Consider the following 55,509-nt stretch of genomic DNA (forward strand, 5'->3'; position numbering starts at 1 on the left):
ACTAACTACAAAGAAAACACATGTATAAACACATTAAAAAAATGATGGATCAACTAAAATTAAAAATCAAAACTAGAGGGAAAGGTCAAGAAGTGAGTACCTACCCTTCGAGCCCAAGCTTGGTATCCTGACGCCAGTTCGGCCTGAGGACAACACTTTGACTCCCGTACTGCCAGTAAACTGTCCAGGAGGCAGCTGCTTAGACTCGGCCCATGACTGCATCTGAGCATCATAATATGTCAAACACAATTAATTGTTTTAACCCTTTCCAGTGCCAGACAAAAAATCAAAAGTTGGTCTGAGAAATGCCAGTGATTTTTCACATAATACTACTGAAGGGATGCCAGGCCTATTTCAGCCGTTTTGCAGTGTTTTACTAAAAAAAAAATGTAAAAATTACAAATATTGAGATATTTTCCTAATTTTTTCATTGTTTTGCAGTAAAATAAATTCCCTTATAAGGAACTATAAAGCAAATTATATTTCTAAATGTAATGAACTTAAAAAAATTTAAAAATGTAGACATTTTACACACAGTTTTTATATTTTTCCAGTTTCACATGAAAAATAGTACTTTAAAAAAAAATTATTTCACTATAACACATACTATCACTTGAAAGAGGAATTAAAACTGAATACACACATAAAAAGTTTTAATTAATATTTGAAAAAACAAAAAAAAATCATTGTTAATTTTTTTAGAAAGTTTACATTTTTACTTTTTTGTGTTATTTACACTATTTAGCTTCTTTGTAAAGCTTTATAATATTTTCCACTATGAAACCAAAAAATGTCTAAAACTACTTTTTACTTAAAAAATAATGTACATTTTGAAAAATATTAAAAAAAATTTACACCACTTTTGTACATAGGTATTATAGTTAGGCGGACTTTCAGCAGACTCGTCACTCAAAGCACCATCACTCAAATCATCTGATTCTAATACGGCAAGAACTGTACTCTTGCTAAGTGGAGATCCGCGAGCGTTTCATTTTATTGAAGTTTACTTTTTATGTTAGTAAAACATTGTTAGTAAACTATTTTATCAACAAACAAACACTGTGGAAGCAGGAAACACAAACAACCAAAACACAGAGGTTAGACGTGAACTATCAGCTGAACACAACTTTGTCTGATGCAACAATCACAGCCATTTCTAAACATTGCTAAACACCTGACTAACCTTACGATATTACTATTATTATTTTTTTTTATGTAGATTGGTTCATTCTGATTGTTTTAGTATACCAACAAAATTTATATAACAAGTTAAAAAATGATTGCGGTATGACTTTTACTCCGAACGTCCGTATATAAGGACGTTGGCATTTCTCGGTAGTTTTTCAAACTTCCATATATACGGACGTTGGGCATTTCTCTGTAGTATTTCAAACGTCCGTGTATACGGACGTTGGCAATTTCTCGGTAGTTTTTTCAAACGTCCGTATATACGGACGTTGGCACTAAAAGGGTTAAACATAGTGTAGTGTAGGACCCTACCCTTCGAGCCCAATCTTTGTACTCTGATACCAACACCTTGATTCCTGTACTGTCAGTGAAGTACCATGAATGAATGTGTAAAAAACTATAGAGTAAAAAACTAACAGATGTCAAGGTCTTGTAAAGAAATACATGAGAAGAGATAAGACAAGTTCCCAAACTGCTGATTTTTTAATCATAATAATTCTACTGAGTTTAAAAACATTGGGGGCAAACTGCTGCGGATTCAACTTCTTGCGTGTTTATTATATCATTAAAACAAGACATCTCTAATAACTCTACAACCAATATAGGTTGTAAAATTGTTTGGAATTCAACATTGTTCTTATGGGACTAAATCAGGATGGCTGACAGAAGAGGTTTTTACAAAAATAAACAATGACAAATATTCATACTAATCTTGTAATTTCAGATCACCATCTTTAATAATTTGTAATAATAACTTCTGACAGTAGTTTATTTGTAATTTTATATCACCTAATTTTAATGGTACAATCTATGTAACATACAATTTTCAATATTTGAAGCACATATTTTTAATAACCAATATGAAGTAACCAGCTGAATAAAACAAACAAAACTTTGTTGTAATGACTAAAACATATTGATTTTTTCTTCCATCTTGTATGATAAATAAACTGTTTGAAATAGTTCTGGCTATCACTGACAGACCACATAAAAATATTACATACTAAAAACATAGCACTCACGTATATTAATGTTTATTAAAGGTAACAGGGTTTGAATCATATTATAAAAAAAAGCAATAAAAGTTCTTTTTGTAAATTTTCAACAATAATTTAATTCGAAGCCATAGTTTCATTTGTAGCTATTATCAAAGTGTTTGTTACACAGATGTAAAGTCCAATAATAAAATAATTAAGTAATATTCATGATGGAATTTCTCATGTAATTGAAAATTACACCAAGCGAAAATCAATTTCTGAGATACTAAACTGGGGTAATTTGTGAACACAATTGCTGGAGTTTGTGGGTGACCCTTTAAACCTGACTAACTAATAAGTTAATTTAAATACTATACTATGACCAGTACAACTTACATTTCTGCATGAGCTGCGTACATCTGCGTCAGGGCCTCAGGGTCTGTTGGGTTCTCCTGGAGTCTGCGCGATGGCCATGAGTCGCTGGGATACTATTGAGCTGATTGTCCATATTCTGTATATAGAAACACGTGATAAGATCAGATGGGCACTTGAGTAGCTAAAATTGTTTTGATATTCCAGGGTTTAGAAAACTTCAATTACCTTCTCATGTAGCTTGAGAGAGTTAAGAGTATTGGGTATTTATTGGGCCATATATAACAGACAAATATTCTTCTACAGGAGCCATGGAGTAGCCTAGACAGACTGCTCTGTGGGTCGTATGCTTAATTTTAAATTGAGGACAGTACCAGAAGGGGTTATCATGTTTGGAATGCAGACAATATAAAATCTATGTCCTACAAAATGTTTCTTATCAAAAGGGGCAGTAATGGTGCTGAGTTTTGGGTACAGTCTCCCTAACGTCTTCTTGGAAGTTACACAAAAAAATTTTCAATGAAGGAACAATTTACTGTCACTAAACTGGATCCTTGGCAATACTCTTGTTGCGGTTAGGTAGGGTTGTCATGGAATAGGAAATTGTTGCAGACATGGAGTGATCTGGATACCCTTCAGTAAGTAGCTTTAGACTAAAATGTGGCCAAATTAAATATTTTCTAAGATTGTGGCCATAATTTGAAAAATACGAGGTTAATTGCTGATATAATCTTAATAAGTGCAAGACTTTTCAAAATTTAAATATAATTGTAGTTTGTGTTAAAAAATAATACATAAAAGTGTTGAGTGATGAACTAAGGGCAACAATAAGCTGACATTTTCTTCGCTGGAGCACTTAAAAAATTGAATCGGACTCTTTAAATAATGTGCAACTTGCACATCATGGCTGTTCCAATATGACCCACGGTCTATTGTTCAGAGTGGTACACCTCAAATATCCCTCTCCTGACCCAAATAAAGCGGAGAATGTTTAACTCAAAGTGGCAAGTGTGGGGGTGATGGTCATTGAAAGAGAGTTTTTACTACTAGGAAGACTTGTTAATAATTTAGTTTAAAGTTTACAAACAACAAACATTTGTAAATTTCAAAGGATTTGTTTCATAATTAACAAATTATTTTGAGAAAATCTTATGAAAATTATTTTAACAGAATAAAAACTTACAATTAATTAAACTAGAAAATTAGTTTAAAAAAACAATGAAGTAAACTGTATGAGCTAACTTACTTTATAATTGGACAATTAAACAAAAAAATATTTATAATTTATCTTTTTTTGTAAGTGTATCTTATTTTGTGGCCATTATAGGGTCCGGTTCGATTACTCCACCGAACGTTGGCCCAACGACCCAGACATTAGTTTAGTTATAAATAGGAGGGTCGTTGGCCCAACGATCAGTGGTGTAATCGGACCGATTTGTTTGATAAAGTATAACATAACCTAAACGGGTCGTTGGCCCAACGAACCTTATTTACAATTTAAACAGTAAATGTACAATCAAGGTTCGTTGGCCCAACGATCCAAAATTGACTTACAAATACTAATAGCGTTTATGGTTCCGTTGGGCCAACGACCCCATTGCTGTAAGAAGTAAACTTGTAAAATACAGGTTCGATTACTCCACTGTTCGTTGGGCCAACGACCCGATCAAATAAAACATTGCATTTCAAATGAAAAGGGTCGATTACTCCACTGGACCGATTAGTCCACTACAGCGCGGTTAAGGGCAGGCGGCGAGGCATCGGCAGCCCACTCCTCCTGCACTATAATGGTTAATATCTGCATTATGAGTAGCCTACATTACATACATTTCATGAAAATATAATTATTTATAAATTATATATTAATAAAATGCAGGTATGAAGTAACTTGTACATTATTATTTTTGTGTCTATAAGAAACAAACTACATTAGTTAATATAAACCTAATATATTTTTAGTTCCCATTTCTTCTACATAAGTTGATGTGACTAAACAAATAAAATGTATATATATATTTATGTATATAAACATTTGTATAGATGGCAATAGCACGATTTTAATCTTTATTGAAACTACATTACTATCTATTTTTTTAAATATATAGGTTATATATATATATATATATACTATATATTAAATATATAGTATATATATATATATATATATGTACATACATAGTATATATTGAATAATTTTTGAAAAGCATTCATACATAATTCGTGTATCCCGTACATTTCTTCAAATGGATATAAAACTAAATATACAATAAATATTAAAGAAAACTATACCAATCATTCAAACTTACTTGTGAATACGTTGCTAATTTTAACATAGAAGCCGCTGAAGAAATAATGTTATATTGTTAATGGGATGTAAGAGAAGGCATGACATTATCTTATAAACACAAATTCTATACGAGTTTAATCTAAAAACGTAATGCAGCTGCTAGGCTCTCAGTTATAAGTGGATAGTGTAATTTGTTGGTACTATATTATAAATACAATGTTATTGGCTATGTCGCAAGAAGTATGCAACTGACCACTAATAGAGCTTTAAATTGCCTAATTCTAATATTATTCTTTTGGCGGTGTCTTCCTCAGCTTCCTTCCAAGTTTGATTTTCCAAACTTGAATTGATGTCTCCGTGACAAACCTTGTTATAATTGTTAATAGTTTTAATCTGAAATAAAAGATCTTTTGCCGTCTTCGTTGTGGCTTTTTACGCTGTTGTGATGGTTGATGAGAGTAGTGACAACTGTCGACCGTAACATGAAGTCGCAGTCAACAATTTTACATGATTGTATTAAGTTTTTATTGAGCCTGGTTGTTTATTTCAGTAAATGTGCATCAGAAAAGATAGTAAAAAAGATTAGTTCTTCTGTTTGCACGGCCGGTATCATAACCAACATCTGTTTTTGCCAATTTACAACTCACAAATAATAATGCTTACTTAACAAAATCTTCAGCCTAACCATAAAAAGCTACCCTCAGTAATAATATTTTTTCTGGTTTAAGATCTGTTGACTTAAGATAGGTCCCCACAGCAAGACGATACATTGTAAGAATTTAATTGGGTAAGCATCGTTTCGACGGGTGTGAACTGCACAACTTAGATATTATCAAATCATATATCTCGTGTTTTGGTATTTTAGGTTATTATTACCGAGAAGTCTATGAACTGTTTTAAAACCTTCAAGTTTGTGTACATTATTTACATTGACTCTATATAATTGTCCAGTAGGACTAAGATAGCGAAGCAGTGTACACTTGTACAGACGGAGAATCAATCGTTCCCATTAAACAAACTAGGCGACCACCGAGAACGGCAGCTTTGAGAGGCGGCAAAAAATAAGAAAAGTGACAAGAATGTGTGTAAATTACTGTACAGAAACCAAGCCAAAAATACATAGAAGAGGCTCGTGCTACTTTAAAACTTGATTATCATATCAAACATTGCTTCGAGTGTCAGCGATATCCCTGGGTAAGTTCCGCAAAAGTTTATTATAGTACCAGAAGCCTTTGTAGCTACCCTGTTATGTAACAGTGAAGACAGCAACAGTGTGTGTTGTGTTCGGGGGTGGGCGTGATGACACTGTGATATGGCCTTGAAAGTTCATATTGCCGCGTCGCTTCCATAACCCTATCACTACTAACTTGTCTAAACCTTTACTCTAGTTAGTGGATCACTCACTCATCAGACTAGTTTTAGGGGTTTTTTTTATTGGCCCTGTGTAGTTTTTATTACCGGTATCTAATGTAGCTTGATTATGCAAGCATCCCGTACGTAAAGGGGCATTCTCTGTTTGGGAACATACGTTTAACGTAGGCTGAAGAATAGATGTTTGCAATATAAAAATATTGGGCATAATCTAGTACTTTTATACATTACTACTAACTTTACTACTATTATTATTAATACTACATTAATAACAAACCCTAATTATATTTTCTCCACCTATAGCCGTAATTTTCTACCTTTTGGTTCACAGTCCTTATCTTAGTCATTCATCTTAGAATCTAATTATTCTAGTTCTCTAAAAAAATTATTTTTTTTGTTACAATAATCGATAATTACCAATAGAATATCAATGCTGTGTTTTCAAGTTTAATTTTCATGAGTTTTTACTTTTTAACAATATTATCTCATACAATCTGTAAAACGCTGTTTCGTTAAAAGAAACTCGACATAAAGAAATAGTATCTGCACTGACCAAGTGCACTTTTCACCAAGTTCGATTACAAATAATATTGTATTCTACCAATAAAATTTGCGCGAACAAACTATGGGCAAGTACTCAAATATAAATGAAGAACAACTCTTAAACAGCTTTGGTGCCATGGAGTCAAAGCTCCAAGACCAAAAATAATTCAATAAAATTCTGAACATCCTTCATATTGATTAATCTAAACAGAAATCCTCGTGATCTTTCTTTAAGTAATGAACGTTTGATTTCCATATTGTCAGCAATCAGATCGGAGCCCCATGCCGTTATTCCAATGCCCCTTTTATACAACTATTACAGTCGACTTGAATTTTGTATAGATTTAAAATAAAATGTCCTTGAATATTATATGTGTACATCCTTGCAAGATATTTAAGCGCCCTTTGAGAAAAGGTGGGACACGCACTGAATCCGAACCATTGTTCCATGTTAAAAAAAAAGAAATACTCTAGACGCATGTCACATGTCGATTGACGGATTTGGACCAAAGTTGGTATGTACGTTGAGTACCAGTGACTATGACCAAGGAGGTTCGTCTAGGACCATGGAGGTGTAGTCCCTAAGCAAAACATTTTTGAAATGTCCTACGAGTGTCTGAAATTTAGGTATTGGAATTTTATGAAACACAATTTTAAACCAATCATAATTATTGAACTCCTTTTGTGTTTAATTGGATAACAGGGGCTGAGCTTGTGTACCAAAAACTCATATTCTCAGGTTGCATAAATGTAACTTATATAATTTTTCAATGAATGGGTAGTCGAAATAGGAACACATATTTCGTACTCAGACATGTACAAAAGAATGTTATGAGAAATTTCATAAGCCAAAGGATCAAAGTCTAGATAAGAAGAAATAATTGTTTATACAACTTTCACTACCTGGAGCTCCGAGATTCCGAGAGTTTAGTGGATTATACCATGATGTGTACATTGTGTACGTATGACTTTCAGGCACAAGGTGCCCAAAACAAAACATCGGCTCTTCTTTAAAGTTTTACATGAATAATCTTAGGAATCTAAAATATTATGATATTATGATGGTGCGCACATGTTAAAGCTTTTTAGGAAGGTGTACCAAATTGATGTTGAAATACCAGAAGTATTTAGGGTGCCAATACATCTACTTAATGGGTTTCAAACTCCAAAAATAAAACGACGAATTGAAAGAGCATGAGATCGAAGCTTCTTTCCTCGTCACAGCTTTTATTACTATGTCCACTAATAACGGCTTACTTATTCTGGATGCAGGGTATGTATCTATAATACTACTTATAACGTCAACAATAAGCCATTAGTCATAGCTTTCAATATCAGAACTGGGATTTATATTTCACTATCCATTATAATATTCAAATATTTTCTTCCCAGTGACCCGTCATGAACTATTCAACGGAGTAAAACCCCTTTGACACCAAGAGGTTTTTTAATCGAGATTTTATTGTTTGAGATTATTTAGATGTTTAATAATCAGGGAGTTTATTAATTGGTTTCACGCCAATTTTGCGACCGCAGTATTAGTGGACGTCTCTGCCTTGGACTATTTTTGCATTTGAAACGACAGTACAGAGTGACTTCGAGAATATAGAGACAGGGTGAAGTTAACACTTGAAGCTCCATGAAGGCATTTTTACACGACTCTAGAATATAATTTTCAAGGTATTCTTACAGATCTGTTGTACTCTAAATCACATTTTATTTTGAAGAGCTGCCTCATAATCAGGGTTGCTACAGGAGTCCAATAATGAAATTCCCTGACTTTTCCCTGTTTCCAGACCAAATTTTTCATTTTTCCCTGACTTTTTTCGACGCAATCCCCAGGGTTTTTGGCAATTAATGGGTGGAAAAAAGCGGTGTGTTGAGGCTTAACAGGGTGGCAAATATAAAAAAGCAAAAAATAAAGTGAACACAGTTTAATACGCACAGAAAGATTGACTTAAATGATCTTTTACAACACAGAAGTAAAATATGCGCCGCGTCGTCTGCAGGCTTGGACTCGGCGTGGCGGCAGTAAGTTTATTTGTGTAAAGGGATTTTATATTTTTCCCTGACCAACATCGAAATTCCCTGACTTTTCCCTGATTTCCAGTCCTGTTTTTTTTTTCCCTGACTTCCCTGATTTCCCTGACCTGTAGCATCCCTGATAATGTAACCTCGTAAGACAAATATGGTTCCAGTGTGAACCCTTCTATCAAGTTATAGACCAAGGAAATTGGTGGATTCAGCTTCTACCAAGAGAACGTCATACACCATCAGCGCGGGTAGGTATTGTTCCAGTTCTCTGAGGTAGAACTTCACCATGTTTGATTTTGAAAGGTTTGTTTTTCAAATTTATCATTAAAAACAGGTCAATGCATTAATTCAGCATAATGAATAATTTCACTTCAGATTGTATTCCTTTTATCTAATACAGTGAGTCGTATATTGAATCATATTTCTATTCTGCAGTAGTAGTAGTAGAACAATCAGTAGAAACTCTTGGCCTGTCCTATCGGACATATTTTTAAATGTTTGATACCTTTCAGAATTTCTAGAATGTTGCCCGTGTATTATGTCTCACAGTTGCATTTTTGCCTATTTTCTAAGTCGAGATACACAGCACAGTCATCGTAATATCTGAATTTCACATTTTTATAAGCGAAAAACTCCCGCTTAAGTATGGTATTTTTTTAGTTTGAAGACCATTAAGGGTAACTGAGTTTGTTCAATAGTATATTAAAATCACAGCATAATAATAATTTTAGATCAATAACTTAACTTATAGATGCTTTGAAAATTCTTCCTTTTCATTTACTCAATTTTAAGCAAAAAGCCTGGGACGTCATGACCACCTACATTGTTAAAAACATTTATATTTCAAAGTTGTATTTTAAATCATAACCGGACCCGAACAATTATTGACGTCAGTGATTACCGTTGATAGAAATCGTAATTACTAAAAAAATCGTCAGGCCCTAAAACCCTTAGTTTTCCAACATGATTCAAAACAAAACGGAAACCTATTTTCAAATGGTAAGATTTTACACTGAGGTAAGATTTTAAACCTGTCTTTGAGTCTTGTACTGTGCCACCTTTTCCCCTTACAATGTTTGTTACGCTCCTCTCAAAGGCCAATGGCATATGAGGACGAGCAGAATAAGAATTTAAAAAAGACCAGCCTCTTCACAAAAATGAACAAAATCAGCGATTTAATTAATGTAAATTACCACACTGGCCCAACTGTTGATTTAAGCAGATTTCATATTAGTTCAAGATTAAAAGTAGTAGTCAGATATGTACAATGTTTATTATAGTAAAACCAAACCTGATATAGTAATTCTTAAATTTAAAATTAAGTTTTCTTTTAATATATGTAATATTTTTTATCGTATATCTGTAATTGATCATACACTTATTATTTTGTCATTCTCTTTGATTGATAGTAAAAATAAACATCCACAGTTCACACATGTCACAGTTGTTTACATTTGGCATGTATTCAAATCTAAATTATAAATTACAAAAATGACGGTCGGGCTTAACAAATACGAGTATTAACTGTAAAACTGGATTACCTGATTGTTTTGTATGAATGAAAGAAATACGTAGGATAACTTATGTGGGTGTGCGAATAAAATATAGTAATTGCTTTTACTTGGGAATATTCATACAATTATTTGATATTAATATCAGTATTAATTTAAAACAGTAACAATTTATTTGCTGTGTAATCCACGTACTGTTTTTTTTTATATATTAACAGGTAATTATAAAAACAAAATGCCATCTTATAATACCATTTGTGGATACTAATATTGATATAATAGAACAAATTTCTATTAATATGTTTATCTTTCATTATTTAATATTTATTGAGTTACTTTATCAGTTATAAAATATTTTCTACGTGCATTAATATCTAGAAAACAACACTTAAACCACATATTAACTTAAATGCTAAACAAATAAAAACATTGTCTTGCAAGAGGGCTTTGAAGGAGACGAAGAATGAAGTAGTGGACTAATCGACCCTCTGACCGCTTAAATGAGCTAATACAGCGGCGTGGGTCGTTGGGCCAACGCCTGGTGGTGTAATCGGCCCTGTTATAAACATCGTAGGATTCATTTAACATAGGTTCGTTGGCCCAACGACCCCCTTTAAATATTATTGCTTAATATTAATTCATGGTCCAATTACACCACTGATCGTTGGCCCAACGAACCTATACAAGTAAATAAAAAAATATAAGGTTCGTTGGACCAACAACCCTTTATTTACAATTTACAGAAATGAAACAAATAGGGTCGTTGGGCCAACGAACCAGTGGAGTAATCGAACCTCTATATGTTTGTTAAAATGGGTCGTTGGGCCAACGACCCTCTGTACAAATTGCATTTCTTCCAGGAGGGTCGTTGGGCCAACGATCAGTGGAGTAATCGAGCCGTCCCCGCCATATATGAATGCATACTTGATAGTCATTCTACATTTAGTCACTGGATGGATCATATTACATTTCTCTGTTGACTTGTATATCTGATTTTTTCATACAAAAACAGAAATTTATTATACATGCCACAACTCATTAATCAATCTTATCCAAACTCAAGTCTATGACAGTGGACTCTTAATGTAGTTAGTGTATATTCAAGTTCAAATCTGGATTTGCAGGATCTAGTAAGTGCAAAATTTGGTATATTCGGTAATCTTATGATATAATCGATCATCCCTATTTGTTAAAGATTATATATAAGGGTATCTGACCAAAGTTTGGGTACATGAGAGCTAGGACACTCACCGGAGGGTCTGGGGCGTCCCTGAAGACTCTGGCAGGCTTGGTGGTAGGTTTGATCACAGCCACTTGGGTACTGGGTATTACCTCTGCCTTCTTGGGCGATACTGGAATCCACTCACTTTTCTGTAACACAATTCGTTAATAAAATTCCTGAGTATGCAAATAATTATAAGCTTATTATGTAATTATTTACTTACTCAAATGGGAATTCAATATAAACTTTTGATTAATCATAGATGGTATATCAGCTTTCCAGATTGTATATAGTGTTTGGGGTAAAGTATTTTATTGAAAAACTAGAAAAAAACAGGTAAAAATATGGCTTATAACTTCAAAAATACCAAGAAAATATGAAAGAGCTTCTAACTTTGTTTTCAAACTATTGCAGTAAGAAACATTAGAAGAATAAACTGTAATATTGTAGTACTGTATAGATAGATGTATGTATTTGTTGTTTGAGAAAACATCAATGTAATCAGCACCTTGGTGACGTTACTTAATAGAGTGAGTCATCCAGAGTTTACCGTTTTGGAAGAAAGTGAGATGGAGGATTAGGAAGATCAAAGTGATGCAAAAGAAAATGTGCTGTAATACAGCAAACAGGACATATTAATGTAGTTATTTAATATTATGAGCAAAACAATGATGTATCCCTTCAATCACAGATTAATTACTAAAGAACACTATTATAACCAAATATGTTTTGAGTTTTTGACAGGCGGAAAACTTCAATAAAGGAGCATTCATTAGAACAGAACAGGGCTTAAACTTAGCTTTCACTTTGCCAAAACTACTTCGGAGATGCTTGTCCTGATTAAGGAGACTTAAAAAGGTGATACCATGTCATGGACAAGAGATCATTGCATTTTAACACTAAGAGTCAAAAGTGGTTGACCATTCTTTCCAGTATAAAAATCTAAAACAGTCCTGTAAACAGTCGCTATGTACATAACGTAATTTTAGTTTATTCGAGCATATTGCTTGTATATTACTATGAGAATACATTATTTTTCAATTGTACATACAAAATATTTTACTATTGAAATATAACTTAGTGAATATAATCAAGTTATTGATTTTAAAATATATAAAAAAGGAGCAACAGTTTATTTACATAAAAAAAATAAATATAGTTTCAATGCAATATCTTTGTTCTTTACCAATAATTTTAAAAACTTACATACTGGTATATAATTTAAACAATTTTTAGCTGTAATAAACAACAGACAATACAACCAATAAATGAATATGATACGTTATATAATGTCTGAGTAATTCAGGCTCTGTCACAACTGTTCCAGCTAGAGCTTCCACATAGAACCTTCATTGGGCATGGGCTTGAAAAGAAACTAAAGACCTTTGTTGCATTTATTACAACTGTATGGAGGAAAGGTCACTAAGTGAAAATATATATGTATCTTATATCTTACTTACCACATCTTTTCAAGATAAAGCTTTCTAGTCAGTTGATTCAGTCAACTGAATCAAGAGTAGGCTGTCAAGTGACTTACCAGTCTTGCGGTGGTGTTGACCGCTTGACACAGGAAACTGTAGCCTCAGCTGTCTTGATTGTTCTGCTGTCTTCTCCTGGTGAGACTTAACTGGTAGAGCAACTGAGTTCTGTCAAAACACAATATGTGTTTATCAGATGGAATGCAGTTAAAATGGTTTGAATATAATGAAGTTATTACGAAATAAACAATAATTACAGGATATAACTTTTGATAATTATTAACCATTCATGCAATAAAGAATGCAATGTGTTTGTTATTTGTTATAGTAATGTATTTTTGTATGTATTTTCAGTGTGAATAACAGGAATGACAAAGCTCTGAAAGTCTGCTATAGAGTAGATCCTCAGAGGAAGGAATCAACAAGATTTAGAAATGATCATTTTGTCTTTTTCTATTTCCTTAAATTCCTTAAACCCAATAAAAACTTATACATGATGTAAAAATATTAAATGAAGTTTAGTAAATTAATACAACAAAGTAGTGAAGAACTTTGAGAACTTAAGAAAAGGTCTTACCAACTAATCCAACAAAATAATTTAATCACATTGTGTTACTGTATCATATAACTGTACTAAATTTGTTTATAAATGTGATTATTCTGAGATTTCATGTTGCTATCATGTTTACCCATAAGACCAATGAATGTAAAAGTGTTAGACTTATTTTTACCTTTAATTTTAATCTATTGAACCCAAAATCAACACAGAGGGACAAATGAGAAGCCATCGGACTTAAAATGTTATAAAGATGCAATATTTTCATTAGTTGTAAATTCACATTTAAGGTCACTGATCGATTCTGTATTGGACTATTCAGTGAAAGAACCACCATCCAATCTTTAGCCTCATATATACTTCTGTTCTTTTAAAACAGTATATTTTTCAACATGTACTGAAATTAATGAAAACCTACTCAAAAAGTGTACTGAAAACTAGTCAGCTCATATTCAACTTTACAGGCTTGATGTTATTTATTACAAAGGATGACTGCTACAGCGATAACAGAGTTTGTAACTAAACATGTATTTAATTAGTTTCAGTTAGTTAGGTTCAGACTAAAAAACAAACAAACATTGAAGGATTTATTTAGTTTAATAAATTATTTTGTTAGCTTCCATTTGTTCCCAGAATTTATTACAGATTTCTGTAGTGATTATGATCAGATATTAAATTAAATACTGCATGGATAAAATGTTGCAATTTGGATTGATATTACACATCCTACTCCTTAATATACAATATATAAGTAGTAAGAGAACTGAATAAATATATACAGTATAAATGTTAGTTACCCGGATGTTCATCACTATGCTGTTAGGTCGGTCCCTGATCTGAAAGGGATGATGAAACGGTTTCTCCGACTCACTGTCGCTTGAGTGTGAAGTGTTGGAGCTAATAGACTCATGGCCATCAGCATCCTTCTTGGATAGTAGCTTGCAGAAATCTGAGGACAAGACCAACAGGTTATAGATACTCGAGTGTGAGGAGTAGAAGCAGTTATTCATGCTCGTTAGCGTCCTTCTTCAACAGCACCTAGAAGTCTGACAACTAGACTAATTGAGGTCACAATTACTCCTGTGTCAAGACTTGAGAGATCATAACATCATGGCTTTCTGCATCCTTCTTAGACAGAATCTTGTAGAAATCTAACAAGGCAAACTGAGGTTACACATTTTGGGTGTGAAGGTGCAAGTTCAATATAATGCCATTAGTAGGGGCCATGATCTTGAAGGGATGATGGAAAGATTTCTCTGACTCACTGTCATTGGAGAGTGAGTAGTTGGAGAGGCTCATGATCATCACATCCTTTTTGGTAAACACATTGCAAACATCTGAAAACAAAGGTAATTCGGAAAGTAAGGTCCGTTTTTTTTTATTAAAAAAAAAAAAACCACAACAGACTTTTTCAAAAAACTTGTTTTATTTGATTTCTGACATCAATCACTATTTTTCTACATAATTTCCACTTTTGTTTAAACACTTGTCATAACGATCTACAAGTTTTTGAATGCCGGTGTCATAGAAGTCTGCCGCCTGCGACGATAACCAGTCTTGTACTGCTTGTTTCACCTCGTCATCAGTGTCGAAGCGCTTCCCGCCTAGGAACTCTTTTAGGTAGCGAAACAAGTGGAAGTCGCTCGGCGCCAAGTCTGGGCTGTATGGCGGGTGTTCTAGCTGTTTCCAACCAAACGATTTGATGGGATTTTGGGTTTGGTTGGCAGAGTGGGGTCTGGCATTGTCATGCAGCAACAAAACTCCAGCTGTCAATAAGCCACGTCGCTTGTTCTGTATTGCTCGTCTAAGGTTAGTCAGAGTGTTGCAATAAGTGGCTGCATTTATTGTTGTTCCTCGCTCCATGAACTCGACTAGCAATATCCCACATTTATCCCAAAACACTGTCGCCATAACCTTGCTTGTGGACAATGTTTGTTTTGCTTTCACTTTAACTGGTGACGTCGAGTGACGCCACTCCATCGACTGGCGTTTCGTTTCTGGGGTTATGTGGGATACCCATGTCTCGTCACCCGTCACAATGTGGTCTAAAAGATTATCACCTTCCTGATGATATTGGATCAAAAATTCAAGAGCAATACCCATTCTTCTTTTTTTGTGTTCCTCAGTAAGCAGCCTGGGAACCCAACGTGAGCACAATTTGCAAAAATCAAAAATTTAAGAAACAATTTTAAACAATGTGGTTCTACTCACGTTTGGAAATTCTATTGCTAATGAAGAAACAGTGAATCGCCGATCTTCACAAATTTTTTCATCGATGGCTTTCACCAAATCTTTGGTGATCACTGACGGCCGACCAGATCGTGGTTCATCATGGACATTTTCCCGTCCATCTTTAAAAGCTCTCACCCACTTCCGCACTTTGCTGTCACTCATTGCATTTGGACCGCACACTTCACTTATCTGTTGATGAATATCCGCTGCTGAAACGTTCCTTGCTGTCAAAAACGTATCACAGGCCGTATTTCACAGTCGGCGGGACGTTAAATAGTTTTAAATATTTTAAAAAGGCACAGACAACAGCAGACTACAACGATTTCACTGCAAATGGCGTCGTTTACGCGCAATGCATGCCAGGAGTCAGGGCACATGCGCATTTCGCTGCTTGCTTACTGTTTGTCTGGTTAACGCGAATCGGACCTTACTTTCCGAATTACCCTCGTAGTCCAACCGAAAAGTCCTAGAATGTTTCTCATTATGATTGTCTGGTGTGAACTTCTTTCTAATCTTCATGAGGGATCAAAATTATCTCTAATTGACATTATATAAAATAAATAGCATATAAATCAATAAAGACATCAAGTGGTAGTACAGAATAAATTTAAATGATATAGCCTAGATAGTCAAACGTACCTGTGAGTTCATTGACAGTCTTTCCACCCGATGTGATTGCCACTTTGGTCTGGTCAGCAGCTCCCGATGGGTTCTTCATCATATTGAGAGCGTTCCTGCGGGCTATCTCGAGCAGCTTCTGTTTGTCAATTTTGTCCTCAGAAGGGCTACAACAAATCATGATATTTCTGATGAAACACAAAAGTGTCAAATGTAATGAAATTAGACGTGTATATTTTCCATAATAATATACATTATTTCTACAATGAGAATTGTCAATAAATATTTATTTTGTTTTTATTTAAATTAAGATAAGTTTTAACCTACAATTTTTAAACTAGAACTTAATTTTTACTCAATAGAAGACCCTATAGTCCTAATAGCCATGATTATACAAGATTGACATGTTGTAATGTGCTTTTCTGATAAGGTTAACTGTCCACTTCCAAGTAGTTTATAATTCAACTCTGTATACTTGTTCTTCATCATTATACAAGGGAATAAATTTAGGGGCCATTAATAAATGTGCTCTTAAGTAGGGACCATAGTTTTGTATATTATTATAGTTCAGGCAAGTGCTGCTTGAGCGTATATTACAACATCCCCTTCCAGCATCCCTTGCAAACAAACATGTACCATTTCTGTTTCTGTACCCAACCTACACTGTTCATGTTTGAAATATTCAAGATTATTGAATTGCCTGCCTTGTGTAAGATACTGTCAATGATCACTCTATACAGGGAATTTCTCAAGCCTCTATGTCTGCTGTGCATAAAATTGAATCAGTTAACTTAAAATTCTGAAAATTTTGCCTCTAATGGGTAATAAAGGTATAACTGAAACATACTAAACAGTGTAAAGCTTTTTAAAATTCTATTTGACATGGTAAAGTGCTCCCTTATTTTCCCAGGGCAATCTACGAGGGCTATTCGGAAAGTAGATTACGTTTTGGAATTAAAAATTAACAAAGTATAGGAAACAATTTTTATCATATACATATGAAAGCCACACTTAAATACTACTTTTCAACATAGTCGCCATTCAAATTTAGGCACTTATCATATCGATGGATGAGCTTGACAATGCCTTCCTCATAAAATTCTGCCGCCTGTGTCTTCAACCAGTTTGTCACTTCTTGCTGCAGCTCTGTGTCGTCGTCAAAGCGCTGCGTTGCCAGCCACTTCTTCATTGTTGGGAACAAGTGGTAGTCACTTGGTGCAAGATCCGGGCTGTATGGTGGATGAGGAAACAACTCCCACTGGAATGATTCGAGAACTTCGCGTGTGCGATTTGCCGTGTGAGGTCGAGCGTTATCGTGAATCAACAGAATTTTCGAGCTCAACTTTCCCCTACGCTTGTTTTGGATCGCTCTTCTGAGGTTGTTTAACGTTTGGCAATACCTTTCTGAGTTGATTGTAGTGCCTCGTTCCAGGAAATCAACAAGAATTACACCTTTCTTGTCCCAAAAAAACCGTCGCCATAACCTTTCTTGCCGACATCGTTTGCAAACATTTTCTTGGTTTGTGAGGTGAACTTGTGTGTCCCCACTCCATTGACTGCAATTTGGTCTCGCAGTTAACATGTTTCACCCATGTTTCATCGCCAGTTACGATGCGATCGAGTAGTGATTCACCCTCTTTGTCGTAAGCATCCAAAATTGTTAACGCTGCAGCCATGCGCTGGTTTTTGTGGACGTCGGTCAGGATTTTCGGTACCCATCTTGCACAAAACTTGTGGAAGCCAAGCTTATCAGTGACGATTTGGTATAACAAATTTCGTGAAATTTGAGGGAAACTAAGCGAGAGTTCCGTTATGGTTAACCGTCGATTTTCTCGGACCTTTGCGTCAACTTTCTCAACAAGTTCGTGAGTCACTATGCTGGGTCTTCCACTTCGCTCTTCGTCATGAACATTTGTTCGGCCATTTTTAAACTTAATGACCCATTGTCGCACTCCACCTTCAGTGATAATGTTGTTCCCATAAACTTCACACAACTGCCGATAGATTTCTATACGCTTACAGTTTTTGGCAGTCAAAAACCTAATTACTGCGCGCACCTCACAGTTGGCGGGATTTTCAATTGCGGCAGACATTTCAAACAGGCACTGTGACTAGACGCGTTACAACACGAACTTCCCGCTGGCACGGCTGGATAGCCACTGAGCGGTGGGACGTCCTGACACCAAGATGGCCACGCTAGTCCCGCCCCTGGCGGCCACAGCGCAAAACGTAATCAACTTTCTGAACAGCCCTCGTAAGAGCAGTTGTTCAGTAGATTCCTATTGTTCATTGTATAATTTACAGAGTGGATCATCCCTAGAAATGCTGACTATTTAGGGATCTGACCTACAACCTGGGAAGACAGCAATCTAGTCAGGAGAGATCACTAAAGAAACCAACTTCCTTTTCACATTAAATGTTTAAACGGTCATGTACAATGATTGTTAGGCTGGGGAACAAATGAACACTAACAATGGGCTGATACAAACATCACTCACCGTTTGGTCCTATCCCTGGACTTTGATCTTGGCCTGTGCCTGGTACGTTCTCTCTCTCTGCTACTACTGTTACTGCGATGTCTGGTACGTTCTCTCTCTCTGCTACCACTGTCGCTGCGGTATCTGGTCCGTTCTCTATCTCTGCTGCCACTATCGCTGCGGTGTCTGATTCTTTCTCTCTCTCTGCTGTCACTGTTGCTACGATGTCTAATTCGCTCCTTCTCTCTGCTGTGTTTGTCTCTACGTCTATATTTTGAGTCAGAGTGTGACCCGTGGCTTTTCTCTCTACTCCTAGATCTGTTGTAACACAACGTATATTCTAATAATTGTAGAACACTAAATATATTTCATAAACATATGATAAAAGTAACTTGACATAGTAAAAATCCAACATATGTATATTCAACAAATCATGTTCATGTCATTTTATTGAACAGATACAATTTATAGTACATGAAATAATATAATACAATAACTGACAATAGAAACATAAAATGTATTATAACAAAATTCTTAAACATCAATAACCCCACTCAAATTCAGTACGTTGGGCAATATGACCATCAAACTAAGATTAGAGGAAGAGAGCAGAAGATATAAACCCTTTCAAAGAACATGTTTTCACAAACCTAATCAAGAATTAGGCATGAGAAAGCTGAATACTAAGTAACAATATTCTCGATAATACAAGCCACATTTTCTTAGAACATGCTGTAACAGAAGATGTTGTTAGTATTGTTATGCTTCAGTCCCCATAAACTCAAGATTATCCAGATTTTGCGCGTGGAGATTGGTACAGACAACAGGAAACTGGGTAAGATAAATATTATCCTCTCCGTGTTCCCCATATATTTTCTCCTTCAATGATTCTGCTACATAGAGACAAGAATGACTCACCTGTCTCTCCTCCTCTCTCGATGTCTCTCGTGATGTCGATGTTTGTCTCTTCGATGGTGGTGGTGACGTCGCCTCTCTCTGTCCCTTTTTTCTTCTTTTTCTTCCTTTAGTGATCCTGTAAAACAAATTGTTACATTAACTCCTAACTCTTTAGCTTGCCATGAGATATCCAGAGCCAAATATGTTAAACCAATGAAGAAATCAATTAAATGAATTTGAGTGAATTGTACTTATAGGTACAATTCATTTATCTTTTAGCAACTGCAGAAGTAGATTTTTGTTGGCCTACTCTAAAACCTAAATAGGTCTACCAACTTGTTTATAGTAAAAGAGTTTATTATAGTACAATTTCTTGGTAATTATTTGCAGGCTATTATTATACTTTCAATAAAATTACAATTTTTTTTCAATTAAGACTGTCTATGGATCTCCTAAGTACAAATTATAGAATGCCTGAAAACAAATATACTTTCAGTAGACTATATCTAATTCAGCAAAAACGTCAGTTCACAAAGACTAGGTTTGAAATTTGATTTTACTGTAGACATGTTAGTGTATTTGTTTTTAATTCTTGACATATCCTTTAAGTTCTGTACTAAAGTTTCTGTTATTGGTCCAACATAATAGCTGTCACAGTCACTACAGTTAATTTTGTATATTACAAATGTTTCATATATTTCTTGTTTGTAATCATTTGACTTATTTAGTTTTCAATGAATTTAAATGTAGCCTATTATTTCTTGTATGGTAACTGATGGAAAATACTTTGAGAACCCCAATCTTAAGGCATTTGATAGCTCTTGGAAAAATAACACAAAATCTCCCTATATATTAGTTAATTATAGAGTAGTCTTACAAGAGATACATATAAATTGTCGCCCACTGGGTGAGCAGCATTATGGACTAATTGCCAAAGGATAGCAGATTCTGTCATACCACTGCACTTGGGTACTTCCATTCATCTAACAGACCTGTATTTGGTCAACACTGTACTGTACACATGGGTAACGCAAGAGAAAAATGATTTTCTGTACAGGTTTCAAAATAAAACCTAGCTTCTGAATCAGCTTGTTTATTCATTGTAATAATTTATTATATACTCTACATACAGTGAATGCTAAAATGAACAATTTCCGCCAAGACACATCTAGAGTTGGCTGGACAACCTTCAACCTGAATCTAGCTTTAAGATTGTCTAGTTTATTCAATATTTTGAAATAAGAACTCACTGACTTAGGACATAGGAGCTAATTTTATAATGTTCTGCCAGCTGACATAAAGAATTATTTTTTAACCAGTGTCTGACTTTGTATCAGCCTGTGCATTTGATGTAAGAATTCATAAATTATAGGAGCCAAACCTTAAATTGTTCTGCTGGCAGACATCAAGAAGTCAACTGGACTTTCTTTCAAGAAGAACCCAGCTAATGGATAACCATAGTGAATTTGCATACTCAGTTAAGAATTCACTGACTTGGTAGATTTGAACTGTCATAAATTTTCTGCCGGCGGATTTAAAAGTTGACCAAACAATTTGTCAATCAGAATCTGGTTTCTGGACCAGTCTATGTATTCACTATAATACAATTAATTCTTGATTTAATGGAATTTTAAAGTCAGTAGACATAATAGAGTTTGAAAACAGATATAAAATGAATGAACTGAATGCTTTGTACACACCGTGACTGGAGGGTGTGGGACTCCTTTCTTGGTCACTGCTGGTCTCCGATAACTCCCCTTCCTCATACTTCTCTGCCTTCAGTTTGGCCTCCTCCTCGATCTTTTGTACAGTGGCCTGGTAAACTTGGCTGAACTTTAGGTTCGGTATGGTTATCTTGCCGCTGGTTTTATCTGGAATATCAAATGGAAATAATTAATTGCAATGATAGTGCTAGGACTATGCATTACCATTGTGTACATTGCATATATGAAACCCTGTACATGATAACCTGTAGGAATACATGTCGGGATCTTCACTGAAGACTCATCACGCAGGAAATTTAGTAGGAATGTTAAGACTGCTGAAATTTTTTTGTATGATTATAATAATTTGAAAAAAGGTTAGAAGGGGTGTCTTTGTCATATGACATGGTAACCTGAAGTAATTCATGAGTAAAATCAGTGGTCAGTATAGTGAAACTGCTGAGTATGCCTTCTGTGATGATAATATGTACTCTAGATGGAGAATGTTACAAGAGTTATCTTTGATACAGAAAATCATAACTTGCGGTAAAGCACGGGCATGATTAGGATTTTCATTACAGACTTCTCATCCAAGAGATGTGGTGCTGAGCACCTCCTGAATGATTATAATGATCTGGCGCAGTGTAGCGGCTACAATGGTTACCGCAAGATAGCCAGATCAAGCAATGTCAAAGCGTGGCTGCTGCTTGATGGATGAGCAATCCTGTACTTGCAAGCAGCCTACCTGCCCGACCATTGGTGGTGATTCAAAAGTCATCTTTAAGCTACTGGTCCCCAGGTTGTGTTAGAGAGGACTTCGTAGCCCTAACTTCGCCTGGTAAAATAAGATATCTTTACTTAACTTTTTAGTTAGGAAGGACTCTGATCAGGAATGTTTCACTTCCACAGAAGGATGTCATAGGTAGATACATAAGAAATGGGTTTTGTTGGGATCTTTGTAATAAACTACCGTGCTTCTAGATATGAGTAAAAAATCTTTGTGCTTAGGTTACAGTGGCCTCGTACTGATAAATGAACACCAACGAGCACTCAACTATTATAAATTTTTTTATTTAAGTAATTATTTTCCTTACTTTAACTTCCACATAGCTAATTTAACATATTTTAATTCACATGTATGTAATAGCAATTCTTTTTTAGCTGGAATATAGTCAGCTTGTTTGATTTAAAAAAAGAGTCATGGTAACTTTATTATTTAGTGAATCATGCATTGAAAGCGCTAGTGGTGGGGGTGAAACAGACCCTGGCATGATGTCATGCGGAGTATATTGGGGCCCTATGGCAATTGCTGTTCTCAGTGATCAGAATATGCCTGTGTACCATGTAATTATGACATCACATCCTCCATTCAATGATAATGGCAAATTTTCCTACCTCAAATATAGACTATTTCAACTAGTACTAAATAAAACTTATTATTGTTAGCCTCTACGTTTGCTATGCGTTCATATTTTCTCAGCAGTCATTGTGTTAAGTACTAAGCAATTGCTATTAGTTCCTGATGTAGATTGGTGCAACCAGGCCAAAATTAATGAAATTTGTAGCCAACATTAGATGTTAGTTTTCCTGATAGTACAGCTAATAATTTATATACTAATTGATTCAAAACTAAAACGGCAATCTCTCGGGAGCTTTATTCTATAGCTAAAAACAAGTAAAAAAGTTCATATAACCATATGCCCGGAAACGCTTCGTTAGCGAGTTACGCCTAGCGAAGATTTCGCCCGGATTTTCAGAACCCTTGGTGAAGTCAGGCCGTATAAAAATGGTTAAAGGTAGTTACAAAGATACAAATACGATTGTTTTTTATGTTTTTATATCTGACAAATTTATTAAAATTCGTCCCAGAGCTGTAAATGCAATACTTTTCAGAGATATCTTACGTAAAACACAAGAATTAGTGCAAAGAAATAACACATTTTTGTGTTTAACGTAAGATTACTTCCATAAATGTTAAATAAAGGTCATTTTTTTTTACTTAAACAGATTTGTAGAACATTTAATTCTGAAAAGATTCATGTGAATTACTTAGGAAAAAAATTAATAATAGGTATTGAAATTTAGCTTTATTTAAAAATAAAACAGACGCACAAAAATGCATATTATTCTTATCTGCATAAAATATTAACTAATGTTTAGGTTGTGAGTAACAGCTGATCATTTATTCTAGACTGAACATTAACATAAAATGTATTTACCTTTATAAAACTGTAATAATCACCTATAATAGTTGCTCAAAGTGTCCTCCGTTGTTAGCAATGCACGTTTTCGCACGACGAATCCACTCTTTTCTAGCGTGTTTCATAACGTTTTGGAGCATTCTTGATAGTTTCTGCCGCCTCTGTAATGCGATTACGTAACTCCTCTAATGGTGTTTAATCCGTTTTGAATAAACAATTGACTTCATCCAACCCCATAAGAAAAAGTCTGCTGGCGTGAGGTCAGGAGAACGTGGTGGCCATTTTACTGGTCCATTTCGACCAATCCATTGTCTACCGTATGTATCATTTAAATAGTTTTTCACAAATTCTGATCATTTATTCAACACTTTTTATCGTCATATTTTCTTAGCAAAGGTTGGCAATATCAGCTGATCAACAATTAAGTTCATGAAGTAATATTTGAATAACCTTCATGGAGGTTTTTGTATTGTGGGCATGTGAAGATTGTATTTTGTGAGATCCTGTGATTATTTGGAAATATTTTATACAAGTGTATAAAAAATATTTTATTAAATATTTTTATAAAAGTGTATGTAATTATCTTAGTAAATAATGGCAGATAATGTAAATGGTATGTATTCGTTTGAAGAGTATACGGACATGATACTGATTTACGGCAAAGTTAACAAGAATGGTTTAGCTGCAGTTCAGGAATATCGTGATACTTTTCCACATCGAAGAACACCTGATCGCAAAACATTTGAAGCTGTGGAGAGACGACTTAGAGACTTTAGAGAAACTGGTATGCTTTAAAACCGAAGCGAATAGATACTGGTCGTCAACGTAGCGCAAGGAACTATAATAATGAACAAGCAATAATAAATGCTGTAGAATTATCACCAACCACAAGCACCAGACGATTATCACGTCAGTTAAATATTTGCCAGTCAAGCGTTTCTTTATGGCGGACACTTCATGAAGCACAGTTGTACCCATTCCATATAACACGTGTTCAAGACGCTTATTACCGCAAGATCTTAATAAACGGAAGATGTTCTGCCGCTGGTTAAGAAGAAATTGTTTACGACATCAGTATTTTCTTCGGCGTATTCTCGTTACTGATGAATCCTGTTTTACTAGAAATGGAATTGTAAATTTTCGTAATACCCATACTTGGGCGTACGACAACCCACATGAAATTGCGACGAGGCATTTTCAAGATACATTTTCAGTCAATGTATGGCTTGGTGTTCTGGGTGATAATTTGATTGGTCCATTTTTCCTCCCTAATCGACTTAATGGAGTAGCGTACTTAAATTTTTTTAAGAACAAACCTGCCTACCCTCTTGGAAGATATTCCTGTTCAAAACAGAATAAATGGATTGGTCGAAATGGACCAGTAAAATGGCCACCACGTTCTCCTGACCTCACGCCAGCAGACTTTTTCTTATGGGGTTGGATGAAGTCAATTGTTTATTCAAAACGGATTAAACACCATAGAGGAGTTACGTAATCGCATTACAGAGGCGGCAGAAACTATCAAGGATGCTCCAAACGTTATGAAACACGCTAGAAAAGAGTGGATTCGTCGTGCGAAAACGTGCATTGCTAACAACGGAGGACACTTTTGAGCAACTATTATAGGTGATTATTACAGTTTTATAAAGGTAAATACATTTATGTTAATGTTCAGTCTAGAATAAATGATCAGCTGTTACTCACAACCTAAACATTAGTTAATATTTTATGCAGATAAGAATAATATGCATTTTTGTGCGTCTGTTTTATTTTTAAATAAAGCTAAATTTCAATACCTATTATTAATTTTTTTCCTAAGTAATTCACATGAATACTTTTCAGAATTAAATGTTTCTACAAATCTGTTTAAGAAAAAAAATGACCTTTATTTAACATTTATGGAAGTAATCTTACGTTAAAACACAAAAATGTGTTATTTCTTTTGCACCAATTCTTGTGTTTTTACGTAAGATATCTCTGAAAGTATTGCATTTACAGCTCTGGGACGAATTTTAATAAAATTTGTCAGATATAAAAAACATAAAAAACAATCGTATTTGTATCTTTGTAACTACCTTTACCATTTTTATACGGCCCTGGACTTCACCAAGGGTTCTGAAATCCGGCGAAATCTTTCGCTAGGCGTAACTCGCTAACGAAGCGTTTCCGGGCATATGGTTATATGAACTTTTTTACTTGTTTTTTAGCTATAGAATAAGCTCCCGAGAGATTGCCGTTTAGTTTTGAATCACCCTGTATAATTTCCTTAAGATTATATAGCCTTAGACTGTTAGAGCACAATACAATATAACATTAAAATATCTTACTATACTTAAGAGAAGGAATCCATTTTAAATCGTAAATTAAAACTTTTTTTAGCAGGGCACTCATACACTCCTACAGAGTAAAGACACATTACTGATATCAAAGATTATAAAAATTAAAGAAATTACCTGGTTGAGATTTAAGCTCATCCTTCTTTATTCCACAGTCTATAAGGTCTTCTGCAAAGACGTCTGCCACAGGTATAGACTTCACAATATGACTTACTTCAGAGTGTTTAGCGAGGTCTGTGGGTGGTGTTTCTTTAGCTTTCTCAACCACCACTGTTGGAGACACATGGCTAACTAGTCCTGGCTCCTGTTTTATCGGTTTAGAAAGAACTTTTGCACATTCAACATCCAGATTTTTAGCAGCCTGAACATTTGCAATGCTCTTACAGAAAATTTCTGAAGCCAGGTTTGTACTGTCAATAACTTTGTCTACAATTTTACTAACAGCATACTTCAAAATATCTTCTTGAATTGAACCGTGCACTGTCGTGATCAAAGGGTCCACATTTTTCTTACTGGAACTATGTTCCTCCTTTTCTTGTTTAATTTTCACTTTCTCACTCTTATGTTTTTTCTCTTTATCATTTTTCTTCTTCTTCTTAGCTTTTGGTTCATCTTCACTGTCCGAATCTTCACTGAATTTTCCTAATTTTCTCTTCTTTTTTTTCCTGATTTCAAACGATTCAGAATCCGAGGTACTCTTTTTCGACTCTTTTTTTTGTTTTTTACTCTTCTTCTTCGACTCCCGGCTGGTTTTTGATTCTGAACTTGAAGAGCGTTTCTTTTTTAATTTCTTATGTTTTTTCTTGCTACGCTTTTTATGTTTCTTTTGGATTTTTTCTGCAGACACGCTCTGAGATACGATGTCATCCAAGGGAGGAGGTGTGGCGTTGAAGGCGCCAAACAATTCACACAGAATCTCATTAGAAGATTTGATTGTAGTTGAAGGGCTCGGCGATGGAGGAACCGGGATACTCTGTAGGGAGTTGTCAGCTGAGACCTCGCTCACATTCTCTGATAACTCCGGCATATCGTTAAAATCAACCTAAAACAATAACTAATGTAGACATTAGGACATAGATGTACCTGTAAATACACTAGAAAATGCATTGTAGGTAAGTATTTTTACACATCTGCAATGGTACATTATACCTTAAGTTTACTTCTTTTTAACAATTGTTGTTGTTTCGTTAACAAGTATTTAATGTTTTATATTTCAAAATTTACTACAAATACAACAAACAGTCTCAACTAACAATCAATTCATGGAATAGGTTTTAAAAGCATTAATTTTTTTGTCTTCTCACAGATTGGGTACTATGAGTCTTATAAATTCATTTGCAATATAAACACATTCTTGACACTAAAAATCAAAATAGATGAAAATTTTTAAGAATCTGAATTAACAGGAAATATTGTTTGGGTATAATCTGGAACAACACTTTTTTCAGCCATATTCTGTTTTATATGTTATTAACAATAGTGTATAACGCAATATGTGAAACAACACTCGCCTAATTTTTAAATAGTTGAACTCTTTGTTTGAAAAATCATCAAAGTAATTGTTTATTGATAAATTTACAATGTGTTCAAAATATGAAAATATTTATATTACAATACAAGATTCAAATTTAAAAAAATAATAAAAAAATATAGGTTTAAATTTGTAGTAGAGGATTAAAATTTTAAGGTGATGATAGTTTTGTGATAACGATCAACAAATATTAGATGAGAGAAAATATGGTCAACGACAACTGTGGCATACACATAAAAATCAAAGTCTGTGATAATAACATTATTTGGATAAATAATTAATTAATTGATAGACAAATAAAATGATCTCAAATTGTTTGACATTAAATTACTGGTTTTATAATGTTGTTTGGTTTTAACTTAATAGACAATGTTACCAGCTTTTTGTTATAGCTTTGCTAGATATAAAAAGTAATGTGTCAAAATATAGAAATGAAATGAAATCAGTAGGCTACTATGTTAAAGAATGAAATTATAAATTAGTTTATTAAATTGAATTAATTAAATCAAGTCAGTTTGGATTAAATACACCTCAGATTTATGGAAAATCTCAAAATTCAAGTATTTGCATTAATATTACCCAATACTTTGGCTTCAAATAGAAAACTGCAGTTTCTAAAAGTGATGTGTTAGAAGGGAAAGATTCATATCACCAAATAGTGATATCTTCAATTACAGTTGGATTCTGAAGGCTTAAAAGAGGGTGTAGCTATTTAGACTAATTAATAAAAGATCTGAGATCCACCTACATTTACAAAACGGCTGGACTTCTTTGAACTAGGTTGTTTCAGTTGATGAACACAACTCATAGACTAAGTCAAAAATTAAAAATTCATTATACACATCACATATTGGATAATGGCTTCAAAATAAAAAAAATATATGTTAAATTACTTATACATGGTTTTTTCATCTTGTAGCTGTATGTCATTTGATTTTGTTGGTTTGCCAAGATAACAAAATTTTAGGACCAACAGTTTTTAATTATTTATATATGTATAACAACTCTTTTTCTTTTACTTGGTATTCTAAACATATCAACTGATGATTTCATAACAGCGGCATGAAGATCACACTAATGCATCATGATCAACACTTGTAGTGCTTGTAAGGTTAAAAAAAACTCATAGCCTTTCAACTGATACAATTAAAAGTCTGTGACAGGTAATAATGCTTTTATCAGTAAAATAATAATCAACGGCTGCAGTATAATATAAGTGGCCACCACCACAATCGAATCATGATTTTCGAATCATCGATATTCATGAGCATTGAATCTTCGGTATTCATCTATCTAAAAATAATGAAAACAAAATGTCGGGGCCAAATTACGGAATAGGTAATAAATAACTATAATGGTTCAGCTGGTTTTAAATCTTAAAAATTAATATAGTGATGATAAACAAAAAACTATTGAGCTATATATCTTATATATATAAAAATGTTGCCAATAAACTCCAAAAACGACTGAACCAATTTCAATCAAATTTCACATGTATCCGTAATTTAGTCTAACTTAGAAGATAGGATAGTTATTATCTGAATTATTCGCTTATGTCGTGAATATAAACGAATAAAATGAAGAAAAGTTTTCAAAGCGCCTGCACATTATAACCTGCAATTACGAGATAGATACGTATATTAAACAGTGAAACACTATTTGAAGGCGCTAAGTTATGATGTATAATTGTCTAAACTAAATTTTTGGTTGAACTTAAAGGTTGAGTGGTAGACCACTTTGTAATAAAATACATTATGCATGTACAATACATTTTTGACATATTTTCTTGATCGTGACATCAAGGTAAAATCTACATCGGGGTTGAAAATATAATTTACTTCAACCAGAAATGCTCATACGCGGGCAAAACTTACGAAAAGCGTGCGAAGCCGCGGGAAACAGCTAGTATATTTATAAAATGTTACAAACAAAACTATGTAACATTTACTTATTTTTTACTATTTTCAAGGATAAATGTGTCCGACTCCTTGTAACGTAAAAGAACATATGTACATTGTAACTGTACTTGCTGTTATTAGTAAAATACCAAACGCATGTTTTATTTTGAATTAATTTAGAGCAATAATGTTGAAGTCAATTACGTTTTAGGTTTTTAAAATTGTACTATAGTGAAGCTACACTTTTATATGTAACTGAAATGTATTTGTTTCAGATTATATCAAATAAGTAAACTTTATTTAAAATATGTCTGAGCAGCGTAGTACTTGTGATTATTTTAACCATTATTGTAACCATTTAAAACATTGTTCAATGTTAATTATGAATAGGGGAGACTTTAATAAGCGGCGGCCTACACTCGTTTTTCAGTTGTTTATATTGAACAATTTGATATATATTATCCAACTTCAATATGTAAAAATCGTACACAATAATAGATATGATAAATTACTATAACAAGAAGAATCTCGTAATTACAATTTTAAATACTGGTACATAAATTTGACAATAACATTACAAAACAACAAAACCAACTATGGCCTACACTTAGATATCAAAGAAACCTTACAATATTTACAACTTGCCCAGTTTAATATCAATGAGTATCCTAACCGCTTTTCTGAAATGAAGGAAAGAATTCTCCCAATGAGTTACCAGGAGCCAAACCCACAAGTTGAAGCCACTTAAACAAATCTTGACACTTGTAAGGAATATCTAACATATATTTTTCTCATAACTATCGCCATTTTCAGTCTCATAATATTGAATAGTTCTTGCTGTTTATTGTTTACATTAAAATTACTATAACTAACAGTAAGTTGAAATCATATGCTAAGTTAAATGAAATGTAATATCGAATTATTCCTTCGGATCAATGAAAACAACCGAAAAATTAGTGTAGACCGCTTATTAAAGTCTACCCTATGAATATCTAATGCTGTATGCGATATTTATAATTAACCCTTTGAGTGCCGCAGCGTTTCGCTATGTGGTATGCATAAAATGCCGAGCGGAAATGCCTGATTTTGCAAGAGTCTGGTTAAAACTTCATAAAAAAATTATTTTTTGGTATAATGTCCTGGTTTTCGTTTTTTTTTTGTAGATAAATTATTTGGTTATAATAAATTGTTTGATCACTGTAAATATTAAATTAATATTTGAATTGAAAACATATGGTTGTTATTGAAGAATATAGATACTTTTATATCGATTTATAGTCTAGGATTTGAGATGTGACATTAGGTATCGATAGTTACATTCTTCGATATAAAAAACCGGGTCCGCTTATCGTACCCTACCCCTCATTGCTTATAAATATCAGTGAACAAACACAAAAAAACATAAAAACTATACAAATGTATTTAGTAAAGTACTAGCTGCTTACGATCACCGTAACTCACGGTCAAGGCATTGTTCTACTTACACACAAACTAGAACAACATACACACACGAAATAATATAAAGATACAAACACTACAAACCCATTTACACTTAAAAACTTTCAATATTTACAATCATTTGTGAAATTAACACAAGGCAAACAAAATATGTGACGGCTCGTCCGTAAAGCTGTTGATTCTAAACTCGCACTCTCTTTACAACCACCATAAAAATCAGAATCTAATCAGAATGCAACAAAACCTTCATCAAAAGTTACGTTGAAGCCTTTGGAGTGCGTATGTATAGTCATTGAGCCAATTTAGATAAGTACTATATAAAATAGAAGCGTTACTGCAGAAGTCGCAAATAGCGAATCTGGCATTTCTTGCATATAATGCAGGACCGCAAATAGCGATGCTCCGGCACTCAAAGGGTTAATAATAATGATTCGATTGGTGGAGGCCGCTTTTATACTGAAGACAAATCAACAGTTTTGGTGTTGAATGCGCTTTGGAGTTACTCCATCTTAACCAATCAACATTTCCAGGGTTAAAAGTGGTTTTTGGTAATTTAGGTAAACTAAATATTAATCCTCATTTTGTAAAGTTAATACACAAATAGATCAGTAACCTAGCCTATGTAGTATAATGTTTGACCCTTGCTACCTTTCGAGGGCTCACCAAAAGAACCAAGGTCAGACTAGAGAATTTTACATATTATTAGCTTTCGAGTTGCCTAAGAAAGTACATAAGACTATTAACTATTACTTTACAATTATTTCTACAGAGAGAAAAGATCAATAAATAATAGGCATAACTACCTACTTCATAATAAAGCATCTTTAGACATAAAGCCTAACTCATGATCTCAATTCTTAGTTAAAGCGACAAATGTAACTTACAACATTTAGTTAAATAGCAAATTAACGAAAATTGGTTTGCATAATGGGCGTTGTCAAACAGAAAATAACCAAAGATAGTCTACAACTAGCAAGGTAATGAAATAAAGAATGTTAAGCTTACAAAACAATAGTGATCTAAGAGACTTACCGTAAATTGTACTCAAATAATAAGCATAAAGCTAAACTTTCTGTTTAACCTCATAGAATACAAAAACTAGGACACTTATATAAATAAAATTTGGTATACATACAGGAAAACTGGCACTATAACAACTACTAACACAAAATTACAAAAGTCAGCAGTGCAGCCAAAGGCAGCTTTAGCTGTCTGCAGCTATTGCAATGGCAACAGCATCAGAAGCAACATAGCATAGAGGAAAACCAACACTGCAAAATTAATAGTTAAAATATATACTATAAGATTCTTTACATTTTTACATGTCTTTAAACACAATGTTTTCACAGTTTTGTCACAGCTTGGTGGTTCACACTAGAAGATAAAATACTTATGTGTATTATCCAAATTATACAACTATATAAACTATTATAGCTATTAAATAATCTTTATTTCTCTTACAAATTCATTAAACTTGTTCTAAGACAAATTTAATTAATTTTTAATTAAAAACTATTCATTCCGTACAGTGATGTGATGTATAATAACCACCAAGAAGATCTAACGATAAAATGCTTTGGACTAAAGGGATTGTTGAATGTTTTCCTTCTTCCTTCTTCATGGCTCAATAGACTTTGTATATTTGAGCAAAATTTTAAATTTCCACAAAAATAAGTGCTTATGCTTTAAGAGCTCTACATTTTAATAGGCTGCAAGTGCCCCAGATACATATATTTTAAGTTAGACCAAATCTCAAAGTACAATCTGTAGCGAAGAAAATTGGTGAGATCTGAACATTTACTAAGTTCCCATTACAACGATCTTAATTCAAACAGATATAAAAATTTACCTTAAAAACTTCTTTACTGACGCGATCCTCTAATTCAGTCTCTTCCTTAAGAGATCTTAAATTCGTATTATTGATTAAACTGAATTTTAATTACCAATTATTCAATTAACTTTCTGAAATTTAAACAATATGAAAATGTTAACACGATCAAACACACCTAAGTGTAAGAACTTTAAATCTTTATACATTTAACTGCCCAAACCAGTTAAGAACTTTTTCTCACTAATTATTTTAATATAGTACAGTCAACGTACATAGTGGTTGAGATAAATATCTGTCATTACGTAATAACTACCTCATTTTTGTTGTTTAGAGTTTGTTATTGGATTGTTTAAATTTATGCCTAATTTAGTTATTGCGTAACACATAGTGTTCGTCCTAATCTTTTTTAGTTCATTAGAATTCGAAAAACATTTCTTTATACGTAGATCCTATTGTGTCTTGTGTCGTTTTTCTACTTCATTTTTTCAACAGGCACGATCAATTTTAAAATTCTTTTGTCTTGCTGTATTTTGAATAAAGTTGAACAAATATCAAAATGTGCTTACCAACTGTATACTAGGACTACGCTAAATCTTCCCGTAACAGGATGAGTGAACACATTGCATACACAAAATGTTCACTGTTCACTGTTTGTTTTCTATAAGCAGATTATATAATGAATTTTAAGCGCGTGATTAATATCATTGTATGCGATTTGCAGTTTACCTTGCCATGAATGGTCTAAATATTGCAGTATTGGCAGTTTAATTCTTTCGTTTCGTTATCGTCCAAAGCTTACAACTGATTAAGGCAAATAGTTTATATCCAACAAATATACAAAAATATATTAAACTTGGAAGATAACAAAAGGTAATTATCAGTCAGGTAAGTGATGAACATAGGAAATGGATTACACTTGGCCTCTAAACAGGGGTCATCCGGTGGGAAATCATAAACTTCTAAATCATCCTTAGAATCCTTCTATACCAAATCGATAAATGTAGGTAGAGCTTTATGGTTTCAAATGTGTAGTAGTAGACGTTTAAAGTACAATTGTGGGGTGCGCATTACAGAAAACTCAATATAACATTAGTGGTGATATAGTTTACCTCTGTTTATTCAGTACGGCTTTAATACGCGTAATTGTATTGCTCTCTGAGAAGTTGTAATTGGTAAGTGGTAAGTATATTGGAGGAGGTACCATCTCGGGCCATTTTGTATCATTCGGCACAAAAGCCAAGTACGTACCTCTCCACCACCGTCAACACAACAGCTGGGAGAAGGGATACTTCAATTTGCTGTAGTCTATGTTTTATATATTGGACTTGTGGGGTCCAAATAAGCTTATGATTCAGGATAAAACTCAAGTGTATTGACTACACGCTTAAAGATTTAACAGCCGAAGGACAGTTGACAACATATTACAGCGATTACAGCGAGTATGCATCTTCATTCTTCATGATTCTTGAAACATATCACTGGAGTTTCCCTAGTAATGAGGCGAACATTTGGTTTTGCCTATATGACCGGTTAGTTTGTCATGATCTAATCACTGTTTTGCTTTTGCCAAATTCAAAAAAGCCCTTTAATAAACCTGTCCCACGTGAAGCTGGAGATAACATGCCGGTATAATTTGCAATAGATATATTTTCACACAACAGTTTAATTTTGATATATTGTTAATATAAATGCAACAGGTAGCAGAATCTAAGAGTGCAGACTTATTTATAATATGAATGAAGCTTAAGCGCTTTGGCTAAATCCTGATGATTAATCGTTAACTTAGCATGAACTTAATTTTTAATGTATTTCATTGATAATTTTCTGTTCAGTGATCAGTTGTAGCTCAAATTCCGTATTCATAGTCATCCACACGGAGAAAGCCACTTTTGCTTATAGGATTGGCATCATTTGTGAGTGCCGATGGCAAGTGGTCTAAGACGTTGGACTTAGTTAGATATCTTAGATCTTAGTGATATTACGGGTTCAAATTCTGTCTAGTTAGATATCTTAGATCTTAGTGATAGTACGGGTTCAAATTCTGTCTGTGACCGTTGCACTTTTTATCAGTACCATCGGTCGTGTCCTGTATCGAGTTTTTCCTTATGTGATAAGATCCTCGCACAGGTCAGCGGCCCATGAGGAAGGGCAGAATAAGACTTAAAGAAGGATCGGCCTCTCCTTAAAAATTACTAATACCATTAGAGAAGGATTCCAAAGACAATAGAGCATGCTTCGTACATAGCTTCTCAGCTTTACTCTAATGGCAAATGTCTAATATTTTCATGGGCCTAGTGAGTCTTTATTTGACTTATTTTTGCAGTAACGCATTTATCGGATATTTTCCATCAGTGGTACAAAAAACCCACATTTTCTTCAAAATCCTTCCATCGTCAAAAACAAAATCCAAACAAAGAACATGTTTTCGCATGCTTTATGAGGGAATGGAGAGTATTAACACATAAACGTACGGTTATAATTGAATATTATATGGCTCTTTTGAAACTGTTGCGTTCAATTAATTATGAGGTGTAATAGACTTAATAACAGTTGATGTTATCAGTAGTTTTAGTTTGGATTTTTTTTACTCGAGCTTAGTAATTTTAGTACTTAGGGGGGAGTTCAAATAAAAAGTGAAAATCTTTATTTACAAACCAATTTTACTCATACTACACCTTAAAGTGAAGTTAAATAAAACATACAGAAAAAAACTGGAAAAATGTTTTTTCCGCTACCCAAGGGTGGGGGGGGGGATTTTTTGTGTATTGTAAGGGTTTGCGAGAACATAAATTTCTCAGGTTTTTAAAGTGATAGAGGGTTTTTTTTTAATCTGTTCCTGAGAGTAATACCTACAATCTCTAGCATGGGTTTTTAAGGAAATTATATAAAATAAAATTACAGTAAATTTTTTAAATTTCGAAATATATTTTTTTCCCCAAAATAACTGGTAAAAACATTTTAAATATTTTAATGACATTATTTTTACAAATCCATGCTAGAGATTGTAGATCTTGTCAAACTGAACAAAATAAAAAAATTCATCCTTCTATCTAGTATAGAACTTGAGATATTTATGTTCCCATGCGAAAAAAAAGTAAACTTTTGAAAAACGACGACCGAAAACCAAAACACGGTGCTTTTAGTGATTGACAAAGACCTACTTACATTAAAATTCTCCAGGTCCATAAGTGACTCCTTCATTTTTTTTCTTTGCTTCTTCTTCATGGATTTTCTTCAACTTTAAGTAGTGTCTTCGTCTTTTTAACCTCTCACACTTAGCCTTTTCTATTCTTTGGCAACGACGTCGGTCACGGGATCTTGGCGATTCTTGTGGTGTTTGCGCCCGGCTTCAACGATGCTCTCACAAGACCTGCTATGGTGGCAACGTTTCCAAAATTGTATTCACTGATAGCATTATAAACTGCAGTTTCTACTAAACGTTTTGGAAGTATTCTTGGCTTTGTCGCATCTGCGCCAAATGTGGCTGTGCAAACTTTTGTTGCTATTTTGAGTTTGCCCTCTCAAATACTTTTTTAGAAGTTCCCTCTCTGTTAGTCTCTTATATACTGGTACAATATGTTTTAGAACTGTGTTGTTTATGGGTGTTTTTACATTTTGACTATGATCACCTGGAGGTAAGTTATTGGCCTTAGCTCGGTTGTAAAAACACCAACTGTGTTCACCCCTCGGGACATTTAAAATGCTTTGGATTCTGGTTGGTAGAAATGCAGTGGTACAGTGTACCAGAATGGATTTTTTTCATGGATATGACATCTTTGTGGACATTTTCCAAAATAGCATTGTGATAATATTTAGTTAGTTTACAAATCGCTTTTTTCGGTCAAGCATCCAAACCCTCTACCTCCAAGAGTAACTTTATGCACTTTTAACTAGCGTCTTTCACTAACTTCCGTAATGGCTGTTCCCAGCCTTTTGGAGACATGGTTAACACATTTCCTCCTTTTCTATTACCACATCTTTACCATAGACATCCATCTCCATCAGGTGGCTGAATACTTTCGAGTCACCGTCAGAGACAACAGTTGTGTACTGAAAGTTATAGTCCAGTGAGCGCCTCCACAGTGTATCAGCTGCAGCGACTTCCATTGCTGGTGACGATCCAGTGTAGTTTATGTCACATTCTGCTTGATGCCCTTCATACGAAAAAAAAAAAAAAAAAAAAACTGGGCTCGTTTCACCCAACCGTTCTTTGGTGAGCGCACAATTATGACAATACTTAGAAAGCACACAACAATCACTAAACCAGTATCGATATGGATGACAGTCCCAACACCATAATTACTCGTGAACCTACGTTTGTGCCACGAACCATCGTAACTTACAGCTAAGTCAATTACAGAATTGTCTGTAACTGTATTGTCATGTTCTTTACAGTAGTCTCTCACACATTTTCTTGCCTTAGCCAAATACTCAGTGCCGTTCATTAGGGATAACTTATGGAGTTCGGGCCGGACGTTTTATGAAATAGCCCTTTACTCATACAAACCCATATTCATGATAAGAGAAAATTCTTCTATTGCAGAATAACCCTTGCTCATATTCAAAAAAGATCTAACTACTCTCCTATTTACATCATATGAGTCATCCTCTGCAATCTTTTTTGAGCTTGACACACACGCTACGTCTTTCTTACATTTTGTTCATTCACACATAAAGAGGTACTAAAGCCTACATTCCTTTTTATATTTAAAACTAGTTCACATTCAAAGCACTCATTGCATGCAAGCTGCTCAACTAAAGTGTTCAAACTATTTACATCAAACTAGCAAGTGCGGGATTTTTTAATCTCACACTCACAGAATCGTTGTTTTCGATGGAACAGCCTGATTATGCCAACCTAGATCTGTAAGTTAATTTGTGTAAATGGATGTTGAAGATTTTGTAACAATCCACCCCATATATTGTGACTAATGTCAACCCTAGCCTGCAGATCAGTTGTCACTAACAACAAAAACAAACAGTCACAGCATAAGTCACTTGTTCTTTATCCACCGTTCCTTCTAACCAACTACCACTAACCACAGTTCATCTCTGCTGAACAAGGAGGAATAACTCTCGTCAAATAAAATCCACGGCCTTCCAGATTTCGTTGACCTATCTCATTGTTTGCTATATGAAATACAGATTTGTTGTACGAAATATTTAATTCCTGCCATTTAAAACTACGAACTTATTTAATCTCATGTGCGCCATCCTCCATTATTGCTAGAATACAATGAGACTAAGATACGATAAAATGACAACTAAAAAAGCTGAAATAGTGGTTTGTCCTTTATATGCGACGGCACTGTCAATGATCAGGAAAAATGCAGTTCTTTGTGATGGCATATGCAAACACTTGGTATCACTGTTGTTGTATGGGGATGGTTCCTGAGCACTATACGCAAATTCAAAATGATCTAACCAGCACATGGTTCTGTCCCCACTGCGACCCCCGCTGAAGAGGCATTTTTTCTAACAAATACGGTCGATTCGTCACCGGTAATAGATGATAGCATAAACAAGACCTTGCAAGAACTTCAGTTAGAAGTAAGCTCTTTGGGAGGCGACATAGAGAACAACACGTCTGAAAACACATTGAGAATAGCAGCAGAGATCGGATCGGCACTTTTACAGCAGAATACACAGTTAAAAGATGATAGTGCCAAAATTATTCCAAGATTCTTGAACTTGAAGCAGAGGTAGAGCTACAAAACCGACATAACGAAACTATAAGTGAGAGGCTAGAAGAAGCCATAAGAGAACTGATCGAGAAAGACAAACAGCTGGAAAGGACATTAATTGAAAAAGAAAATTACAAGCGTTTTTTATTGAACACGACTCGGAACAACTTCAGTGCATAACTAAGCACGAGGAAACAATAAAAAAACTTGAGGGAGAGATAAAAAAATTAAGGAATGCCTCAGCGTCCTCAAAGGCAGGTGTTCTGAATGGAGAACATTCCAGTGACTACGGTCTGTCTATTTATACTGGGCTTAGGAATAATGAGCCAACTAATGACATGAAGTCTGAAATTTCAAGTCTCATAGCTAGATTTCAAAACCATGGAATGTAGAATAAACACGCTGGAGAGACAGGCAGTTGTTGATAAGGCCGACATCCAGGTCTTGAGAAAAATTATTAATCGTGTCTTCAGCTGAGCAAACCAAACGTTCATGCCACCTTTGAACATGTTATGTCATCTGAGTTCAAAAGCAAATCTGTGAATGTGACGGCTGGCAGAGATCAAATTATTCGCAAGATCAATTCTGCAGATACCCTTAACAATGGTTATCCTCAAGAGAAACCTGCTAATAATAAGCCACCAAATTCAGCAAGACTGTTAAAATCTAAAGATAACTTGGAAGACCTCTTAAATCATCACATTGACTCTAATAAATTAATAACTAGAAGTCCAGCAAAGAAACCCAAATATAAGTAGTAGTGCCTCCTTCGGGAAAGGGTCACTCTACCAGACAAGAATCAAAATATAGACAACCACTCGACAAACACAAGCCACAGAGACCAGAAGTGTTTTTTAGACAAGAGCCGAGAATGGAAGGACAGGGGGAGACCCAGACAGGAAAGTCGAGTCTACATAAATTCGTCTCTAAAAAGGTCATCATCTTCCATCAGAACGTGGATCGATTAGCAAATAAAATTGAACGGCTTAATCATTATTTGAGCCACGCACAACCAGACATAGTTGTTTATAACTGAGCATGGTCTGGACCAATCAAGGATCCTTAGTGCGCGAACTTTTGGAGTACAGCCTAGCCACTAATTTTTGTAGACAGAACTTTGGAAAGGGTGGTGTTGCAATCTATACACGTAATTCACTGGGCAATAAAATAGAGAATTTGAACATTGAGTGTCACAGCAAAGAGCTTACTTGCGAAAATGGCAGGTATAAAACTGTTCCTAAATGGAGGAAAACAACTGTTTGTACTTGGGATTTATCGGCCTCCAAGAAGCTCCCTCGAAGAGTCGCTTATAAATCATTTCTAGAGTCCTGGAAACTTTTCCAACAAACAACAAACCCGATATGTATAGTTGGTGATCTCAATGTGGACAGCCTAAACAAAAAAGAAAGAAAATGAAAACAATGCTCTTTAGGGACCTTCTGGCCACCTATAACATTCATAGAGTGAATCTCCCGCCTACAAGAATTACTAATGTCTCAAGATCCTCCATAGACGTGGTGTACAGTAATCTTAGTTCTGCGATGCTAAAAGTGAAAAGTAGTGCATGAACACATTGGCCGACCATGCTGGGACAGCTCTGCGCCCCTAAACATCCCCGCAAAAGCGAAAATCCAACCTACTGCCACTTATAGGCAATTAAATAATCAAAACGCTATCACGGCTCAGAAATCTTTTAGTGGAGGAAGACTGGAACAAACGTTTTTCAGACAATGGATGTGGAGAAGGCTTATTCAGCACTTATGGTGACGATTACATCGGCACTTGACGCTACATGCCCATATAAAACATCAAGGCCTAAAGCCATTTCTATACACCCCAGAAGTTCTTAGGCTAAGAACCGAGTTCATCGAAGCTCAAGAAAGAAGTACCTCAAATGGAAGAGCGGGACGACAGGCTTGAAGCGGCACAGAAGAAAAAAACGTATGACCTCAAGTTGAAAACCATCAGACGGGAGGCTAGTGAGGAGCTAATCTCGCGGTCCTCCAACAAAAGCAAAGCGGTGTGGAGAGCGTCGTTAACGCTGAAAGAAGAGCTTGCGAGGATGTAAATAATACAACGTGGCAACTTAGGATCTCAAACGACATCATAACAGATCCCGTTGAGGTTGCTAATAGCTTCAATGAATACTTCACTACCATTGCTGGAGATATTTTGCGGGCAGGTAATCTACAAAAAAGCACTCAGGTCGTTGGTTGTAATCACAATCTGGTAAATGAATTGACCGCTTTTTCATTGGCAACCACTGATGAGGTGCGAGGTATTATAAGGGCACTAAAACAAAAAACCTCAACAGGTGTCGATGACGTCTCTTCCAGACTTCTGAAGTACTGTGAAGAGGAACTCTGCCTGCCTCTAACCAATATTGTGAATAAGTCCACTGGAGCAGGCAACTTTTCCCTCCCTGATGAAGGTAGCAAAGGTTTATCCTCTCCACAAGAAAGGCAAGAGAGACGACATTAGCAACTTTAGGCCGATATCGTTGGTCCCAACTTTCTCCAAAATACTGGAAAGGGTAGTTTTGACCCGTCTTATGAGACATCTCAACTCCAACAACATCATTCCAGAAGGACAGCATGGATTCATGCAGGGCAGGTCAACCATAACTGCGGTAGCGTCAATTGTGGAACACATATTGGACAACTTGGAGGCTGGGAGAACAGTCGGTGGAGCCTTCTTAGACCTTAGCCAAGGCCTTCGACTGTTTGGATCACGGCTGATTCTGGGCCAAGCTTGGTGCCTTTGGTGTTGTGGGCGCAGCACAGGAGTGGTTTAGGACCTACCTCTTTGGAAGGAAGGCAGCTGGTTGAGATCAGGCAAACTATCAAAGGTAGAACTAACACGGTCAGATCGGGTCTGTTGAGCGTGACAAGAGGAGTCCCACAGGGTTCCGTTTTGGGACCAGTTCTTTTTGCATTGTTTGCTGCCGACCTCCCGCAGTACATGAGTAATTACAGCCGCACCGTCATGTTTGCTGACGACTCTGTCCTGTGTTGACCCAGCGGCATGGAACTGGACAAACTTGAAGTGGACAACTTTATTTCCATCAATAAAGCCATGGAATACTGCGCGAACAACGACCTGGTGTTCAACGAGAGCAAGACGCAGCAGCTGTTTTTGGAAAACTCCGTGATGAGGTTTCATGCCCTCCAAATATTCAGAAGTCCGAGTCAACCAAGCATCTGGGAGTGATCATAGACAGTGATTTACGTTGGGACACTCACAATAGACTTCCTTGTGCCAGAGGCTCAGTTCGGCAGTCTTCGCGCTGAGACGTGTTAACACCGTCACTACGGCGGACGCCACTCGTGCAGCCTACCATGCCCTGATTGAATCCCACATCAGGTATGGGATAGTTGTTTGGGGTGCTGCTTCTAAGGAAAACATCCAGCGAGTGTTTTGTGCTGCAGAAGCGCGCCCGTACGAGTTCTTGGGGGGATCCAGAAGCGAACCAGCTGCAGGGAACTGTTTAAAACCTTCAGAATTCCAACTGTAGCCTCCATTTACAATTTGTGAGGTGGTCGTCTTTGCCTCCAACCAAACACTGCAGAGGAATGGTAACGTACATGACCATAACACCAGGTACACTTCTGACTTTAACCTGCACACAGAACATCCAGATACTCGAAAGGGCCGTCCTATGCCGGAGGCCAAACTTTTCAACCTCTTACCGAACAGCATCAAGCGTGGCAATCCAAAGACTCTGAAGATGAGGCTTCTGAACTGGCTGCTCGATGTCCCTGTCTATGATTTGGACGAGTTTGCTGATCGCTGTGTACATCAACATAGACTGACCTAAAATACGTACCTGTTTGTAAATGCCTGTCTTTATAATTTTGTAACATGACGCCATTTCTGAGCTCAATGCTTATGTAATAAAGTTCTCTCTCTCTCTCTCTCTCACTCTCTCTCTCTCTCTCTCTCTCTCTCTCTCTCTCTCTCTCTCTCTCTCTCTCTTTCAAGTACTCCGCAGCTGTGTCTGCTGGTAGGACTAGGCTTACTTCTCGATCTATTTCAGTTTCCACAAATTTAGGTTATCTTTTCTTTCTGTAGTTTGTATACTTATCTTTTGCCTGAGAAGTACTTGGCTGTTCAACTACAGGATTCACAGCCTGAGTTTGATTTGATGTGGAATGTGTAGGTTCACTAGGCCTAGTTAGGTTTGGAGCTAGGCCTATGTTCTTCCATCGCTTGTTTGCTTGCCCACACAGCCTTAGATTTTTTTAGATCGGGTTTTTGTGCTTACGTTCTTTTAAACACAGCTTGCTTCACAGGAGGCATAGTCAACAGTTATTGCAAAAAACTAGTAAACTAAAAAAAATCTAACCTCTAAAGCACTTTATCAAATGTACTACATTATTACACTACAGGAACAAAACAAATTCGTTGGTGAAATTTAACAGATCAAATTGTAAGTCATACAGCTTCACTAAACCGGCTAATTCACTCAGTAATAACTACAAATGTACACATAATGAAGAAAACTTTGAATTCCATGGTAACAACAACAAAGACTGGAGCTAGTTATTGTACTGTACCAAAGTAAACAAAACAGTGAGTCAGCGGTTCAGAAAACATTTCTGCTATAGAATAATACCCTCCCCCCCTTCCCTGGAACTGGTTTCTCAGTTAGCTGATGGGTTCTAGCTTTGGAAGTAAATCCATAATACTATATGCCAGTACTATAATTAGTGGCTACATTTAGTTTAGAAATAAGTAATCAATCTACAAAAGCAAACTATGTCAAGATTGTGTAATGCTGCAAAAATCACTAGAATTGAGAAAAAAAATCGCATAAGGTTGATTTTAACTGTTTTGTGTTTCAGAATTTAATATATAATAAAAAAATAAAAAATTGTAAAAATTCATATTTTGGCCATTTTTGGCGTGAACCTCCCCCCTTAAGTCAATGAAGTATCTCGAAGTGTCAACGAATTTGTCAATAGTAAAATTAACATCTCCTGCTATTACAATTTCATTTCAATATTGGATTATTAATAAAGCGCGGAAATCATACCTATATGTTTTCATGTAAAAAATCTGTTCCGATCTGACACATTTTATTGTATTTTGTTAGTTAACATTATTCCACAGATTAGTTATAAACAGATGGGTTTATGGTCACTAACTGACGTTAGACGGCCGGCCACTGTTACTGGTTGGTCTGTTGGTTTATTGATACGAGATAGTATCTGTACATGTAGCTTTGGTTATGTATGAGAAGGTATTGCATATAGTGCTAAAATGTGATACCACTCGAAACGTGGTTGTGCGCTACCTGCCAATAAACGACGGACACAGAGGTTATATTACAAAAAACTATTAAACACTAGTTATATTGATTAAACTCTGAGAATAATAAAAAATATACGTCACATTTTAAATTTAACTCATACAAAAATTGTTAATTACTCTAAGATCAAAACTTTTAACGAAAGATTTAGTTCAGTAACACGATTTATATACAGAGTGTCCCACGAAGAGGTATGTTAAATGTTTGATTTTATATTACTTGCCCATTTCTTCACCGGACATTTTCAAACTCTACACAATTAATGAATTAGGTCTTTAAAATATTTTGTGAAAATTAAAGGCCCCTAACAATAAAAATTCATTTCCGAAATCACTAAGGAAGGTTGAACTTTAAATTGGAGTTCCAAAGTTTTCAGTACAGAGAATAGTTAAGAAAAAACTAAATTAAATTTTACAAACATCATCTAGTCCGTAATCTTTTTGAAGATGATCCGGACAGGAGAGTGGAATATTGTTCTCGTATTATTGAGTTTAATGAGCTAGATCCTAATTGGCATATTCAAATTGTTTTTTTTTTTTCAGACGAGTCTACTTTCTACCGCAATGGTGCTGTAAATAGGCACAATTGTAATTATTACAACGCTGGTAATTCACACATTCTTGAACAGACTCTACTCAAATCAAAAGGAATTACTGTTTAGGCAGCTGTCAGTTGTAATGAGGTGCTATCTTACGACATTTCAGACAGTAAAATAACTGGGAATAGGTATGAACAGGTTTTAAATGAACAAGTCTTGTCTCATTTTACGGTTCCAGAAATGGATCAAGCAATCTTCCAACAAGATGGTACTCCTCCTCATTTCGCAAATCCTGTCAAGCGATTACTACTAAATGACACCCTTCATGGCCGTTGGATTGGTCGTGGAAGTGAGTTTTTAGATTGGTCACCACGATCACCAGATTTAACTGTCTGTGATTTCTTTCTACGGGGTTACTTAAAGGAACAAGTTTATACTCGTAGCTTCAATAATGATGTGGAATTAAAACAATCAGTTGAAGAGGAACTTCTCCGGGTACCGCGGCATTTCTTTGTAATAGCTCACGATTCATTTGTTACCCGCTGTTATCAGTGTGTCGCTGTGGATGGATTACAGTTCCAATAATTTGTGAACTGTAATTATTGTAGGTTTTTTTAATAGACTATGTTCTAATTTTCGGATTCAAATGGTTTATTTCTCTAAAATATGAAAATAAATAATTTTACACAACTAAAAATACAGTTTTTTTATTGCTTTTAAAGTATAGTTTTCAAAATGCCACCATTGTGTTTCAATAATAATAATTCTTGAAACACCCGAATTTCCCCCAAATCATCCTATTTTTGGAGCGGGGGGGGGGTCAAAAATAATGTTCATACATAAAAACTTCTCAGTTGGTCATATAAACATGCCCCAAAACAAATCACTCCATTTCTCCTTTTAAGAAAGTTAAGGGGGGGGGGAAGAGACTTTAAGACACACTGTATAAATATGCTTTAAAGAACAAAACTGGCTTTGCCGAACAAAATTTCTGTCATACAATCCCCCATATGGATGCAAGGTCTGTTCCCTGGAAAGCCAAAGATGATCGGAATCCCGTACCAATCAAGTACATCATCAATGAAACGATCCTCCTAAGACTAGTTTTTCGCAATTTATATTGCGGGGAACATTCAAAGTATTATCGATAGTACGATAGTATTTACTTCCTGGTCATAATAATTTAGCTGCGCTATCTCGTAAGAAATACGAGCCTAGTAAAGGACAATATCATTGTTAATTATAGAATGCATAGTATACATCTATTAGTATTTAGTACCGTGTAAATGAGACTAAAACCCGTTAGGTACAATCGTTAGGAAAGTCTATATTATCGTTACCAAAAAATTACAGAATTAATCAATATTGACATGCAGTGTAAAAGTATCAAAAACAAATTAATATTTTGTAGCGAATCCAGCTTATTGAGTGCTCTTGATAGAAAAGGTGCTTAGCCGCAAAATCAAAGTTTTTAGATGAATGAAGATTTATTAGCCTAAGTACAAAATACATAAACATTTATTTCTGTAAACTAACATCTTATTTCCTGTCAAAATGGATGAGGGTAGTTGGGAAAATTGTTGAAAATTAAATCTATACAGGATATTTACAAAAGGGTGTCACAAACTTCTGCGGCTGTTAGTATTCATCATTTTAAATAAAAAATGTCAGATAAACATAGGTCGAGAAGTGTTTCGTTTAGCCGCTAGCCGCCATTTCGTATCTTTTTATAAAAAGTTTAAGACATCTCTAAAAATAGTTAAGCTAATGAAACCGAATTTGGCACATAGATTTGGATATATAAGAGAATATTTTAAATGTGTTATTTTCTTTAATGTTAACAAAATGGCGTCTGTTGAAAATTTTAATAGTTAAATAACAACATAAAAGATCAGTATAGTTATAAAAAATTTACTAAACACCAGCTATTTGAACAAATTTAATTACAATCCAATCTTTAATTGATATAACCACATCCGTCAACGCATAAGCAAGCACAGGAAATTTTCATCAATTGTTTATTCCACTGTGAGTTTTCAATAATATTGTATAATATTATACACAGTACTAAATATTTCCTTGCTATCCTATAAATAAAAACCTGCTATACATCAAGTATATAACGTGGAATTAAATTATTGAAATTAAATTATGCTATTGTTACTTAGAAACATTTAATTTCAATTAACATTGAATCACAAAAACTGCCGTGGCGAGCGGTGCAAGTACTTTTTGTGATTCAACGTTTATTTAATCTATATCGGATGAGGTTAATTTTGTCTGATATGGAATGTCCAAAACGTGAGTTTTACAGGTTGACTTTCGGAGTACGAGTATTATGATTAAATGCATTGAGACTGATTACTGAATACCCTATTTTCCGTTGAAAGAGAAAAGTCATGTTAGGGATAAATTTGATACCATAGGAAAACAATCAAATCAAGAAACCTAATTGTTAGGTATTTATTTGGAAACAAAGTATTTTTCTTTAAAATGGATTGAGTTAGTTGCACGTGTTCATTTTTCATAGTGCAGTCAAAACCATCCCGCCTTTCTTTTGCTGGGACATGTATATTAGTTTTGTTACTTATATAACTTTCACCACTGTTTTTCATTCTTTTCACAACATTTCTCTTCCAATTATTACAGTTTCTTAGGCCTAACTACACCATCACATTTATTCTCAACATAATTCACCATTTTAGGTTAGAAACAGATAACTTTCACAAACTCGCAACAGAGAATATTCAGCTGAAATGGCTTCCCCCATCATTGCCCATGTAGTATAGACCCTTCTCTCTTTCATAAAAGAGCTGGCACTACAACTACTGTTTTTTTAACAGCAGTTTGAACAAACAAGGTGATATGCCACATGTCAAAATAGTTTGTTATATAACCAACAGGTGGAAGCACTAACCATAATAATAAAAAAACAAAAATTGAAGACTGTGTGGCTTAGCCCCTCATATGCTTCAGGCACTCAATTAATTAGTAGTAAATCAGCGCTTGATTATTTGGAAGTAATAATAACTATGTACACAAGACAAACACAAACTCATTTCATATACAGTTTTAAGCTAAAGTGCGAATTTAGATACCGATATTGGTTCTAATTGGTTAGACAAACAAGAGTGGTATAGGCCTACTATGTCAAAACATTGTTTTATTACAACACGTTAACACATTATTAAGACCTTAGCTAAAAACGTTCTACTTATAAAATTAGTCGACCTTAATTCTATAATATTATTCAAGACTGATAAGAGAAATCATAGAAATAACCAGTAAGGAAAATCACTTTATCAACGGAGAAGGCATTAAACTATAAAAAAGCTGGTAACCTATATTATAAAAAAGCTATAATGATCAATAATCGATCATACTGAGTGTTGATTAATTGAGCTTTAGCCAATCACAGTATATCTGCCCTGTTTATCTCATGTTTATAAGCGGATATGCATTACTGGCTCTGCCAGTTTTAGTTTAAAATACGAGTAGTTTGACTGAATATGGATTTCTACACAGAGACCAAAAATTCTCTAGATAGCAATGTTTCTGCATGATGTAAACGAGAACACATTGATTGAAAAATGATCTGGGCTGTAGAATGTTGTTAACTTGGGTGATACATACATTATAACGGTTAAATATTTCTTTAAAAACGAACCGTCATATATACAATTTTAAATTTCGGGTAGTAATTTTATTTATCCTAAAAACTTTAATTCATCCTTTTATAAATATTACCTGATTTCCCTAGAACGATTTAGTTTAACAAGGTTGTTAAATTTATTTATTGAGGAGTTATTAAAATACGTGTTTTAATTAACATGCACAGAATAAAGTTTATTTTATTGAATACCTTTCTTCATACTTTTATATTATCAGTACAAGTAAAAATTGGTTAAAGTTTAAATACAATGTTCTAGTTAGCTCCTAATGTTGATTTTTTATGCAAGCGTTGACTTATTCTAAACACAAAATGCAATTTTTTATATTTTGGCAATCCCACTGCTACGTATTGAAACCGTACATCGCCGCTCGCACACCCACAGCAAACCATCAGGGAAGCGCGCGCCCATGGTGGCGAACGGGATGCCGGATCAAAACAAAACTAGGTAAAAAAGAACACCGTGGTCAGTATACTCAGGTTCATTTACTAAGACACAGCATAGGCCTATCCAGTCAATATAAAAAAATATATATATATATATATATATACTATAAATAAAAAAAAAATAAAAAAAATAAAAAGTGCCTGCAGTAGTATACCTCAATCAATCCTTGTCAGGTGCACCTGCATACAAAAATTAGAAACGCCATAATTTGAAACAAGAAATGCCAATTCCACCCGGTATCCTTCGGCTAAGGGCGGGCTCCTAATGAAATCCAAGAAATAACTAAATAATATCTAAAACTAACTTAAAATTAAATAACAAAATATAAACTATATAAATGGCAACAATAACAATAACAAATAAATAAAGAATATGATCAGGGTATCACAGATGTGGACTAGTAGAAATGTCCATCATGGTGGCCGTCCTTCAGCAGAGCGCAAAAGCGAAGGTTCTCTGCGACCACGCATGATGGAGAGATGACAGCAGAAAATCAACTCATCTCCTGGACCTCATCAGTGAGGGGCCGTAAACTTAGCCGCACATGTCAGAAGGAGAACAGCTCAGCAAAACTAACAAACACTTAATTAAACAAAATATTAAACTGGAGCTACTCCTAACTTGTACACCACGGCTCGGAGTCTCTACCACTCTCCCACTCTACCGGAAAGGCCAAACGCCTTCAAAAGGTCAGTGGGCTCTGCAGCCAATAAACCACACACACATACACTATATAAAACACACATGAGCCGGGGAGATATAGGTATTGAACCGGCTCAGACTCCCCCCCCAAAAGGAGGAACTCCCCTCTGTTAATTTCTTCAAAATGAAGAACCAAACGAAATGCCTCTCCCCCCCAATGGTTGAAGAATTATAAACCGGAAACCCTGAAGTCTGCAGAAGGGAAAACCAAGAAAATCCAGTTGGAGGCAAGAAATCACTCCAAGAGTTGCGTGGGTACAAAGAAGAAAACAGGAACCTTGATCAGGAAGAAAGAGCAGAGGTGATCAGGCCTCTGGACCTAAAACCCTCCCGCACAGACTAAAGAGAAATCACGGATGACTCCGGCAAGGCTTCAGATGGGATATGTGCGCCTTCCTGAAAATCTTCCCGGACTGAGGATCTCCCAGTCGGGCAGTCACCGGAGTCAGAAACTTCAAGATGCGGTGGGGACCAGTCCACCTGTAGCAAAGTTTAGCAGCTCTTTTATCCACAGCCGAACTGACTGGGTGAGCCTTGCAGTAAACTAGATCCCCCACCTGGAAGGGATTGGCAATACGACCTCGGTTGTACTTCCTCCTTACTAACTCCCTAGCCCGAATGAGATTCCGCCTGGCTGCCTCCCAAGTGGCTTTCACATTGGGAGTACCAGGAGGTGGCAGAAGATCGCTAATTTTCCAAAGGTTCACCAAAGGGTTGTTTGGCGGAAAGCCAAATAATAACTCGAAAGGTACCGCCTTGTGACTTTCATGCTGGGCCGTATTAAAGGCAAATTGGATCCAAGGTAGTTGTTGATCCCAGGTGGTCTGATTTTCCGCATGAAAGGCAATGAGAGCAGATCGAAGATTGCGATTAAACCGCTCGGCGTGAGAAGGCTGAGGATAGAAAGGGGAAGTAGTCACATAGCGGATTCCGTGCCCAAAGCACATTCTTTTAAAGATATTGGAGACAAACTGTGAACCGTTATCGGAAACTAAGGTGGCGGGGATTCCAAAGTGTTGAAAAAAATGGTTACGAAGTGCTTGCACCGTGAGCTGCGCGGTAGCACTCCGCAATGGGAACAACCAAACAAACTTGGAGAAGGCATCCACACAAACAAGTAGGAACTTATTTCCGGACTTGCTACGCGGGAGAGGCCCAACATAGTCAATGAAAACCTTCTCCAAAGGTTTTTCCGCCACCTCAGATGACAAAAGACCCAACTTGGTATTTTGAGCGGGTTTGCTTAGCGAGCACAGTTCACAAGAACGTACTCGAGCTGCAATATCCCGGTCCATACCTTTCCAGATGAACTGATCCCTAATCTTCGCGATGGTCTTATGAATTCCTAGATGTCCGCCCACAGGAGAAGAATGAAAATACTGAAAGACCATCGGTACAAGAAAGCTTGGCAGCACTAACTTAGGTTTTCTCCGCTGCTTGTCACGGCAGCATAGAGCACCTCGGTACAGAAAATAAGGAGGGTGGGCACCTCCGTTTTTAAGCTCATTGATGATAGCAGTCAGCTCGGGATCCTTAAGTTGGTGTGGAACAATGTCCGAAAATGCCAGAGGAAAGTCTAGGAGCACGCCACAACATGGCGGCTATGATAAATTCTGGTGGTCGTTGGGTAAGTGATACATGCGTGACAGAGTGTCCGCTATGATATTTTGGGTGCCTCGCACGTGCTGCACTGTGAACTTAAGGGCAGAAATTTGGACTACCCAGCGACCAATCTTCCCGAGCTGACGGGGGTGGGCAAGGAGCCAAGAAAGTGCCTGGTTGTCGGTTTCCAACAAAAATTCTTTATGTTCTAGGTAACGCCTGAACTTATTAATTCCAAACACGACAGCCAAACATTCCAGCTCATAAACAGAACAACTCTTCTTCTCACAAGGGGTTAACGTGCGTGAAGCATAAGCTATGGGCTGCCGGATACCATCTACTTCTTGCGATAAAACAGCAGCAACGGCTAAGGAGGAAGCATCAGTTTGCAAGACGAACTTACGACTGAAATCAGGCATAGCCAAGACTGGAGGCTGCATCACTGCCTCTTTCAGCTGCTCAAAAGCAGTCTGTTGCGCTTCACCCCACTCAAACTTGGCACCCTTTTTCCTAAGAGAGTTCAGAGGGGCCGCCACTTCAGCAACATTGGGGATGAAACGACGATAAAAATTTATCATTCCCACAAAACGGGCAATCCCCTTGGCATCCTTAGGAGGAGGAAACTCCCTGATTGCCTGGGTTCTCTCTGGATCAATACAAACACCTCGAGAAGAGACAAGATGACCCAGAAACGATATTTCAGGATGAGCAAAACTCACCTTTTCAGGATTGACGGTAAGGCCAGACTCTCGCAGCCTAGTTAGAACTTCCTCTAGATGAGTCAAGTGCTCCTCATAACTCTCACTGTACACAAGCAGGTCATCCAGATAGTTGAACACGAACTTAAATTTGACATCATGAAAGATAGAATCCAGGAGTCTGGTGAGTGTCTGGGCCCCCACAGCCAAGCCCATTGGCACTCGGGTGAACTGGTACAAATTCCAAGGCACACAAAAGGCAGTGAGAGGTCGAGACTCGTGTTTTAGAGGAATCTGATGATATGCCTGATTAAGATAAAAAATGGAGAAATACTTGGCCTTACCAAACCAGTCGAAAGCAGTATGCAAATCGGGGAGAGGCACGGAGTCAATTTCTATCTGAGCATTGAGCTTTCGATAATCCAGGACCAATCTGGACTTCCCATTAGGTTTCGGCACTAGAAACGCTGGACTGGAAAAATTTGAGCAAGACGGCTCGATTACCCCACTCTTAAGTAAATCATCAATCATATTTCTCAGAATTTCCATCTTGGGCGGAGCAAGCTTATATGGATGGGAACGTACAGGACGGGTGTCTGTAAGACGAATCTCGTATTCCAAGAGATTGGTCGTGCCCAGTTTGTCAGTTAGGACTTCAGGAAAACTGGAACAAATCTGCCTTATGTCCTCAGCCTCTTTCGGCGTAAGATGTCCTAGTTGGTCAGGAGGAGTCAAGCTCTTATCTTCCATCTCTAAGGCAGCAGTCCCACGAGACTCGACATCTGAAAAGGGAACGAGCACCCGCCTGGCGAAAGCAAAGAAAACATGACTGGAGGCCAAATCCAAAATCATGCCAGTTTTTCCGATAAAATCTGCTCCCAAGATGAAAGGAAAAGTCAGGTCCTTAGCCACCAAAAAGCTCCAATCCCAAGAGAAATAATTAATTTTGATGTGAATCTGGGCACTACAGATAATAGGTAAAGGTGTGCGTGAAGCAGTCCAGCAGATAAGTGAACTAGGCTCAACCTGCCGTATTAGCCCAGAGGATTTTAGATCTTCAAAAAACGACAAAGAAATCAGGCTGCGTGCTGACCCAGAATCAACCAGGGCCTTCTGCACCACATTCCCCACAAGTACATCCAGTTGTGGGTAGGTTGAGCGGGCAGCCCTTACTCCCTGCGCAGCCAGAGCAGCAACCTCCCCTCTCGGCCAACGATGATAACTGTCCCCAAGTCTATTTCTTTCTGTTTTCTTTCTGTTCTGTATTAAACCAGCTACCCTTTTACCATCAAAATCAGGTACATATTTGCCCTCAAAATTACCTTTACGGCACGAGTCGGGCTTACTCGTCCGCAAGCTTACTAGTTTTTTTTATTAAGTGGACAAAACGGTCTAATATGTCCCACTTGCTTGCAGCCATAACAGGTAGGAGGCTGCCTACGGGAAGGAGCAGCTGCTGGCTCAGACTGCACCGGAGCATGGACCGGCCCCGGAGGCAAGTGAGGAAGATGCCTCGACATGGCCTCCCTTTGATCATCCGCATCCTGAACCCCTCTAGAGATGATGGAGAGTCGGTCCAAATCCGCAAAAGATGCGGGACGGCTACAAAAAATCAAACGGGAGCGTTCTTCAGGTTTAATGCCCTCCAAAATAAGGCTCACCAACTCCGTTTCGCTCAAGCTCAAGCGCAACACCCGTGCTACATCCCGTATCTCCCCGACAAAATGGCTCAACGTCTCGTCTGGTGCCTGAGGACGATAAACGCGTTCCACCCGCAAGCGCTCCCTAACCCGAGTAGGTACAAAGAACTCCAAGATCTCGGCGTGGAACTGGTCAAAGGTGGCACCTCTCTTAAGGCAGTCTAGAAGGCGATCAAAAAGCGGCCTTAAGGAAAACTGCGCTAAAATCTGCATAAGCATGGCATCTGTCATACCAGGAAATTCTCTTAGCTTAAAAACTTCCAGAAGGAAATGGATAAGTAAATTAGTGTCAAGCCCATCAACTCTGGGGAAGTGTTGTAAAACACTCCCCAAAGGATGGGGCAGTTTGCCAAAGCTAGAAAAGGAAGGCACAACTATAGATGATGCCTCACCAGCCGCTTCAGGAGGGCCACTACCCATCGGAGACATAGTAACTCTGGGAGGCTCGAAAGAAAGAGCCGGTGGATGGTTAGCAAAAGTAATGGTAGTGGGAACCTCCGTTGGAGTGACAGCGGTAAATAATATCCCCTTCTATTTCACCGAGCGCACCTCACTCAAACCATCTAAGGCTTGTTTTAATTTGTTACTGGCCGAAAAAGCCCAACTTTTAATATCAGAGTCTAAACTAGGAGCTGACATAAGTAAAACTATTCTGTCACGCCAATGTAAAAGCTGAGATGCCAATCTAGCCTTTGCTGACCCGGACATGGGAAGTGACTCAAAATTAATATCGTCTTCTAATTCCTCCATTCGGGTTTTACAAAACTCAAATTCTGTGTTAATTTGGAACTCTGCATTCCAGCTGCGGTCCAACGCTATACAAGCCCGTAATTGAGCTCTTAATGCCCTCACATCTCCCTCGGGCTTCTGTCCTCTCGCCAGGACCTCAAAAACCAACTCGGGCTTGCGTAGATGTTCAGGCACCAGGGAAAACGCCATACCAAACAATTAAGACAAATAAATACAACAATAAACAACAAAGCGTACGCAACAATTACTTAGTAACCTAAGTGGACTCAACTCACGAAAGGCTTACACTGACGAGGTCCAAGTGAAGAACTTAATACCTGCTACCTAATAGAAGGATACCCTGCAAATATACACTAACCACAACCTACAAACACAGAAGCAATAAATATAACAAAACAACACATTGATAGGGGAGAAGTAGAGTACAGTTAGATAAATTTAGCGGCTAAGCAATTTAGAGTCCCTTGCTCCCTGCAAAGGGTAAGTCTGCAGGAAGCAAGACACTAAACCAATTCCACCCGGTATCCTGTGCTAGGGCGAGCTCCTAATGAAAAAAAAGTTGTGTACTCTAACCTCCCCCTACCTAACACTAACCTACACCAACAAACAAAACCAGAACTGAGAGACAGCTGAGAGAGCAGCCAACCACGCTCTGCTACCATTGAAACCGTACATCGCCGCTCGCACACCCACAGCAAACCATCAGGGAAGCGCGCGCCCATGGTGGCGAACGGGATGCCGGATCAAAACAAAACTAGGTAAAAAAGAACACCGTGGTCAGTATACTCAGGTTCATTTACTAAGACACAGCATAGGCCTATCCAGTCAATATAAAAATATATATATATACTATAAATATAAAAAAAAATAAAAAAAAATAAAAAGTTCCTGCAGTAGTATACCTCAAATCAATCCTTGTCAGGTGCACCTGCATACAAAATTAGAAAAAAATAGAAACGCCATAATTTGAAACAAGAAATGCCAATTCCACCCGGTATCCTTCGGCTAAGGGCGGGCTCCTAATGAAATCCAAGAAATAACTAAATAATATCTAAAACTAACTTAAAATTAAATAACAAAATATAAACTATATAAATGGCAACAATAACAATAACAAATAAATAAAGAATATGATCAGGGTATCACAGATGTGGACTAGTAGAAATGTCCATCATGGTGGCCGTCCTTCAGCAGAGCGCAAAAGCGAAGGTTCTCTGCGACCACGCATGATGGAGAGATGACAGCAGAAAAATCAACTCATCTCCTGGACCTCATCAGTGAGGGGCCGTAAACTTAGCCGCACATGTCAGAAGGAGAACAGCTCAGCAAAACTAACAAACACTTAATTAAACAAAATATTAAACTGGAGCTACTCCTAACTTGTACACCACGGCTCGGAGTCTCTACCACTCTCCCACTCTACCGGAAAGGCCAAACGCCTTCAAAAGGTCAGTGGGCTCTGCAGCCAATAAACCACACACACATACACTATATAAAACACACATGAGGCCGGGGAGATATAGGTATTGAACCGGCTCAGTATGGCCTATAACATTTTATTTAATATTCAGATAATTGTCGCCATCTAGATGTATAAGTTATAAAAACTAATGATTTTTACCAACGCCCAAAATTATTATAAAATACATTTGTAAATTTTAAGCGGAATATTTAGATATATGTTT

The 55,509-nt window shown here is 36.1% G+C and overlaps 1 protein-coding gene across 1 annotated transcript; it reads right to left on the reverse strand.

Annotated features, from left to right (window-relative positions):
- Nucleotides 1-12,974: 12,974 nt before the first annotated feature.
- On the reverse strand, nt 12,975-32,084 carry LOC124372696 (protein Son-like). Its single transcript, XM_046831104.1, has 8 exons — nt 31,923-32,084; nt 26,121-27,045; nt 21,464-21,634; nt 19,785-19,899; nt 18,888-19,184; nt 16,411-16,556; nt 14,337-14,488; nt 12,975-13,151 (listed from the first exon to the last, which is right to left on the reverse strand). The coding sequence occupies exons 2-8, from the start codon at nt 27,028-27,030 to the stop codon at nt 12,990-12,992; spliced, it is 1,953 nt and encodes a 650-aa protein (XP_046687060.1). The 5' UTR covers nt 27,031-27,045; nt 31,923-32,084; the 3' UTR covers nt 12,975-12,989.
- Nucleotides 32,085-55,509: the final 23,425 nt, after the last annotated feature.

The sequence above is a fragment of the Homalodisca vitripennis genome, unplaced genomic scaffold (assembly GCF_021130785.1).
Source record: "Homalodisca vitripennis isolate AUS2020 unplaced genomic scaffold, UT_GWSS_2.1 ScUCBcl_3805;HRSCAF=9564, whole genome shotgun sequence".
NCBI lineage: Eukaryota > Metazoa > Arthropoda > Insecta > Hemiptera > Cicadellidae > Homalodisca > Homalodisca vitripennis.

Bases quoted from the DNA above. Each gene is read 5' to 3' on its own strand.
- LOC124372696 (XM_046831104.1), bottom strand. From the start codon at position 27,030: ATGCCGGAGTTATCAGAGAATGTGAGCGAGGTCTCAGCTGACAACTCC. The intron at 21,635-26,120 runs GTAATTTCTTTA...TTGATATTCCAG, and splicing joins TGAGCTTAAATCTCAACCAG to ATAAAACCAGCGGCAAGATA. The intron at 14,489-16,410 runs GTACGTTTGACT...TCTTGTCCTCAG, and splicing joins GACTGTCAATGAACTCACAG to ATTTCTGCAAGCTACTATCC.